At 37.0% G+C, this 72089-nt stretch overlaps 1 protein-coding gene, 1 long non-coding RNA gene and 1 pseudogene across 3 annotated transcripts; 2 read left to right on the top strand and 1 right to left on the bottom strand.

Moving 5' to 3' along the window:
• The first annotated feature begins 38916 nt into the window (after positions 1-38916).
• Positions 38917-45944, top strand: LOC143612525 (squamosa promoter-binding-like protein 14). Its single transcript, XM_077086488.1, has 11 exons — positions 38917-39203; positions 39898-40582; positions 40951-41144; positions 41218-41969; positions 42063-42137; positions 42457-42564; positions 42648-42765; positions 43271-43406; positions 43508-43646; positions 43716-44246; positions 45055-45944. Exons 2-11 carry the CDS (start codon positions 39930-39932, stop codon positions 45484-45486), a joined length of 3138 nt encoding a protein of 1045 aa, XP_076942603.1. The 5' UTR covers positions 38917-39203; positions 39898-39929; the 3' UTR covers positions 45487-45944.
• On the bottom strand, positions 42859-43241 carry LOC143612526 (uncharacterized). The gene is made up of 2 exons (XR_013149957.1): positions 43111-43241; positions 42859-43055 (listed from the first exon to the last, which is right to left on the bottom strand). It is a non-coding gene; the product is annotated as an uncharacterized LOC143612526 (long non-coding RNA).
• A 20263-nt stretch (positions 45945-66207) lies between the features above and the next one.
• On the top strand, positions 66208-67891 carry LOC143612521 (strigolactones hydrolase CXE15-like; annotated as a pseudogene). Its single transcript, XR_013149956.1, has 2 exons — positions 66208-66906; positions 67463-67891. The product of XR_013149956.1 is annotated as a strigolactones hydrolase CXE15-like (transcript).
• Positions 67892-72089: the final 4198 nt, after the last annotated feature.

The raw sequence follows: 72089 nt of genomic DNA, 5'->3' as shown, positions 1-72089 counted from the left end.
GTTCAGTTCGTTATAAGGTTCAGTTCGCTATGAATTTCAATTCGCTAGCCAGACCAAACGAATGAGGTCCAATTCGTTACAAGGACCAGTTCGTTATGATAAATAATTTCCAAGCTGACCTGGCAGCTCGACCCCAGCCAGGGGCTCTGACCCTTGGACCCTGCTAGGGGCTGTCGCCCCTAGACCCCGCTGCCAGGGGCGCTGCCCCCGGACCCCCGTTCGTTGTGGGTTATGAATAAACTAGAAACGTGATATAGATAGTGATAGTTAATTGATATGTGTAATCATTATACAGTTAGTCGTGCACAACTCAAGAAAGGAATAACTCTAAACGGTGAACGTAACCGACTTCAGGTGAGTTTCTAGCCCCACTTCCTTGTTATGTTTTCGGGGCTGTGTGCATACTCGATGTGATAGTTAATACACTTACCTTAACTGGTAAGTGTATGCCTTGCATGGTTTATATGTTATGTATGTATATCTTAAATGTGAATGAAAGCTTGTCGGTACGTGAACGATCTTCGGATATTGCACGTACTATCAAGGGAGGTAGTTATATGATAGATGAATGTGTATGATATATATATATATATATATATATATATATATATATATATATATATATAATATGAATATGTATGGATGATTAAAGAAAGTATTTATGTTATGGGTATGTAAAGACAGTATGCACGAAGATGAAGAAAGAGGGATCAGACCCTAATAATATCTGAGATAGAAAAGAAAGGGATCAGACTCTAATAATATCTGAGATAAAGAAGTAAAAAGGGATCAGACCCTAATAATATCTGAGATAGACAAGAAAGGGATCAGACCCTAATAATATCTGAGATAGACAAAGGAAAGATGGATTAGACCCTAATAATATCTGAGATAGAAAAGGAAAGGATCAGACCCTAATAATATCCGAGATAGAAAAGGGCAGTAACTTATATAGCATGAAAGTAATAAAGTATGAACGTATGTATGAACTTACGTAATGAACGTAAAATAGTAAAGTAATTATTATGTGTCATCGGATGCATAAATAAATGGTAAGAGTACGTATGGTATAATGTGTGATTAACTAGAACTCACTCAGCGTAGCTGTAAGGCCCCGTTACCGGAAGCCCTACTTTCGCGTCGGATTTACTCATAAACACAGTTCTTCAAATCAGAGTTTATTAAAACTTTTCGCGGAATATAAAACATCAATCATTTGTTACAAATCATTCAATCTTTTCTTTGATACCATAACACAAAACTTTATATTTAAAACATCTTTACTTCTTTCTTCAGATGCCAGCCGTTCAAGCCATGCCGTGTGTCATCCTCATGCTAACTCTATAATCAGCTCACCTGCGTGCATACTAAAAGTCAGCTACGCTGAGTGAGTTCTAGTTAATTAAGCAACTTATCATACAACCACTTCATACAATATATATACGTATCCGAAGACACATAGTCCACTGTCTAACATGCCACTGTTTAACCACTTAATTACCCCTATAGCTTAACCATTGATGCCACTTATGCCACTTTATGCCACTTGTGCCAATTTATGCCACTTATGCCACTTTATGCCACTTATGCCACTTATGCCACTTGTGCCACTTTATGCCACTTATGCCACTTATGCCACTTGTGCCACTTTATGCCACTTATGCCACTTATGCCACTTATGCCACTTGTGCCACTTTATGCCACTTATGCCACTTATGCCACTTTATGCCACTTATGCCACTTATGCCACTTGTGCCACTTTATGCCACTTATGCCACTTATGCCACTTGTGCCACTTTAATAACGAAGACATGCATAGACTCACTCTACCACGTGCTCACGTTATGCCCCTAACTCTATTACTAGACCCCTATCCAGTTCTATCACACTATACTTCTACTTGTCTATAACCCACTTCCTATCAGCACATTATTTACATAATAGCAAGTCACACATAATAACGACGGCACGTACAGGCTTTCCCTATCACGCGCTCACATTATGCCACTAACACCCTTACTAGACTCTTGCCACTTCTAACACACTCTACCTCTACCTGCCTATATCACACTTCATATCAGTTCAGTATTTACGTAATAAACAAGTCACATCATAACATTCATACACACTATCAACCACTTGGAATTTACTATCCTTGGCGATACGTGCAATATCCGAAGATCGTTCACGTACCGACAAGCATTATAAAATATATACCTCGTATAACATCTATAGCATACACTTACCACTTAAGGTAAGTGTATTCACACTTCACATCGAGTATGCACACAGCCCCGAAAACATAACAAGGAAATGGGGCTAGAAACTCACCTGGATCCTGTTACGCTCGCCGTTGATCGTAATTCCTTTCTTTAACTGGGCTCGGCTAGCTGTATAATATTTACACATATCAATTAACTACTACTACTCGTTTTCGATAACTGCCTTAACACATTTTCCATTAGGTTTTTAATTCATTTTAAAAACGAACTTCGCTTCAGGCGAGGTTAAACCTTAGGCGAACTTGGAAACAGCTTGGTTCTGGCTTGATTCGATCGAATAGGAACACGTTCGATCGAATAGGAACACGTTCGATCGAATACAACACGTTCGATCGAATACAACACGTTCGATCAAACAGGAACACGTTCGATCGAATAGGAACACGTTCGATCGAATACAACACTCATTCGATCGAATACAAAACTCATTCGATCGAATGAGTTGGAGACCATTCGGTTGCTTCCCTATTCGGTCGACTGGACTTGTTCGATCTACGCATTCGATCGAATGGACTGATTCGATCGACTGGTTCGATCGAATGAGTCTGATTCGACTCCTTCAAGCTGGCGACGGAGAAACCCACGGGTTTTCCAGATTTTTCCAGATTTTTGACCCAAAATCGACGTTTTTGACATGGAAATGCTCGGGATTGAAAGGGCTATCGATTCCTTGTACTTTTAAACACAAAAGCTTGCATTTTGACATCAAAACAAGGCGGTTTTTGACCCGAAAACTCAAGTTACGAAAATGGGAGTTTTTGCTCGATTTGATCTCGAAAATGGTTATGAAAACGGATGATTTTCGAGAGGGACTTACCAAAAACGATTAGGAACAAGATTGTGGACTCGGATTTGTGATTTGAGAACTTTCTCTCTCTAGCTTCTCTCTCTAGAAATGAGAGTGTTTGGGTGGGTGTAAGTGAAGGAAGATGGTGAAAATGGTGGAAGTGTCAAGAACTTTCGTTTATATACTACGGGTTTGGTTAGGCTCGGGTTGGCTTCCTACGGGTCGAGACAGGCCGAGTTCATAAAATAACTAAGCCCAAGACCCGTTCCTTACTCGACATTAAATATCTAAAACGTGAAATCACTAAACATAACTTTCTTTTATTTATCAATATAAAAATTTCGGGATGTTACAAGTCTTCCCTCCTTAAAGAGGTTTCGTCCCCGAAACCTAACTTATTCCCTATAAACGGAAAACTTCTTATATTTACACGCTTTACCATCACACAACTATTTATTATAACCAACATGCATTCAAGTTAAATTCATAGATCGTTCATACTAAAGCACCAGAAGTCACAAGTACTTCATAACATAAAAGGAAATCATTCAAGCTTGCTAAACAAACATAGGTTCAACTGTAACATAAAACACTCTTTAACTACTAAACGTAAAACAACTGTGACATGCCACTTATTCTCCTGCAACCTCCTCAGCAGCTAATAGACCATCCTTTCACGCGTTTCCTCTTCCTTCCCCCACTGCCACGGCTTCTCTACACTCCCTAGCTATGTGACCCGACTTACCACACTTGTAACACTTCTGGTCCTCGGTGCATTCACGGGAGATGTGCCCCTTCCTCCCACATCGGTAGCACTGGTTTGGACCAGCCTTGCATTCCCCCAAGTGCATCTTCCCGCACACCTTACATGCTTCCCTTCCTGCCATCTTCTGTGTCTTTCTCCCTGCACGCTCCACGACATCCCCAGCTCTTTTAGTTCCCTTCCCTTTTTCCTCATCTCCCACTTCCACATCATCCGCCGCCAGATCATCATAGACCATCTCCGCCAACTCGACCGCAGACTCAAAGGTAACAGGTTTGTTGGCCCTGACCAACATGCGGACCTTCTGGGGAAGTCCTCTAACGTAGCACTTGATCCGTTTCGCCTCGGTGGTCACCATGTCAGGTACCAACCTAGACATGCGGTTGAATTCAGTGGTGTACTCACGATGTGTCATCTTGTCCGCCTTTAGATTCAGAAATTTCATCTCGGCCTTCTCAACCTCAGCATCAGCACAGAACCTTTTCATCACTAACTCCTTAAGGTCATCCCACCTCATGGCCTTAATCTCCTCTCGGGTCTTCCTTTGTTCGACCGTTTCCCACCAGTACATGGCCTCATCTTCAAATGACTGAGTGGCATAACCCACTGCTTGGTCGGGACGGCATTCGCTAATGCGGATAACCTTGTCCATAGCGGTTATCCACTGGAGAGTAGCGATTGCGTCTCCTAAACCAGTCAGCTTAGGCGGGTCACAACCCTTGAAGGACTTATAGCTGCACCCACCTTGTCCTCCTCTCCTATCATCGACTTTCACAGACTTATCCCCACTCGAGGCCCCTCTTTCACCTCCCCCATCCTTTCTACCATCACCACCCGCCCCTTCAGCAGTTCGTTCACGGCTTCCAGCAGACCCTTCGGGATTCAGGTTCTTCACAGCAGCAACTACAGCTTGAACAATGGCTGCTTGAACTGCAGGGCTAAGTTGAACTTCTTCGTTGTTGTTCTGGTCTCCTCCAGCTGCGCTTCCTTCATCTTCGGTGTGGGAAGCTTCTTCCACCGAGGGTTGCCGGACATGACGAGGCCTGCCACGACGCCCAGTGCGACCCCCAGTTTCAACAAATTCTCCAGCTCCAGCCATCGTAATCTAAAAGGGAAAACACAAACATCATCACTCAAGGAACTATCTAGTACAAGGATAGTAAGGCTAACAGGTAATAACAGTGGCCAGTTGTGATTAGCTGATCACGTTACTTTCCGTGTCCTATACACTTCCCTTTATGAGTCTATTTGTGCTGGTTCTACTTAAGCAGTTTGTCAAATCAAACAATCAATTATTCCTATCCCTGACGTTCACATATCTTTCTTTTCTCATTAACATATATCATTTAATCATACACCTTACCTTTACTGATCTTGCTTGAGCGACACATGGCATTCTTGAACTGGCATCTTCTTTCCTTTCTTACTTAAATCCCATTTTCTGTTCGAGTCTAAGCATGTAGGATGCTTAAATCTCTCGAACTTATGCTCTGATACCAACTTGTAAGGCCCCGTTACCGGAAGCCCTACTTTCGCGTCGGATTTACTCATAAACACAGTTCTTCAAATCAGAGTTTATTAAAACTTTTCGCGGAATATAAAACATCAATCATTTGTTACAAATCATTCAATCTTTTCTTTGATACCATAACACAAAACTTTATATTTAAAACATCTTTACTTCTTTCTTCAGATGCCAGCCGTTCAAGCCATGCCGTGTGTCATCCTCATGCTAACTCTATAATCAGCTCACCTGCGTGCATACTAAAAGTCAGCTACGCTGAGTGAGTTCTAGTTAATTAAGCAACTTATCATACAACCACTTCATACAATATATATACGTATCCGAAAACACATAGTCCACTGTCTAACATGCCACTGTTTAACCACTTAATTACCCCTATAGCTTAACCATTGATGCCACTTATGCCACTTTATGCCACTTGTGCCAATTTATGCCACTTATGCCACTTTATGCCACTTATGCCACTTATGCCACTTTATGCCACTTATGCCACTTATGCCACTTGTGCCACTTTATGCCACTTATGCCACTTATGCCACTTATGCCACTTGTGCCACTTTATGCCACTTATGCCACTTATGCCACTTTATGCCACTTATGCCACTTATGCCACTTGTGCCACTTTATGCCACTTATGCCACTTATGCCACTTGTGCCACTTTAATAACGAAGACATGCATAGACTCACTCTACCACGTGCTCACGTTATGCCCCTAACTCTATTACTAGACCCCTATCCAGTTCTATCACACTATACTTCTACTTGTCTATAACCCACTTCCTATCAGCACATTATTTACATAATAGCAAGTCACACATAATAACGACGGCACGTACAGGCTTTCCCTATCACGCGCTCACATTATGCCACTAACACCCTTACTAGACTCTTGCCACTTCTAACACACTCTACCTCTACCTGCCTATATCACACTTCATATCAGTTCAGTATTTACGTAATAAACAAGTCACATCATAACATTCATACACACTATCAACCACTTGGAATTTACTATCCTTGGCGATACGTGCAATATCCGAAGATCGTTCACGTACCGACAAGCATTATAAAATATATACCTCGTATAACATCTATAGCATACACTTACCACTTAAGGTAAGTGTATTCACACTTCACATCGAGTATGCACACAGCCCCGAAAACATAACAAGGAAATGGGGCTAGAAACTCACCTGGATCCTGTTACGCTCGCCGTTGATCGTAATTCCTTTCTTTAACTGGGCTCGGCTAGCTGTATAATATTTACACATATCAATTAACTACTACTACTCGTTTTCGATAACTGCCTTAACACATTTTCCATTAGGTTTTTAATTCATTTTAAAAACGAACTTCGCTTCAGGCGAGGTTAAACCTTAGGCGAACTTGGAAACAGCTTGGTTCTGGCTTGATTCGATCGAATAGGAACACGTTCGATCGAATAGGAACACGTTCGATCGAATACAACACGTTCGATCGAATACAACACGTTCGATCAAACAGGAACACGTTCGATCGAATAGGAACACGTTCGATCGAATACAACACTCATTCGATCGAATACAAAACTCATTCGATCGAATGAGTTGGAGACCATTCGGTTGCTTCCCTATTCGGTCGACTGGACTTGTTCGATCTACGCATTCGATCGAATGGACTGATTCGATCGACTGGTTCGATCGAATGAGTCTGATTCGACTCCTTCAAGCTGGCGACGGAGAAACCCACGGGTTTTCCAGATTTTTCCAGATTTTTGACCCAAAATCGACGTTTTTGACATGGAAATGCTCGGGATTGAAAGGGCTATCGATTCCTTGTACTTTTAAACACAAAAGCTTGCATTTTGACATCAAAACAAGGCGGTTTTTGACCCGAAAACTCAAGTTACGAAAATGGGAGTTTTTGCTCGATTTGATCTCGAAAATGGTTATGAAAACGGATGATTTTCGAGAGGGACTTACCAAAAACGATTAGGAACAAGATTGTGGACTCGGATTTGTGATTTGAGAACTTTCTCTCTCTAGCTTCTCTCTCTAGAAATGAGAGTGTTTGGGTGGGTGTAAGTGAAGGAAGATGGTGAAAATGGTGGAAGTGTCAAGAACTTTCGTTTATATACTACGGGTTTGGTTAGGCTCGGGTTGGCTTCCTACGGGTCGAGACAGGCCGAGTTCATAAAATAACTAAGCCCAAGACCCGTTCCTTACTCGACATTAAATATCTAAAACGTGAAATCACTAAACATAACTTTCTTTTATTTATCAATATAAAAATTTCGGGATGTTACAGTAGCTGACTTTTAGTATGCACGCAGGTTAACAGATTGAGACAGCTGGTTTGAGATGGACACATGGAAAGTTTGAAGAGGCTGGCATCTGAAGATTGTCATGATGTTTTGAATGATATAATTTATGTTATGTTTTAAAAGACAAATTATGGATAATTGTAATGAATGGTTGATGTTTTATATTATTCCGTGAAAGTTTTAATAACTCTGATTCGTAGAACTATATTTATGAGTAAATCCAACACCAAAGTAGGGCTACCGGTAACGGGGCCTTACAAAACCGAATTTATAGATTTTTGTTTTTTACTTGTTTTAATTTAAGTAATTTATAAGAATTAATAAATAAGTAATTTAAAATTTGCATGATTTAGGTCGAAATTCATTATTTTCAGTAAAATCTATTTTTGGATCCAAAATTTTCAAACCGAACACACTGAACCCAAAACGTAAACCGAAAAAATCAAAACCGAACGGCTTTTAAATATTCAATGACCAAACTGAACCATATATATCCCTGGTATTATAACTTCAATACAACAATACCCATGTAAAAGTTTTTGTATATATGACATAATGTTTGCTATTATCTTTTTCAAAATTTACTATTTGTATTTTATAGTTTATCTATGTTTAATACAAATAATACTGTCCCCTTTTGCAATGTAACTGATTTTGTTTTAAACTTAAAGCTAAATAATGGTCTCTGTTAGTCGGAAATATTAGATAACTAACATCTTGATAAAAATGTTTGCTTAACACTAATATATAATTTGCAACATGAATTTTTTTGTGTTTGTAACTTTGCAGTATGCATTTTTGCATAAACTCAATTTTTGAATGGAACCATTTTTAATAGCCCGGTTACAGTTTTGAATGGTTTGGTTTCGGTTTTCGATGATCAAAAACCGTGGCTGGCGGTTTGACTAATGGTTTGACCTAAAACCGTCAAATCCGGACCATGAACATTCATACATTCAAGATTATTAATATTAATATAAATATTGAGTGAGAACTTATTAAAAAGTATATTATTTAAGGTCTTAAAAGTAAAGGATAATAAATAAAAGGTACAAATATTTATATTTCTTATTATTTCTTTGACGTCAATACCTTTATGTAAACAACTTTTTGTATATATGACTATGAACTTAAATAAACTTGTAGAGAATGTTGATGATGTTCCGAATTTAGAGGATGATGCAGCGGAATCAATCAATGGAACCGAACCATTAGAGATAGAAGCTACTGAGTGTGTAGAAGACAATTTTGATGAAACTCAAACGAACACACAACTAAAGGATATTGTTGATACCGGTAAGAATACTGATAATACACAAACTGAAATTTGTGATGAAGAAGAAAAGCTACAATATGAAGATGAGGAGGCTCCCCTTATGGATCAACCTAAAGTAACCTTCCCTGCAGCATTTATGAGCGTTGACATCAATATTCAATTTGGCTCATTCGAGTGTGTCAATAACACAAATAGATTCAACCCCGAGACTGAACCCAAATGTTTTACCAACACTGACAATCTTGAAGTAAATCTCACTGATTTAGAAGCCATCAACTTGGGTCCCGTCCTAGATGAAATAAAATCTGTGTTAGAAGTTATTGATTTAGAAATACAAAAGATGGTTGAATCTATTTAAGTGGAATATTTAGATGATCAAGTTAAAGAGAATGTGTTAGAGGAAGTTGAGCCGATACCAAAACCCGAAGAAATAAATAGGTTAACAAAAGAAGAGATCGAGGCTATGAAGAGAAAAAAGAAGTTAAGGCTCAAAAGAGGAAGAAAAGAAATGCTCTAAAGGCTCAAAAACGGGCCGAGAAGCGAGCCCAACAGGAAGCCCAAGAGGAGGCCCAACAACAAGAGAGGGTACGTTTAAAGTTTAAACTGTCTTTTTTATTTCCTTTAGCTTTTTTATATTCCAATTTTCGTATATTATAAATACTTAGCTCCTTAATTAAATACAATTAAGATGATTTTCAACTCGTTACATCTTTAACTAAATTTCTACATCTGACTCGTTTGACTTGCTTTTGTGCAGATAAAGTTAAAGCGGTTGAGAAAGAGGGAAAAGAAGCGAGCATCTCTAGAAAAGAAGCGGGCCCTGGTGTAAGGCCCCGTTACCGGTAGCTCTACCTTCGTGTTGGATTTACTCATAAACGCAGTTCTAATATCAGAGTTAATTAAAAACATTCGCGGAATATAAAAACTTTAATAAAACATTTCATAGCAATTCAAAACTTGTCTTAAACAACCAACTTGCCTTTCGAAAACTAAGTAATTAAAACAAAACACGCCCTGAGCCTTCCGATGCCAGTCTCTTATTCAACGCCACGTGTCCCCTCAAGCGAGCTGCCTCATCCTACTCACCTGCGTGCATACTAAAAGTCAGCTACGCTGAGTGAGTTCTAGTTAATCATACATTATACAATACACACAAACTTATATTCTTTCATTCATACTTTCATACTTTCTTTTGTACTAACTTGTTTTCATATCTTACGTTATAAAGAGCATTACGCCCTACATTCCTCGAGTATTATTAGGGCTCGGTACCCTCCTTCCTCGAGTATTATCAGGGCTCGGTACCCTCCTTCCTCGAGTATTATTAGGGCTCGGTACCCTCTTTCCTCGAATATTAGTAGGGTTCGGTTCCCTAGTTCTCGAATATTAGTAGGGTTCGATTCCCTCTTCGTTACCATACAACCATACATCATACCTCGAGTATTATTAGGGCTCGGTACCCTTTTCGTAACCATACAACCATCCTTTCCTTCTTTTATTAAATTTATCACGTTCATACACATAAGCATACATATCATACTTACCTTATACATAGCGTTACAACCTGACAGTACGTGCAATATCCGAAGATCGTTCACGTACCATCAAGCAATCATTCATACATTTCACATTATTCACATAAGGCATACACTTATCTCTTAGGATAAGCGTATTAACAAACACATTGAGTATGCACACAGCCCCGAAAACATAACACATAAATGGGGCTAGAAACTCACCTGAATCCTGTTACGCTCTCCGTTAATCGTTATTCCCTTCTTGAGCTGTGCACGGCTAACTGTATAATATTTACATGTATCAATTAACTACTGCTACTCATGTTGTATTTCTATCTTTATATAACCCACAACGAACGGTGGTCCGGGGGCGGCAGCCCCTAGCAGGGTCCAAGGGGCAGAGCCCCTGGCTGGGGTCGAGCTGCCAGGTCAGCTTGGAAAATTTTTATTTACATTAACTGTCTTAACACATTTTCCATTAGGTTTTTAATTTATTTTCTAAGCGAACTTAACTTTAGGCGAAGTTAAACCTTAAGCGAACTTAGCTTTGGGCGAAGTTATATAGCAGCGTAGTTATATAACCAGCGAACTTATGTATCCAGCGAAGTTAACTAGGAAGCGAACATATAGGGCGAACTTAGCTGATGGCGAACTTTAAGCCAGGCGAAGTTAGGCTTGGCGAACTTGGCCTTAGGCGAAGTTAACCTTGACAACGAACTTGGCCTTAGGCGAAGTTATCCAGCTGCGGCCTACTGTTCGTCCCCAAACCCCATAATCATCATCGTTTCATCACGAAAGCCTTGAATGCGAGTTTAACCAAACCCGTAAACATTCTTATGTTCATTTTCGGATAAAACTTAACACGTAACAGCATAAAGCATGAATTTTTAAGGCTTAAACGTTTACTACTAGATCTAGGGTTCATTTTACACGAGCCGCACATGTTTGCAGGTCTAACGAGTTCGTTTTAGCATCAAGTTCGCAACTTATGTTTCATTTGTATCCGATCTATACCCGTTCTAAGTTTCAAGGTTAAACGTTACTAAAAGCGTAAACTTTAAAGTAAAACGGCTTACCTTTCGGTCTCAGTTAGCTTGCTTATGGACTCTAGATCCTCGTGTATGGCTCGTATAGCAAAGATCTACCACAAACGGATGTTCACTCGATCTCGTTTTCCCTTTTCCCTCTCGCCCGTAAGGTTTATGGTGGTGTAGGGTGTGTGTGTGTTTTGAGTGTGTAGAGAATAAGATGGAAATGATGAGGGTTTAGGGTTTTAGGTTGGTTTAGGGGATATTTATATCCCTTAAAGCCCATGGACCTAAGGCCCATTCCCATTTAACCCACCTTAATTAATCTAAGTCAATGATCCGTTCTTTACTCGATATTACTTAATTAATAACGCGAAATCACTAAACGTAACTTTCTTTATTTATCATTATAATATTCAGGATGTTACAAGTTTTCCCTCCTTAAAGAGGTTTCGTCCCCGAAACTTAACTATTACTTAAACAAACTAGGGTAGAACTTGCGCATCTCATCCTCAGCTTCCCAAGTAGCATCCGATCCTTTGCGATGTTTCCATATCACTTTTACCAAAGGTATAACCTTGTGACGAAGCTGCTTCTCCTTGCGATCAACGATCTCTATCGGTTGCTCGATGTAGTTCAATTGTTCATCAACCTCAATGTCCATCAACGGCACGTGAGACGTGTCATCAGCTAGACACTTCCTCAGATGAGAAACATGGAAGGTTGAATGAATTCCTTCTAACTCATCGGGTAAATCCAGCTTATAAGCTACTTCACCCACACGATCTACAATCTTAAACGGTCCAATGTACCTTGGACTCAACTTCCCTCTTTTCCTAAAACGGATAATCCCTTTCCAAGGCGAGGCCTTAAGCATCACATTGGCACCAACGTTAAACTCAATTGGTCGTCGCCGCTTATCTGCATAAGACTTTTGTCTGTCTTGAGCGGCTTTCATTCTTGCTTTGATCTGATCGAACTTTGAAGACGTTTCTTAAACCACTTCTAGGCTTCCCATTTCTTTCTGACCAACCTCTCCCCAACACACCGGGGTTCTACATCGTCTACCATAAAGCATCTCAAATGGTGGCATACCAATACTTGAATGGTAACTGTTGTTATAAGAGAACTCTGCCAGGTGCAGATGATCATCCCAACTTCCACCAAAGTCTTAGACACAAGCACGTAGCATATCCTCAAGGTTTTGGATCGTCCTTTCAGACTGCCCATCGGTTTGAGGATGATACGCCGTACTGATGTTCAATCTTATCCCCATAGCTTCATGGAACTTCTTCCAAAACCTCGAAGTAAACCGTGTATCTCTATCAGACACGATGGATAACGGTACTCCATGTTTAGATACAACCTCTTTTATGAACAGGCTCGCTAATGTTTCTGACGAGATGGCCTCTCGTATAGGCAGAAAGTGAGCACTCTTGGTCAAACGGTCCACAATCACCCAGATGGTATCATGTTGCTTAGCTGTACGAGGTAGCTTAGTTATGAAATCCATAGTGATGTGTTCCCATTTCCACTCTGGTATCTCTAGAGGCTGCATTTTTCCATAAGGCTTCTGATGTTCGGCTTTGACTTGTAAGCAAGTTAAGCACTTACTGACATAATCTACTACCTCATTCTTCATTCCCGGCCACCAATAGTCTCTTTTTAAATCTTGATACATCTTAGTAGCTCCTGGATGGATTGAGTACCTTGACTTATGAGCTTCATCTAAGATTCGACTTCTAAGATCACCATGGCGTGGGATCCACATACGGTCGAACCTAGTCTTAACTCCATGAGTGTTTTCCATCAACTCATCTTGCTGGCCATAAATCCTTTCTTTCTTTACTAACCCTTCATCTACTAACACCTCTGACTGCACCTTGATAATTTCTTCAAAAAGACTTGAGTTCATGATCAACTGGTATGACTTTACTGTTGCAAGGACTTCCTCATTCTTACGACTTAGCGCATCAACGACCACGTTAGCTTTACCGGGGTAGTACTTAATGTCGCAGTCATAATCCTTAATCAACTCCAACCATCTTCTCTGCCTCCTGTTCAATTCTTTCTGCTCGAATAAGTACTTTAAACTCTTATGATCTGTATAGATAGTACACTTAGTACCGTACAGATAATGCCTCCATATCTTAAGAGCATGCACTACAGCTGCTAACTCTAAATCATGTGTCGGATAAGTACTCTCATGGACTTTCAACTGTCTAGACGCGTAAGCTATCACCTTCCCTCGTTGCATCAACACGCAACCTAGCCCTTGATGCGAGGCATCAGCACAAACAACTAAATCCTCGTCACCATCGGGTAGAGCAAGGATTGGAGCTTGCGTGAGTCTCTTCTTTAATTCCTCAAAGGCTTCTTCTTGAAACTTTCCCCAACTGAATACTACCGACTTTCGGGTCATACCGGTCAACGGTGCGGCTATCTTGGAGAAACCCTCGATGAATCTCCTATAGTAGCCAGCTAACCCTAAGAAGCTTCGTATATCAGTCGGATTCTGTAGAGTCTTCCAATTCGTTATTGCCTAAATTTTAGCTGGATCCACGGTAATCCCTTCAGGATTAATCAAGTGACCGAGAAATTGCACTTCTCGCAACCAGAACGCGCATTTCGAAAACTTAGCATACAACTTCTCTTTCTTCAGAGTTTCCAATACTTCTCTCAGATGCTCGGCATGGTCAGACTCGCTCTTTGAATAAATCAGTATATCGTCGATGAAAACAATAACTGACTTATCCAACATGGGCCGACACACCCTATTCATCATGTCCATAAATGTTGCGGGAGCATTAGTTAGACCGAATGACATTACGAGGAACTCGTAGTGTCCATACCGCGTTCGAAAGGCTGTTTTAGGGATGTCTGCCTCTTTCACCTTTAGCTGATGGTAGCCTGATCTGAGATCTATCCGTGAGAACCAACTTGTACCTTGCAGTTGGTCAAACAGATCGTCAATCCTTGGCAAAGGATATCTATTCTTTACCGTAAGCTTGTTCAGCTCGCGATAATCTATGCACATTCTCATGCTTCTGTCCTTCTTCTTCACGAATAACACTGGTGCGCCCCACGAGGAAACACTTGGTCTAATAAAACCCTTATCGAGGAGTTCTTGCAGTTGGGACATTAATTCTTACATTTCGGACGGTGCTAGACGGTAAGGTGCTTTCGCGACGGGTTGGGCGCCCGGTACTAAGTCTATCTGGAATTATATCTCTCGCTCCGGTGGCAACCCCGGAAGATCCTCTGGGAATACTTCTGGGTAGTCGTGCACGATAGGAACATATTTCATTTCTTTCGTCCCGGCCGTAGCGTTGACAACATACGCCAGGTAGGAACAGCACCCTCGCCTTAGCAAACCCTCGGCTTTTATCATCGAAATGACATTAAGCCCAGAACTTTCCTTATCACCATAAACCGTCACCGCACTACCATCCAAGGACTTTAACCTTATTATCCTACTCCTACACACTATCTGAGCTTCGTACTCAGACAACCAATCCATCCCCAAAACCACATCGACCCTCCTAAAGTCATAACATACAAAGTAACAGGGAACTCATGTCCCTCCAATTCTATCTTACAGTCCTTAACCATTTTCATTATTTTAACCAAAGTGTCACTAGCGGTTTCTACTATAAGAGTTTCAGACACTCGGCAACATTTCATTTTAGCTAGTTTACTAAATGGTGTGGCTACGAAACTTTTGTTTGCGCCCGAATCAAACAATACTGAAGCGGAAATACCGTTTACTAGAAACGTACCTGTGACGACATCTGGAATCTGCTTAGCTTGCTCCTGGGTCAGCATGTAGGCTCTGGTTCTTGGCCTAGCTTGCTCAGTATCCTTCTTCCCACTCCCTCCAGCTTCACCCTCGGTACACTCCCTAGCAAAGTGACCTGTCTTACCACACTTGTAGCATGCAGGCTTAGAACTGCACTCATGAGCATAATGACCTGCCTTCCCACACTTGTAGCAAACATTCGACCCAACTCTACACTCTCCAGCATGCATCTTTCCACACTTATGGCATGTATCCGAACCCTTTCCCCACCTACACTCACCACTGTGTGCCTTGCCACAAGTCTTGCACGACCTATCCTCCCAAACTCTCGGCTGCTTGTTCTTAGGGTTCCACATCTGGGTACCGGGTCGTTTAGCAGGAGCAATCCACTTCTTATCTTTCTTTTCTTCTTCCACCACTGCGTCATCCGCAGCCAGGTCTGCATAAATCACCTCTGCGAGCTCGACAACAGAGTCAAAGGTAGCAGGTTTACTCATCCTGACTAGCACGCAGACTTTCTGTGGCAATCCCCTCACATAACACTTGATTCTCTTGGCCTCAGTGTTAACCATATCGGGTACCAACCTAGACATTCGATTGAACTCGGTGGTGTACTCACGATGTGTCATTGTCCCAGCTTTCAAGTTCAGGAACTTCATCTCCGCCCTCTCAACCTCGGCGTCAGCACAGAACTTCTTCATCACTAACTCCTTCAGATCCTCCCACTTCATCGCTTTGATCTCTTCACGGGTCTTCCTCTGCTCCACACTCTCCCACCAATACATAGCCTCATCCTCGAATGATTGAGTAGCATAACCTACCGCTTGGTCAGGACGGCACTCGCTAATGCGGATAATTTTATCCATGGCGGTTATCCATTTAAGAGTAGCGATTGCGTCTCCTAAACCAGTCAGCTTAGGCGGGTCACAACCTTGAAGGACTTATAGTTGCAACCGCCTCGGCCCCTCTTCCTATCATCAACTTTCACAGACCTTACCTCACTTGAATCACCCTTTTCCCTCTCATCATCTTTCCTACCATCACCACCTGCCCCTTCAGCAGTTCTTTCACGGCTTCCAGTAGACCCTCCAGGAGTTATATTCTTCACAGCACTAGATACGGCTTGATCAATAGCTGCTTGAATCACGGGATCCAGTTGGACTCCTTCGTTGTTCTCCGGGTTTCTTCCAGCTGCGCTTCCTTCAGCTTCGGTGTTGGAAGCTGTTTCTACCGAAAGTCGTTGGGCACGACGAGGCCTGCCGCGTCTTCGACCTCCCGCTTCCACATTTCCTCCTGTTCCAGCCATCGTATTCTAAAAGGGAAAACACAAACATCATCACTCAAGGAACTATTTAGTACAAGGATAGTAAGGCTAACAGATAATAACAGTGGCCAGCTGTGATTAGCTGATCACGTTACTTTCCGTGTCCTATACACTTCCCTTTATGAGTCTATTTGTGCTGGTTCTACTTAAACAGTTAGTCAATCAAAATGATCATTGTAACATCCCGACCGATGGCGGATTATACATCGGGGCGCCACGTATTGTTTCATTACTCGCGACACTATTTGGGTGTCAATATTTAATAAATACATTTCCTTGCGCACGCGCAGAACAAGACAAAGTAACATAAATCATATCATAACTCAAAATATTCAAATAACATAAACTTGTCTTGTTACATTTTAAACTAGGTCCAAAAGAAAAGAAAACATCCTATGTGTCCTCAAGCTTCCAGAAACAGCTACAGCAAACCTGAACATGTGTTAAAATAAAACGTCAACACTTGCGTGTCGGTGAGAAATCAAGTTTAATAGATATAAATAGATAACAATATCTGCGCGCAACATGTGTAAATCTGGTGTTTAACAAGGGTGTAATCAGATTGTGATCAAGCCTAAATAGATCATAGCTCATAGTTCAATCCGTGCTCCTAATTGAGCACAAAAACAAGAAATCATCTGTGCACGTGTAAACAAAAGAAAACCGTAAACGATAGGTCTCCCGTGTTCATCTAATGGATCCATGAAAACTTCGGAATAGGCCGAACAAAGCGGTTAATGATTCACACATACAAATAAACAGCCAAGTAAACGTCCATAACACATGGGGTTTTGCGCGACAAAAGTTCATAAACAAGTTTAAGACTCAAGTTTGTACGAACACATGAACATCCCAAAACATTAAAAATAAAAAGGGATTAGGTACGAGATTACTCACATGTAAACGGTGCGTTGAAAGATAATGCAAGAACCAACTTTTAAATAAGCACAAGTTAACCTATAAATAAGAGTTTATTGGTTTAACGATTGGTTTTATGTCTTGATTATATGCAAGTTACTTAAACAAAATATATATGTTTACCGAGATCTGGGCAGAACAGAAGAGAAGATGGAGGCAAAGAGAGTGGAGGCGGCTGAGGAATTAGGGCAGAGAGATATGGGGAGTGTGTAGTGTGTGGAGTGTTAAGAAAATAGCTATATTTATAGGCAAACCCTAGGGAACACAATCCCTAGAAAAGAGGAAAAGATCTAAACAAATCAAGCAAAAGATATCAAAAAGCATAAGAATCCAAAAGCAAAAGATATGGAAAGATATGGCAGCAGGGGAACAGGAAAAAGGGCTGACATGTTACAGGTAAAGCAAGGGAGGAGTCAGATAAAACACTGTTCAAGGCATGCAAAAGAAGATTTCAAAAGATTATGTCAGTCACTTTTTCTGTCAACCAATAGGGTTGGTGCGCATGCTGCGCCGAAAGTGGCTTTTCGGACAGATGTCGGAACTGACCTAAAGAGCTCAAACAAAAGATAAGATATCAAAAGAATACAGGCAGACCTAAACAGAAGACAAGACTTAAGGTTTAGCGCGAGAAGATTCGAGCGCACGCGCGAGGGCGAAGGCAGACAGAACAACCTTAGCGCGTCGCGGGAAGAACTATTATCCTTAGCGCGCCGCGGGAAGAAACACAAATCCTTAGCGCGTCGCGAGAACTACCGTTCTTAGCGCGCTGCGAGAAGAACTAAAATTCTTAACGCGTCGCGGGAAGAACTACCGTTCTTAGCGCGCTGCGGGAACAGCTGGTCTTCACGCAGGCTTCCTTAGTCTAGCGCGTGGAGCCGCGCAGACAACCTTAGGCGGGAAGAACCAAAGGACAAGCAAAGAGTTAGAGAAAAAGGGGTTCAAGGCGTAAGGGTTAAGCAAAGGGGCGGGACGGCGACAAGAGGGACAAGGGGGCGGGATGGCGAAGAGAGAGGAAGAGGCGGGACGGCGACAAGAAAGAGAAAGAGGGAGGCGGGAAGAAATAAATACTATTATTATTATTATTATTAAGTAATATAAAAAAATATATATAATTTATTTAATGTTAAATTTACAAAGATTAATAATCAAATTTAAATCATAAAAAGAATCGGATTCGAAAACGGGTACCTGGGTCGGGTCGGATTGGGCAGTTGTCACAGTCTCCCCTACTTTAAGAAATTTCGTCCCGAAATTTATCTCGAAGTAGGATGCGCAGAGAAAAGGTGCGGGTACTTGATCTTCATCTGATCTTCCCTTTCCCAAGTGAACTCGGCTCCGCGCTTGGACTGCCAACGAACTTTAACAATAGGGATGCGACTGCGCTTGGTTTGCTTTACCTCGCGATCCATAATCTCAACAGGCTTCTCAACGAAATGCATAGACTCATCAACTTGAACTTCATCAAGTGGTATGTGGAGGTTCTCGTCAGCTAAACATTTCTTGAGATTGGATACATGGAAAGTTGGATGCACATTGCTGAGCGCGGGCGGCAGGTCTAGCTTGTAGGCAACTTTTCCCACACGCGCGAGAATCTTGAATGGACCAACATAACGAGGCGCAAGCTTACCTTTCTTCCCAAAGCGGACAACACCCTTCCAGGGCGACACTTTGAGGAGAACAAGATCACCAACTAGAAATTCGAGAGGCTTTCGCCTGCGATCTGCGTAACTCTTCTGTCGGCTTCTGGCAGTCAGCAGATGATCACGGATCTTGGCGATTTTATCGGTTGTCTCTTGAACTAGTTCGGGTCCTGTGATTTGAACTTCACCCACTTCGTTCCAACAAATTGGTGAACGGCACTTTCGACCGTAAAGTGCTTCAAATGGGGCCATACCGATGCTGGAATGATAGCTGTTATTATAAGAGAACTCGACCAGAGGTAGGTGTGAATCCCAATTACCTCCAAAATCAAGAACACAAGATCGAAGCATATCCTCAAGGGTTTGGATGGTTCGCTCAGACTGTCCGTCAGTCTGAGGATGATATGCAGTACTCATGTCCAAACGAGTTCCTAACGCAGATTGGAGAGATTTCCAAAAGCGAGATATAAAACGGCCATCGCGATCGGATATGATGCTCAAAGGAGTACCATGACGGCAGACAATCTCCTTGACATAAAGATACGCAAGTTGCTCAACACGGTAGGTTTCACGAATGGGCAGAAAGTGGGCAGACTTGGTCAATCGATCCACTATTACCCAAATGCTATCATGTTTGCTTGCGGTCAAGGGTAACTTGGTGATAAAGTCCATTGCTATACTTTCCCATTTCCACGTAGGAATTTCAGGTTGTTCGAGCAAACCAGATGGGCGTTGATGTTCAGCTTTTACCTTAGAACAAGTTAGGCATTTAGCTACGAACACAGCAATATCCTTTTTCATACCAGGCCACCAATAAGAAAGGCGCAAATCCTTGTACATTTTGTCAGCACCAGGATGAACTGAATATCGAGATTTGTGCGCTTCACTCAGTAGGACAGTGCGAAGATTCTCATCATTGGGGATCCAGATGCGATTGAGATAGCAGAGAATTCCACTCAGATTAGGGACAAAATGCGCTTCCGCGCCACACGCTAACTCGGCGCGAAGGTTGCCATTGCTGATGGATGTGCGCTGCGCGTCACGAATGCGTGATTCAAGATTGCTTTGAATCGGCGCGAAGTGAAGCTGCGTGCGCGGCAAGATACAGTTAAGTTGGCTGGGTTTTCGGCTGAGCGCATCGGCTACCACATTAGCCTTTCCAGGGTGATACCGGATCTCACAATCGTAATCGCTGATGAGTTCATTCCATCGGCGTTGTCTCATGTTAAGTTCCTTTTGATCAAAAATGTGCTGAAGGCTTTTATGGTCGGTGTAAAGGATACACTTAGTCCCATAGAGGTAGTGTCTCCAGATTTTTAAGGCAAATACAACTGCACCAAGTTCGAGATCGTGAGTCGTATAATTCTTCTCATGAATTTTGAGTTGCCTTGACGCGTAAGCGATAACCTTGCCTCGTTGCATAAGTACACAACCGAGACCTTGGTTGGAGGCATCACAATACACGACAAAATCATCATTACCCTCTGGTAAAGCTAGAACAGGAGCTTCGCACAACAATCGCTTAAGCTTCAGAAAGGCTTCTTCTTGCTTCGAGCCCCAAATATATGGTTTGCCCTTGTGCGTTAAAGCTGTTAAAGGCAAAGCGATCTTTGAGAAGTTCGAAATAAATCGCCGGTAGTAACCAGCTAAGCCCAAAAAGGAACGGATTTCGGTAGGAGTGGATAGCGTAATCCAGTTCTTGATTGCTTCAATCTTGGATGGGTCGACATGAATACCCATCTTGTTTACAACATGACCAAGGAACTGTACTTCATCCGACCAGAATTCACACTTGGAGAGTTTGGCAAAGAGTTGCTCGGTTCGAAGCTTTTGCAACACCAACCGAAGATGTTGCTCATGCTCGGCCTTGGTTTTAGAATACACCAGAACATCATCGATGAACACGATCACGAATTTATCCAAGAAAGGCCTACACACCCGATTCATTAGATCCATGAAAACGGCGGGTGCGTTGGTTAAACCGAAGGACATGACCAAGAATTCAAAATGGCCATAGCGGGTTCGAAAAGCAGTCTTGGGAATATCCTCATCGCGGATACGCAACTGGTGATAGCCAGAACGGAGATCGATCTTGGAGAAACAAGAGGCACCTTGGAGTTGATCAAAGAGGTCGTCAATACGCGGTAAGGGATACTGGTTCTTAATGGTGAGCTTGTTCAGCTCGCGGTAATCAATACACATGCGAAACGTACCATCTTTCTTTTTAACGAACAACACCGGAGCACCCCAGGGCGAAGAGCTAGGGCGAATGAATCCTTTAGCGGTCAACTCTTGAAGTTGACTTGCTAATTCTTGCATTTCAGCGGGTGCAAGACGATAAGGAGATTTGGCTACGGGGGATGCACCAGGGACAAGATCAACACGAAACTCGACTTCCCGAGCGGGAGGTAATCCAGAAAGATCATCGGGAAAGACTTCAGGAAAGTCACGCACGATAGGGATTTCGCGAAGTTTCTTCTTTCCTTCATCGGGTTTGACCACATGGGCTAAGAATGCAACACATTTCTTTCGCAAAAGTCTTCGGGCTTCATTGCATGACATTAGTTTAAGACCGTTAGATGGTTTCTCGCCGTAGATATGCAGATCACCATTTTCTCGAGGAATGCGAATCAACTTCTTGGCGCAAATAACTTCGGCGCGATTATGCGAGAGCCAGTCCATACCGATAATAACATCAAAGCTTCCAAGCGGCATAGGAATGAGGTCGATTAGAAAATCGTTTTCGTTAAGGTTAAGCGCGCAATCTTTGATCACGGAGTTTATTAAAATAGTTTCACCGTTAGCCAGTTCAACTGAAAAGTTTTCGCTTAAGTTTATGCGCGGTCGCGCAAGTTTCTGCTCAAATGCGCGAGAAATAAAACTTCTATCGGCGCCAGTATCAAAAAGTATAGATGCATATTGTCCGTTAAGTAAAAATGTACCATTAACCACGTCATTATTCGCTTGCGCTTGGTGCGCGGTTATATTAAAAGCTCGTCCGCGCGTCACTTGGTTCGAAATTTGGTTAACTGGGTTCGCTTGCGTAATCTGAACTTGTAGTCTCGGGCACGCGTTCCGGAAATGACTGGGATCACCGCAGTTATAGCACGACCTGGGTCGTGGATTAGGGTATGTTGGTTGTGGGTTCTGCAGGTAGGTTGGTGGTGTTTGCGCAATTGGGTTGGAGGGAAGGACTCTACAGTTCTCAGCAGTGTGACCAGTACGGCCACATCGGTTACATTGTCGACACGGGACTTGAGTTGGATGGTGAAGTCTACAGGTTGGGCAAAAGGGTTGGTTTCCTGTGTAGGGTTTCTTAGTTGGCGGGGCAGGGAGTGCTGGATTGGTTAAGGCATAGTTGTGGACTACAGGAGGTGTTGGGTAGGTCGACAGTGGGTTAGGCGCGTAAACTGGAGGTTGGTAGGTGGGTTGCTGGACAATGGGCGGGTTGGTAAGCGCATAGGCTTTGCGCCTGCGCTTGAGGTTGTTACGGTTTGAGGGTTCTGGCTTGGTTTCTGTTGGTTCTGGGACAGTCTTGGTGGGTTTGGTCTTCTCAGCTCCCCGCAGGAACAGGGTTCCTGCCCTGACATGGTTGTCGCTGAGCACAGCGGCCAACTCGATGGCGTCAGAGAGGGTTAGTGGGTTCCTGGCCCATACAGAATCTTGGATTTCCATGGGGAGACCCCCAAGGAACTTCTCGATGGCTCGGCGGGAAGGGGTAACTAGGTGTGGGACAAGCAAGCTTAATTCATGGAAGCGCGTCGCGTACTCGCGCGCTTCACCACTGTACTGTTTAAGATTCCAAAATTCTTCCTCCAGACGCTTTACTTCGTTGGGAGGGCAGAACTCTCGCGTCAAGATTTCCTTGAATTCCTCCCAAAGTATGCTAGAAGCAGCCTCTGCGCCACGCGCATGAGCTACTCCGTTCCACCAAGTAAGCGCCCTTGATTCCAGGACACTAGAGGCATATAAGGTTCGTCGGTCTGGAGGGAAATGGGTATGGAGGAAAGTGTTTTCAATTTTCTCGAGCCATTGGAGCATTACGGTGGCTCCCTCAAGTCCGGTGAATTTCGGAGGGTTACCCGCATTGAAGGATTTAATATTGTATCCGGAGGGGTTGGTATTAGTTTGGTTTAAGGCTTGGGCTGTTGCGGCGGCCATTTCCTGGGAACGTTGCTGTCTACGCCTGCGCGAGGCTTCTCTCCTTTGATAACGAGCTGATAGCGGAGGCATTCTATAAAAGTTTTAGTTTTCGTTAATATCTTGGTATAGGAAATCGTTTTAGCGCAAAGTATATCGTCGCAAAGCTTGTTTCGCGGAGTAAAATGCTATCAAATTTTGAAATAAAATATGAATTTAAATGCAAACTTAATACATGTAACGAATTCGAATTGAAAATCGACCATTCATGTATCACCATGACCTTCCGAATTCTCAATTTAAAATATCGAGTAAACGAGCATTGAAGGTTGACAATTCATGTATCACCATGACTTTTCAATTCTTCAATTTAAAACATAAAGTTAATGGTAATTGAAAATCAACTATTCATGTACCACCATGACTTCTCGGATTTTCAATCCCCACAACAAACGAATATGTAAGTAAAGAAATAAATTGAAATTTAATAAAAATCGAAAGATCGTGAATAAAACATGAAATCAAGTGCTGCGTAAGCGTCAGCATATTTTATAAATATCGAGTAAATAACAATTAGCGCGCAAACATGAGATATTTCTCATGCGCGAAAAGGGACTCTTAGGTATTCTAGGTCGTTACGTCTAACCACCTATCCTAAAGTCACGGAGCTCTGATACCAATCTGTAACACCCCGACCGATGGCGGATTATACATCGGGGCGCCACGTATTGTTTCATTACTCGCGACACTATTTGGGTGTCAATATTTAATAAATACATTTCCTTGCGCACGCGCAGAACAAGACAAAGTAACATAAATCATATCATAACTCAAAATATTCAAATAACATAAACTTGTCTTGTTACATTTTAAACTAGGTCCAAAAGAAAAGAAAACATCCTATGTGTCCTCAAGCTTCCAGAAACAGCTACAGCAAACCTGAACATGTGTTAAAATAAAACGTCAACACTTGCGTGTCGGTGAGAAATCAAGTTTAATAGATATAAATAGATAACAATATCTGCGCGCAACATGTGTAAATCTGGTGTTTAACAAGGGTGTAATCAGATTGTGATCAAGCCTAAATAGATCATAGCTCATAGTTCAATCCGTGCTCCTAATTGAGCACAAAAACAAGAAATCATCTGTGCACGTGTAAACAAAAGAAAACCGTAAACGATAGGTCTCCCGTGTTCATCTAATGGATCCATGAAAACTTCGGAATAGGCCGAACAAAGCGGTTAATGATTCACACATACAAATAAACAGCCAAGTAAACGTCCATAACACATGGGGTTTTGCGCGACAAAAGTTCATAAACAAGTTTAAGACTCAAGTTTGTACGAACACATGAACATCCCAAAACATTAAAAATAAAAAGGGATTAGGTACGAGATTACTCACATGTAAACGGTGCGTTGAAAGATAATGCAAGAACCAACTTTTAAATAAGCACAAGTTAACCTATAAATAAGAGTTTATTGGTTTAACGATTGGTTTTATGTCTTGATTATATGCAAGTTACTTAAACAAAATATATATGTTTACCGAGATCTGGGCAGAACAGAAGAGAAGATGGAGGCAAAGAGAGTGGAGGCGGCTGAGGAATTAGGGCAGAGAGATATGGGGAGTGTGTAGTGTGTGAAGTGTTAAGAAAATAGCTATATTTATAGGCAAACCCTAGGGAACACAATCCCTAGAAAAGAGGAAAAGATCTAAACAAATCAAGCAAAAGATATCAAAAAGCATAAGAATCCAAAAGCAAAAGATATGGAAAGATATGGCAGCAGGGGAACAGGAAAAAGGGCTGACATGTTACAGGTAAAGCAAGGGAGGAGTCAGATAAAACACTGTTCAAGGCATGCAAAAGAAGATTTCAAAAGATTATGTCAGTCACTTTTTCTGTCAACCAATAGGGTTGGTGCGCATGCTGCGCCGAAAGTGGCTTTTCGGACAGATGTCGGAACTGACCTAAAGAGCTCAAACAAAAGATAAGATATCAAAAGAATACAGGCAGACCTAAACAGAAGACAAGACTTAAGGTTTAGCGCGAGAAGATTCGAGCGCACGCGCGAGGGCGAAGGCAGACAGAACAACCTTAGCGCGTCGCGGGAAGAACTATTATCCTTAGCGCGCCGCGGGAAGAAACACAAATCCTTAGCGCGTCGCGAGAACTACCGTTCTTAGCGCGCTGCGAGAAGAACTAAAATTCTTAACGCGTCGCGGGAAGAACTACCGTTCTTAGCGCGCTGCGGGAACAGCTGGTCTTCACGCAGGCTTCCTTAGTCTGGCGCGTGGAGCCGCGCAGACAACCTTAGGCGGGAAGAACCAAAGGACAAGCAAAGAGTTAGAGAAAAAGGGGTTCAAGGCGTAAGGGTTAAGCAAAGGGGCGGGACGGCGACAAGAGGGACAAGGGGGCGGGATGGCGAAGAGAGAGGAAGAGGCGGGACGGCGACAAGAAAGAGAAAGAGGGAGGCGGGAAGAAATAAATACTATTATTATTATTATTATTAAGTAATATAAAAAAATATATATAATTTATTTAATGTTAAATTTACAAAGATTAATAATCAAATTTAAATCATAAAAAGAATCGGATTCGAAAACGGGTACCTGGGTCGGGTCGGATTGGGCAGTTGTCACAATCATATCCCTATCATTCACATATTCTTTCTATATCATTTAACATACATCATTAATCGTACATCTTACCTTTACTAAGCTTGCTTGAGCGACACATGGCATTCTTGAACTTGCATCTTCTTTCTTTTCTTACTTAAATCTCATTCTCTGTTCGAGTCTAAGCATGTAGGATGCTTAAATCTCTCGAATTTGCTCTGATACCAACTTGTAAGGCCCCGTTACCGGTAGCCCTACCTTCATGTTGGATTTACTCATAAACGCAGTTCTAATATCAGAGTTAATTAAAAACATTCGCGGAATATAAAAACTTTAATAAAACATTTCATAGCAATTCAAAACTTGTCTTAAACAACCAACTTGCCTTTCGAAAACTAAGTAATTAAAACATAACACGCCCTGAGCCTTCCGATGCCAGTCTCTTATTCAACGCCACGTGTCCCCTTAAGCGAGCTGCCTCATCCTACTCACCTGCGTGCATACTAAAAGTCAGCTACGCTGAGTGAGTTCTAGTTAATCATACATTATACAATAGACACAAACTTATATTCTTTCATTCATACTTTCATACTTTCTTTTGTACTAACTTGTTTTCATATCTTACGTTATAAAGAGCATTACGCCCTACATTCCTCGAGTATTATTAGGGCTCGGTACCCTCCTTCCTCGAGTATTATCAGGGCTCGGTACCCTCATTCCTCGAGTATTATTAGGGCTCGGTACCCTCTTTCCTCGAATATTAGTAGGGTTCGGTTCCCTAGTTCTCGAATATTAGTAGGGTTCGATTCCCTCTTCGTTACCATACAACCATACATCATACCTCGAGTATTATTAGGGCTCGGTACCCTTTTCGTAACCATATAACCATCCTTTCCTTCTTTTATTAAATTTATCACGTTCATACACATAAGCATACATATCATACTTACCTTATACATAGCGTTACAACCTGACAGTACGTGCAATATCCGAAGATCGTTCACGTACCATCAAGCAATCATTCATACATTTCACATTATTCACATAAGGCATACACTTATCTCTTAGGATAAGCGTATTAACAAACACATTGAGTATGCACACAGCCCCGAAAACATAACACATAAATGGGGCTAGAAACTCACCTGAATCCTGTTACGCTCTCCGTTAATCGTTATTCCCTTCTTGAGCTGTGCACGGCTAACTGTATAATATTTACATGTATCAATTAACTACTGCTACTCATGTTGTATTTCTATCTTTATATAACCCACAACGAACGGGGGTCCGGGGGCGGCAGCCCCTAGCAGGGTCCAAGGGGCAGAGCCCCTGGCTGGGGTCGAGCTGCCAGGTCAGCTTGGAAAATTTTTATTTACATTAACTGTCTTAACACATTTTCCATTAGGTTTTTAATTTATTTTCTAAGCGAACTTAACTTTAGGCGAAGTTAAACCTTAAGCGAACTTAGCTTTGGGCGAAGTTATATAGCAGCGTAGTTATATAACCAGCGAACTTATGTATCCAGCGAAGTTAACTAGGAAGCGAACATATAGGGCGAACTTAGCTGATGGCGAACTTTAAGCCAGGCGAAGTTAGGCTTGGCGAACTTGGCCTTAGGCGAAGTTAACCTTGACAACGAACTTGGCCTTAGGCGAAGTTATCCAGCTGCGGCCTACTGTTCGTCCCCAAACCCCATAATCATCATCGTTTCATCACGAAAGCCTTGAATGCGAGTTTAACCAAACCCGTAAACATTCTTATGTTCATTTTCGGATAAAACTTAACACGTAACAGCATAAAGCATGAATTTTTAAGGCTTAAACGTTTACTACTAGATCTAGGGTTCATTTTACCCGAGTCGCACATGTTTGCAGGTCTAACGAGTTCGTTTTAGCATCAAGTTCGCAACTTTACGTTTCATTTGTATCCGATCTATACTTGTTCTAAGTTTCAAGGTTAAACGTTACTAAAAACGTAAACTTTAAAGTAAAACGGCTTACCTTTCGGTCTCGGTTAGCTTGCTTATGGACTCTAGATCTTCGTGTATGGCTCGTATAGCAAAGATCTACCATAAACGGATGTTCGCTCGATCTCGTTTTCCCTCTTCCCTCTCGGCCGTAAGGTTTATGGTGGTGTAGGGTGTGTGTGTGTTTTGAATGTGTAGAGAATAAGATGGAAATGAATGAGGGTTTAGGGTTTTAGGTTGGTTTAGGGGATATTTATATCCCTTAAAGCCCATGGACCTAAGGCCCATTCCCATTTAACCCACCTTAATTAATCTAAGTCCATGATCCGTTCTTTACTCGATATTACTTAATTAATAACGCGAAATCACTAAACGTAACTTTCTTTATTTATCATTATAATATTCAGGATGTTACACCTGGTAGTTGTAGATGCCACCAACAACAAAGTTGATGACGAGATTGTTGTCGAGTCAAAGACATCAAATGAGTTTCAAAAGCAACTGAAACCGGCAATAAGAAACAAAAACCGGTGGAGCCATCAAGGAAATATGATAATCACTTTCGTGGTTATAATTTTGTGGGTTGTTTCGTCTGTTCACTCATTCATGGAGCAAAACCCTATTGCAAGCCCACATCGAAAAACATACCTCTTTTAGAAGTAACACCAAAACTAGAATGCTTTTATTTATTTATATGTTTTCTAATCAACTTTTTATTAGTATTAGATGTATAATAGAAATAAACAAAAGGATAAACTAAGGGTTCTTGTAAATTTTTGCTATGTGATTAATATTTACTATTGAGTACCAAAAATGACATGTAGGAAACGTCTAATACTGTTGTTATTATTATTATTATTATTATTATTTTGTTCATAGCATTAAAGCATTTCAAACATTTACTCATTTTATGTAAAGGACTAATTATGCAACTTATTAAGATATTTATTAAAGATGACTTATTATTTAACTTACTAAAAGTAAAACACTAAACCCTTGGCCTTTGGCAAGATCACTAAGGAGGATTTTGGTGATTGCAAATCCGCACAAACGTTAAATGTGTCTTTGGGTTTCTCCACCTAAACGTAATCTCCTGCCTTCATTTTTAGCACCCCCACGATGTCCCTACAAAAAACGTAAAATCGAAACCCATTTGCTTAAACCCATTCACTAATGTTGATTATTGTTTAAATAATCTTCAGAATTAATATACCCGTAGATGAAGCCGAACTTGGATTAATCTTGGAATCGTGATATCACTATCAGATTGATCGTTCTGTGAGGACTCCTATACCTACACCGTAAAAAATTTTTGGTTGGCAAACACATACATTTTTCTACTCTATACATACTCTACTCGCATGCATGAGAGAATTGTTAGTATTTTAGTTTGTATTATTGGATTAACTTGGTGATCTAATAAATGGTTATCAATTATTAGCAGGTTAAAAGATGCGGGAGTGCAAGCTCGTTTAATTCTAATAACAATTTTTGTTTATCGGTTCAAGCATTTTATGAAGTTGGTAATCTTGGGCCAAATCTTTTATTTGGGGTTAAGTATGTGATATGGGCTTATAACAACTTGTTTTGGAATTTCACTTGTTGGGTTTTGGTCCATCCATATGGCCACATAGAGGTGCAAATCGGGTTTTTCTAATACCCGGTTTCGGATGTTGAAAAATCGGGTATTCGGTTTAGATTCGGTCCGAGTATTGTCTCTAAAAACCATATTCTATGTACTGGGTTCGGGTCAGGTATAGACCGGGTATTTTAAAATAGGGTATTTGAAAATACCCTATTTTCGGGTATTGAAAAAACTCTATTTTTAGGGTTTTTTTTCGAGTATAGATTGAGTTTTTTAATTGACACTTTTGAGATATTTTTCGGATAATTTATTCCCTTCTTTCTCCCTAACCTAAAATACGCACATAACTGTATGCACGATTGACGTGTCAATGGCGATTAATGTAACAAACTTTTCATGTACATAACGTAGCATGTAGCATGTAGCATGTGTGCCAACAGTTAACCTTTAAGGCTTTAATTTATATCGTAACATACATTTGTAACAAAAAAATTAATATAGTGTCGAGGACATAGACAATAAAATGATAAATCAATATCTAAAACACAAGTTAAATTAACCTAAAAATAAATCCACGTCACCATCTTGTAATTATATAAAAAATATTAAAATAAATAAAAAAAAAACATAACTTAAATATTAGAGCATGATTTTTATTTTTCCCTATTATTATTAGGCTTAGATATGTTCCTTATATAATAAATATATTGTTTTGAGATAAGTGTATATAAACCCATAATATTACTTCCAATCTTCCATATTCATATAACTATCAAATATCAATAATATATAAACCCATAATATTACTTCCATCGATCATTAATATCTTGATTATTGTTGTTTTTATCGATTTGTAAAAAAAGTTGTGATCGTTCGACAATGGTTATGATAATCATTAATACGAGTGCGGTTTCACAAACTGAAACAAGCATTGAATCAAATGAGGATGCTACTAAATATGTTGGAGACGTGTTGTTAACCGAGTTTGGCAAAGAATTTGCTACTACTGAACGTGTTGGAGAGAATGTTGTTACAGATGATGTTATGATTAATACGAGTGCGGTTTCACAAACTAGAACAAGCGTCGAATCAGAGGATACTACTGAATTTGTTGAAGAGAATGTTGATGGTGTGTTTAGCCAAGAAGATGTTGAAACACAATTGAGCAATGAGGATGAATCAATACAAGTGCACCACCATAAGCTACCATCAATGAAAGGTACAAATAGTTTTATTTATTAGCACTTTTTTTAGTTTTGCATTAGGGTGTGTATGAAAACAAAAACACTGAACCGAAAGAATAACTGACGGTTTGATTACATGTTTTTGTAAAAGCCTAATTTACGATTTGGTATTGGTTTTGCATGTAATAAAAACCGATATAATCAGAACCGGATTTTAGATTTTTGTTTAAATGATTTATGAGAATTTAATAAATATATGTAACTTATGTTTTAGCATCAAGTAGCCATAAATTAACAACATGATTTATCATTTAGGCCTAAATTCATTATTTTGGGCCAACTTTATTTTTGGGCCCAAAATTTTTGAGCTCAAATGACAAAAATAAAAACTCGAAACCGAACCGAACTCAAAACCATAACCGAAAAAACTGAAACCGGATCGTACACAGCCGATGTAAACAAGTGTTTGTCAGTTTGTGCATAAGATGATGACTAGCTTAAAAAAATTAATTAAAATAGATGTAATACAAATTCTTTTAAGTTCCTACTAGATTAGAGGTGTTCACGATTTTGGTTTTAAATTGCACGACGCGCTTCAAAAATCTGTTGAGCGACGCGTGATGCGAGCGTATCACGTATGCGATATATATTTATTATAAAAATATTAAAATTCATACATGTTTTAAAAAGCCGTTAAAAAATTGTTGCGTCTATAAAAGTAAATTTTCTTAACAAAATGAAATATTAATTGAGAATACTAGACCGTTGATTTCTAGAAAAATATTTTAGAAACCACCTAGTGATCGGTAGTTCACGGTTATAATTAAAACCAAGTTCACGGTTCGATTTAAAACTATGAATCCGCAAGGTCGGTTTTTACTTTACCTAAAATTTTGGTGTGTTAGTTTAAAAATTCCAAACAGTAATGAACGGTTTTGTTTATGGTTTATACCCAAAACCGCCCGTAATATCTTAACTTTATACATATTTTATATTGTACATGTTTTACCATTTATATCATACAGTTTATCTATGTTTAATAAAAATATAAATCTGTACCTAATACTTTGTAGTATACTGTTGTACTCGTTTGTGTTTGGTAGCAACTAACAAATCCTTTGACATGTTCACAAAAATGTTCCTGTAACACCAATATATAAGGCCCAATAAAGCTCAACAGGTGAAACCAAATCGTTTGTAGTGGCTCGGTTTCATTTTTCGGTATTAAAAACCAATACTGACGGTTTGGCCTAAAACCCGTCAAAACCATGCTGTGAACATCCTTAAAAGTAAAAATACTTATATGTAAACAATTTTTTTTTATAAACGACTATCAACTTAACTATTAACTTAAATAAATTTGCAGAGAATGTTGATGATGCTTTGAGTTTGGAAGATGATGAAGCGGAATCAGCCAGTGAAGTTGAATCATTGGAGACTGAAGCTACTAATGTGACTACAATTTCAACGTATGCAGAAGACAATCATGACAATACTCAAACAAACTCTCAATCGGAGGAAACTGTTGAACAAATAGAAATCTCCCCATCTATTGAATATGTGAAATCAGAACACGAAAATGAAGACGTGTTTTCAGAAGAAGATACAATTTCACAAACTGAAATTTGTGATGATGACAAAAAGCTACAATCTGAACGTAAGGAAGCTCCCCTTGTGGATCAACCTAACGTAGTTTTCCCAGCTGCATTTATGAACTTTGACACTAATATTCAGTTTGGGTCATTCAATTGTCTCAATGAGACAAAGAGTGTGCTATTAAACCCCGAGATTGAACCAAAATGTTTTACCAACCCAAAAATTCCTGAACCAGTTCTCACTGATTTACGAGAAAGTGACAATGATGTGATTTATGAGGGCGTTGACAACGATGGTCGAAGTTGTAAGGACGCGTTTTTGGAAGAGATTACCGTAAAATGGGTAAGAAATCTTTTGATAACGAGTTTATATTTCAATATATGTTAGCCTTGCTCATATAATTAATTAGATACTTTATTAAATAGGCTAGTATGAAAGTTCTTAAAGAGTCGCTAAATTCTATGAACGTAGAATTAATGGCCGCAAAACAATTACTCAAATCAAAGAGGCAACAAATCGATCATATTAAGCAGGTTATCAACAAAGTTAAAAATGCCATTGCGGTTGAAGACATTGATAAAAGGGTATGATTTACCTCATTTTTCTTTTCACTCATATATGAAATCTGGTCCATTTTATGTAGGGCATCGTATGTATTGAAGCTCAAATGTAATTTTATATTTGAAACAGGTAAATAAAGCAGACCATACATATATATATATATATATATATTCTTTTAATAATAAACATCAAATTTAAGATGGATTGCCATATTGTCTGAAAAGTTACGTCAATGTCCTAAAACTTTATCATGCTATCAATTGTATATAGGATTTAAACATGGAACTGGAAACATTAAAAGATGAGGTTATAAAAGCTCAAGTGGCTAGAAATACATTAAGTAACAAGTATGACGAGGAACGTGATATGGAAAAAGAATTATGGGCCCGGTTCGTAGCTGCAGAGGATTCTTGCAAAGAAGACTTGCCTCTACATTTATATAGTTTAGAGAAACATCTAAATGAGGAGGTATGTTATGATTTTATTATTTTAACATATTACATATTTAATGTAAGGTACCTTATTGAACACACTCTAAATCCTTGAGCCTATAAGACACTTCCGCATATTGCATACACATTGTTTATTAACTTTTATTAATTATTTATTTTAGTTTGAGAGATACATGGATGAATGGGATACATATGAAGAATTTGGTAGATACAACATGTTTGCCATCAACTCAGGTCCCACTCTAGATGAAGTAAAATCCATGTCAGAAGTTACACATTTGAAAACACCAAAAACAGTTAAATCCATTGAAGGGAAGCATCCAAACGATCAAATTAACGAGAATGTATTAGAGGAAGTTGAGCCGATAATGAAAACAGAAGAAACATATGAGTTAACAAAAGAAGATATGGAGACTATGTTAAAAGAAAAAATTCATATAGATAAAGAGATAAAAGAAATTAAGGCCCAAGTGAGAAAGAAAATAAATGCTTTAAAGACTCAAAAACGAGCCAACTATGAAGCCCAAAAAGAGGCCCAACAACAAGAGAAGGTATGTTTGTCTTTTTATTTTTATTTTTAATTTCCTTTAGTTTTTTTCTTGATATGCCATTTTGAATATACATGAGGCCCAATGGGCGGGTTTTGATAACGGGTCAAAAACATAGTTTTAAGTAGTTTAATTGTGGTCAAAAGTTGACTTGGGTTGACCAACCCATTAACATCATGATGGGCCTTTTTTTAAGTGTTTATTACGTGTCTTGACCTATTTAATATAATACTAATGTATTCTTTTAATATATTGAACCTGCGGCACTTTTGTGCAATTTGATATATTATAAATAACTAACGTTTTAAACACACTTAAATCGAATTTTGGTCTATTACATCTTTAACTAATTATCTACATCTGACCCATTTGACATGTGACTTTGCAGTGGAGATTAAGGCGGTTGAGAAAGAGAGAAAATAAGCGGGCATCGCTGGAAAGGAAGCGGGCCCTGGCAGCTGAAGATGCCGCCAGCAACAATGTTAATGACGAGATTGTTGTCGAGTCAAACAAGTCAAATGAATTTGAAAAGCAGCCGAAACCAACAATCACAAACAAAAACTTGTGGACGCATCAAGGAAATATGATAATCACTTTCGTGGTTCTCGTTTTGTGGGTTTTTTATATTCTCTATCGGCCCCCCATCGAAAACCTTACATCTTTTAGAAGTGACACTAGTAACTAGAATGCTTCTTTTTATTTCTATGCTTTTTAATCCAACTTTTTTTTTATTATTATTGGAACAGTTTATGGTTTCTTGTAAGTTTTTGTTATGTGATTAATGATATATTGATATTTACTTTTGAGTTCCAAAATATGGTTGGAGGAACATATGCAATTGCCACCCTAAAGACAGTTGGTGTTGTACCTTTGGCATTGTGGGTGGTACATGTTCACATTCTAAGATTCCTTTGTACTATCCATATGGAGTTGAAAGAACAAGTAATTGACTTCCAAATGGTGAATGGGTGTTGGGGACCATAAAATGGTACTATTCTCATTTCTAAATAGGAAGCTGGCATTAGTTGTCACACTTTTAAATTAAAATTTATTTTTATTTGTTTTTTGATATTTAAAAAGAATATATATGTACCTTATTTTCTTTATTTAATTTTAATCCATGTGAGAAGTTAATAAACACAGTTATGTGAGAGCTTCTAAAGTTGTTTAATAATTGAATCATAATCGAACAGATTGAGAAACGGGTGATTCATTTATTAATTTTATTTAACTCGTAAAGATTCGTCTATGGTTTATAAACGTGTATCAAAATCGATTAACTGAATCAAAACTACCACTAAAACCAACATTTATATCTTTCTAAAATAATTCGTTATATACAGAGAGCATACGATACTGAGTACATATACCGATACGCATACCATACTGAACTGTTGTCATACCAATATATTCGATACGTTATGCTATAACAACTTTTTCAGAAATTTGTTACTTGCATTGTTGGTATTTGTAGTGGACCTTTACCTATCTCATCCCTAATATATCTCATTAAAGGAGTATTGTAATTTTTCTTTACATTATTTGCCCAAAAAATTAATTTATCTATTAATTGCAATTAAATGATTCATCATTTATAATATCTTAAATAAGCAAACCATTTAAAATAACATTAAAAAAAGTCCCGAAATATCAGTAATAGGCTTGGTTTTAAGTTTTAACTTACACTCGAATTGACTTATCTCACTCCTAACTAAATATCTAAAAAAAATTTATAGTGACACTATTTTTAAAATAGTTATTATTAACATCACTGATTTTAATATTTTGTAATATACCATTTAACATGACAAGTTGAAAAATGTTTTAATAATTTAGGTTTTTTAAAATACACCGTCCTTTAATTATTTGACACTAACTTGATTGTGTTTTTTTGGTTGTAAATAAATAATATCTTTGACTGAAATTAAATAAAATAAAAATATTTAAAAAAGTAAATTATTAAACAGGAAAGAGAGACAAAGAAAGAAATAGTATTGTGGAGACATAAAGGTGACATTGTACATGTTCAACAATGTGTCTTTGCTTTCGGTTAGGTAACGAAAGACATATTTGCCCACAAACCCACTCTTTCTTTTGTTTAATGTTACTAAATTATAATTATTAATAAAAAAACAATTAAAATAGATGTAATCATATTATATTATTTTGTCATCTGATTTTACTATAACATACATGTAAAAAAACTTTTTTAAAGTCACGACTATCAATACTTAACAAGATTGACCTCTGTATAGTATTCTCTGCAATGGAGGAAATGTTTGTCCCTGTTACACCTTGCCCGGACCTTACAAATGGTTTGGTATGAGTGAGATTTAATGGGTACGTTTGTTTCTTTCATTCCTATCAAAATTCTTGATTTTAATTTGATAAATTTTAAAGCTAATAAACAAAATTGATTGACAACTATAAATATTGAGTGAAAACTATACAAAAAATAAAAATTTAAAATCCTAAAGTAATGAATAATGCATAAAAGGTACAAATAATTATATAGGTACAATAATTATATTTCTTAGTACTTTTATTCATAAAAGGTACAAAATACTTACAATCAAGTCTTTATAATAATAATTTTTATATATGATAATGAATTTAAATAAATTTCGGGTGTGTGTACTTTTATGAAAACCCTTTTTCACATTATAATGACCCATCAATATAAAGTGGAGACGTGATTTTATTTTATTTATTATTTTGTATTTCATTCATATAGAGTTAAAAGACTTTTGGACTTGTCGTATGAAAATATAAAAATTAAAGATGTTTGTAATTTTCTCTTAAGAGTTGATACAAACAATGAATAAAACTTTTTATAGCATAATATTTTGTTAATTGTTAATAATAACTTCCCTGTAAAATGTATCAAAATTAAATTTCCTAATATGAAGTCACAATTGCGGATTACCCGCAATGAAACTATATGTTGAAATAGTAACAAAAGAAAAGGTTATGTGTTTTCGGATAAACAAATAGCAAATATTCATTTTAAAAAATACGATGCGTGAGTTAACGTGATTAATAAATCATTGCACAAAATTTAAATTGCATTAAACGTCGTTAATAGCTTTACTCATAATCCATTAAAACATATGCATCTTTATAAGGTGCAACAATTAGAAACTATTATATTGTCATACTTGACTAATCATGTACCTACAACTTTAACTAGGTTATTGTATATTTGCATTTCTTTGAATGATGCATGTGTCATGCTTGTCATTGACTTGGTTCGTCTAACTAGGTTTTATCGACAAAATTAATTTGACAAAATTTTTTAATCTGAAACGATACTTCTTAACCACACCTGTTTGACACGATTAAAGTTAGAGATGTCTGTCTCATAACCTAATCCTACTTAGAATATCACCCCTGCTCTTAAACTAATATTACGAGAACATTGTACTCCTAAGTATCTATGATTTTAAAGATTTCACATATCTATAAAATCAGACTGCATGTAATAATTGGCAAGTTATTGTCGTGATTCTCGAAAGTTATTAATATTATGGCTAAACATTTATAGTGAGAGAATATAAAATGGGTGCTCAAGACACAGAGTCAGTTGTGATCAATAATCTTTGCAAGTCGCGAGCATGGGATTGTGATATTCGCTTTAGTTTAAAAATGGGTAATAAACAATGAGTGAGAGTGCAAACTGGATGTTAACATCGGAAAGATTGACAGGTTGGTTCAAGTCAGGCATGGACATGTCCAAACATTCGATTGCATGAAAGATGGTCGTTGCATGCTGAAAATATCGGGCTTCTCTCTTAACCAAAGTAAAGTTAGCAGTTCCTGGATGTTGTCATTGAAGTGCAGCCATACATGACGATGTGCATGTTCTGGTTGTACGAGACATGACAACTATAGAATAAAAGTTGAGGGGTAACGCGGTTTTTATTTTATTTTTAAGTATTTGATACATAATCATAAAAGAAAATGGTTTGCACTTAAAATATACCTCGTCAAGAAAGTTGAGACGCAACACAGGCTACCCCTCAACAATGGATAGACTTGACCCTGCGTATGAGAGAATGTGACATGCCACATGTTTTCAATATCAAATAAGTCAAACTGTGTCGAATTGTTTGGGTTGGCCACTCTTTTATCTCATCGAAGACTTCGATCAAGAAAAATCGTGTCAGCATAACCCCTTGAACTTTTGGCTTACCACTACTCAAGAGTTATGGCAGCTCGCCAGTCGTACTTACACATACTCTAGAACATCCCACATAACACAACATTCAAAACTAGAAACAAATACAAATACAACAATCCCCATAACTTCCATTACCTTAGCCTTTACATAAATACATCTTCTCAATGAGCTTTAGCTCAATTGGCATTGCATGGAAAGTTAAAATTTACGACGAAACCCGTAGCTTTAAAGTTCGGATCCGATCCCAGTCGGGTTTTCCCACAGCGGGTCATCGAGCCCCGGATTTTTCCCCAGAACATGAGATAGTCATTGGCGAAGGATAGTTGGGGCCCGGGGTGGCCCCGACCCCCTCCGTTTTTTTGCGCGGCATTGTAAATTTATTCGTTTTTGTTCGATATTTTTTGTATGTAGTGAAAATTTACCTGTTTTCAACCAAAAATTTGATCCCGGCCCCCTTCGTTTACGGTTTTTTTAATGTGTATTTTCGTCCGCCCCCTCGACATCTTCGTCCAAACTTCGCCACTGGAGATAGTGAACCTGGACTACCCAACAATGTTTGCGATTACAGACATACGAGATCGCCTAAATAACCAGACTTTATTCGTTAGTCGAACGTTAAAAAGAAAAAGAAAAAAAACATAAGCACATCTTAACTTATTATATCAATTAACTTTTTTTTTCCTATTTTTTAAAAACTTACAGAAAATAAAAAGTCTTTTACTTATCAAAAATCTTCAAAGACATTAAATAACAACATAACCCCAAAAATATAGCACATTCAAAAATCTTTTTATCAATTATCAACTGTTTTAACTTTATCCAACAAGGTGAATGAATGAAGTCAAGGTTCAATATTAATACTCCTTCACTTATCATCTTCACTGTAAATCATCAACCATCAATTTAATTACTTTACTTACTTACTGGCTGACGTCTTTCATGTCCGTATGAACCCCCAAAAAAAGATAAACTAAAAAACAAACCCCATTCGATCACACCTTCCAATTCCAATTCCAATTCCAATTGACTCCACCACCCATCTTTTTATTTTATCATCTTCATCAGATCTACTACCTATTCTCTCGTACCCAGATCTTCAATTCCTCTAATACTATTTTAACCAGCCTTCTTTTAGATCTGCACACCAGGTGTTTGATCAAAGTCCTGACTCGGTTTTCTCATCTGGGGTGTTATGAACAAGTGAAGCTTGGTAATTTGTTTGTTCTGTGGGTTGTGTGTGGTGTTAATTTCGTGTTTTTGGGGTTGGTTATATGGGTTGTGGGTTATTGTGGAAAACCCTAAAAAATTGTTAAAAACCCTAATTTTTGGGGGTTTTGAGTGATTTTTGTGAAATTGGAAGGTGGGTGTTGAAGAGTTAATGGTGGGTTGTTGAATCTGATCAGGGTTTTGTTGTTTTTGATAAAAAGGTTTGATTTTTATGGGAATTTGGGTACATAATTTATAGGGAAATATTGTGAAAGTAAAAGGTGAGATTAGGGTTTTGTTGTTTGTGTATTTGGTAAGTGATTCTGAAAAAAAGGTTTGATTTTTATAAGAATTTGGTTATAAGAATTTGAGGAAAACCCTAAAAAATATTATTATGGGAAAGAGGGAAAAACATGTAAATTTTTGTTGATTTGAATGATTTTGTGAAATTGAAACTGGTTACATAATTAAAGGATTAATGATGTTTTGAGTTGAATCAGATCAGGGTTTTGTGATCTTGATAAAAAAGGTTTGATTTTTATAGGATTTTGGATTACATAATTGAGAGGAAAATATTGTGAGTGAAATTAAAAGGTGGAATTGAAGAATAATGGTGTTTTGTTGGATCAGATTAGGGTTTTGTTGTTTTTTTCTATATTTGGTAAGTTATTCTGAGAAAAATGGTTTGCTTTTTATAGGAATTTGGATATTACATAATTTGGAGGAAGATATGGAAGAGGTTGGTACTCAATTAGCTCCTCCCTTGTATATGTACAACACAATCGGCTCCGGTGCTAGAAGATTCCCCGACCCGCATCCGATGGCCAAGAAACGGAGCTTACCGTTTCAGGACACAAACGGTACGCAACAGCAGCATAATCAGTATTTTCAGAGGTTGATTCCGAATTTAGACGAGTTTAGGAACAGCTGGAACCCTAAAAATTGGGATTGGGATAGTTCGAGGCTTGTTGCTAAACCGGTGGATTTGATGGAGATTTCTCGAGAACAAGAAAAACATCAACATCAACAACACCATCAACAACAACATCAGTCGGTTGTTAATACTGTTAATAATCCTGATGTTTCAAAGAAGGGTTTGGTTAGTCAACCGGTAGAAGATTCACGGCTCTTGTTGAAACTCGGTGACGGTGGTTTGGTTTCTGGTGAGGAGGCGGTGGTAACGAGGCCTAATAAGAGGGTCAGATCTGGATCACCAGGTGGTGGCGGTGGGAATTATCCCATGTGTCAAGTGGATAACTGTAAGGAGGATCTGTCGGCTGCTAAAGATTATCATCGCCGACACAAGGTTTGTGAGGTGCATAGTAAAGCTGGAAATGCGTTGGTTGGGAAACAAATGCAAAGATTTTGTCAGCAGTGCAGCAGGTCGGTTAATTTAAAGCCTTAATTTACAATTAGATTTCTAAGTATTGGTTACCGTATATTTCGCATTTATTGAGTAGTGATTTATAATCTTGTAATCTTTACTTGTGCTTTGTAGCTATGATATTCTGCTTTTAATTATCTTATTTCACAATTTGTTACATACTCTTTATTTTAACCTAATTTGAATGACTTTTATTCCCTTGAAAAGTTTTCCAAACACGCTAACATTTCGATTACTTAGTTATTAAAAGTTAAAACTTCAAGCAACACAAACACATAATCACATTCAAAACACACGTGTAAACATATAGATGAGTCGATTAATTTGTTTTAACTAATTTTTATTTTGCTATATATATATATTTTAGGTTTCATCCACTTTCTGAGTTTGATGAGGGAAAGAGAAGCTGTAGGCGCAGGCTTGCGGGCCACAACAGGCGAAGAAGAAAAACTCAACCAGAAGACGTTGCTTCACATTTGATACTCCCTGGAAACGAAAATAAAAACAGCAACGGAGAAATGGATATTGTTAATTTACTAACTGTTTTAGCTCGTGCTCAAGGTATAATCATTATTCTATCTCATATCTTTCAAATCATTAAAATTAAATATTTATTTTTTTTATAAAATATCAGGAAACACCGAAGACGTAGCCAGGAGTTCTCCTCCATTACCAAACAAAGACCAACTGATGCAAATTATTAACAAAATAAACGCTTTGCCAATCCCGCCAGTTCCCGGAAACCTAACCAATGCTGACAAAGATAATAATAATAATAATAAACCGTCTTCCGAGAGTCAAAAGGTCAACAGAAAAACCGGGTCTTCAACCATGGACTTTCTTGGTGTTCTTTCTAGCACCGACCTGTTATCCCTAAACAGAAACCGTGGGCCCGAGGCTCTCAAACCAGTGGCTGAGGTTCTTTCGGGTGGAGAAAGAAGCAGTACAAGTTATCAGTCTCGTGAGGATTCAGATTGTCAAGTTCTTGACACACCCGTTAATTTACAGTTACAGTTATTCAGTTCTTCACCTGAAAACGATAACCCGCCAAAACTGGCGTCGAGCAGGAAGTATTTTTCATCTGACAGTAATAATCCAACTGAAGAACACACGCCTTCGTCTTCGCCACCTGTCGTGCAGAGTTTTTTCCCGCCAAAACCTTCAAGGGAAAGATTGAATCCGGAGAGTTTGTCGACTAGTGGTGAGGTGATTGTAAATGTCAAATCTGGCGGTCATGGTGGCGGCACCGCCATGTCTCTTGAGCTTTTTGGCGGGCCGAATGGCGGTACTGATAATATTTCTATTCAGAGTTCGCCTTACCGAGCTGGATATACGTCTTCGTCTGGATCAGATCAGTCACCTTCCAGTTTGAATTCTGATCCTCAGGTTGTTAGTTGTTACTCATATGATACAATAAAGTTTTTTTTTTCCCGTTTTTGTGTGCATATGTGACTTAATATATTTTGGTATTTTTTTTAGGATCGCACCGGGCGGATATTGTTTAAGCTGTTCGACAAGGATCCAAGTCACTTGCCTGGTTCGCTGCGTACACAGGTGAATAGTTTTTTTATTTATAAACAAGAAATTTCTTGATTCACATGGTTCTCACCGGTTGAGACAATATTTTTTATATACACAGCATTCTGTTTGTATTCGTAATAACTTTTCTTTAATTTACCTAGAGGTTAACGTAAATGAACCATAACTATGTAACCCGATTCCTAATAGATTGACCCCGAATTAATTTACCCTAGTTTTTTTTTTTTGTAAGGGTAGATTTGTCTAACTCAAATAGTTTGATGTGTACAAAAAAAAAACAATTTTTGTTCATTCCTTAAATAATAATATCTGATTTTGATTCCTTGATTTTCAGGTCTATAATTGGCTTTCTCAGAGTCCTTCTGAGATAGAAGGATACATAAGGCCCGGTTGCGTGGTTCTTTCAATTTATTTATCCATGCCATCGTCTTCTTGGGATCAAGTTAGTAAAATATTAAATAAATAATATTTTTCCCTTCATATATCGCTTACCGAGTACTCACCGTATTATTTTTTTTGTTGCAGCTTGAAGGAGACTTTGTTCAGTATCTCAATTCTCTTCTGCGAGATTCTGGCACTGATTTTTGGGGAACCGGAAGGTTCTTAGCACATACCGAGAAGCAAATAGCATCACATAAAGATGGTTAGTTATTTCTTTTTTGATCTTGTTTGTAACTTATAATATAATAATTGGAAGTTATATTATTTTCTGGTATTTCTGGTTTTGCAAATTAAAAAAGAATATTGATTTGCTTTTATTGTTGCCATGCTGGTCATGCAAGTTGAGTGACATGTTAAAAAGATATTTTTTAGTATGGACCAAAAGGGTCCGGGTTGGGTCCGTTTACCCACTTGCACCTTTTTGCCATTTTTTTTAAATTCATATGTAATTAATGCATATAACATGATTTCAAAAACTATATTATTGAAACACTACTATACTAGTACGTCTTTTAAATATGGTTATAACTTGAAAGCATTAGAGTACATTTGTTACAACTTTGGACTCATTTTCTTTTTAGCTCAATATTTTTAAATTTTGCACTCGACCCGTTAGAGATTATTACCTAAAAGTGGGTCAAAATGCTCACCTTTTGCTTTTGTTTATCTTTTTAAGTTAAACGTTTTTGTGTGTTCTAATGTATCAGGGAAGGTGTATTTGTTTAAATCTTTGAAAGCGTGGAGTTCACCGCAGTTAATATCCGTCTCACCTTTGGCTGTTGTAGCCGGAAAGGAGACTTCTCTTATCCTTAGAGGCCGAAATCTAACGACACCTGGCACCAAGTATGCATTTTTATCCCTTCATATATATATATATATATATGTTAATATTTATTTTTGTTTACAAAAAGATAGAATATTAAATATTCTTGCTATTATTGCAGAATCTATTGCACACATGCAGATGAATGTACATTGGATGATACAACAAAATCAACCAATCAAGAATCTACATATGAGGAAATAAGCACGTGCAGCTTCAAAGTTTGTGCTCCCGGTACACTCGGTCGATGTTTCATCGAGGTAAATTTTTTTCTCAAACGGATCAAACGGTTATAAAGTTGATCTGACTTGTACTTTATGTGTTAACAGATAGAGAACGGTTTAAAAGGTACCAGCTTTCCAATAATTATAGCCGACGCTACACTTTGCCAAGAATTACGGCTTCTCGAGGGTGAATTTATGGACGGTCAAACAAAGTCAACAAAAGAAAGCTTGCACTTCTTGAACGAGCTCGGATGGCTCTTCCAGAAAAAAGAAGGGAATTCCCATTTTACCCTAACTCGGTTCAAGTTCTTGCTTGTGTTCTCGGTTGAAAGAGATTTTGTTGCTTTGGTGAAAACCCTTTTGGGAATTTTACTTCATAAAGGCGCGGGTGTTACAGATGATGAGTCTGAGATGTTATCTGGGATTAATCTTTTAAACCGGGCTGTTAAAAGAAGGTGCAAGAATATGGTTGATATGCTCATACATTATTCAATGGTTGACTCGCAAACTACTTCTAGAAAGTATGTTTTCCCGCCAAACCTTGCGGGACCTGGCGGCATCACACCGTTGCATTTGGCGGCTTGCACTTCTGATTCGGATGATTTGGTTGATGCATTGACAAGTGACCCACAAGAGGTATATATACTGACATTATTCCAAATAAGTTTCTTGGTGTTTTTTTAGTATTTTCCTATTTGGTAAAAAAAGTCATTTTCTATAAAGAATTCATTTTTTCTTAACAGGTTTTATTTTTATAAAAAAGTTTTTTGTATTTGCTACAAAAAGATGTCATTTTTGTTAAAAAGAAAATTGTTTTATAAAAAGATAAAATCTTAAAAGGTTATATTTTTTATAAAAAAGTTTTTAGTATTTGGTACAAAAAGATGTCATTTTTGTTAAAAAGAAAATTCTTTCATAAAAAGGTAAAATCTTAAAAAGGTTTTATTTTTATAAAAAAGTTTTTAGTACTAGGTACAAAAACATGTCATTTTTGTTAAAAAGAAAATTCTTTCATAAAAAGATAAAATCTTAAAAGGTTTTATTTTTATAAAAAAGTTTTTAATATTTTTTGCAAAAAGATGTCATTTTTGTTAAAAAGAAAATTCTTTTAAAAAAAGATAAAATCTTAAAAGGTTTTATTTTTATAAAAAAAAATTTAGTATTTGGTACAAAATGATGTCATTTTTGTTAAAAAGAAAATTCTTTTATAAAAAGATTTTATTTTCCTGAGAAAGGTAACGCGTTTTAGAAAAAAAAAATATATATTTAATGTTTCAACTGCTGTTAAATAAGATAACAAAAATGGAAATGGGTCAAATTAGCTGGATTGTGTTATCAAAGAGTTGGATTATTATTTAAATAAAACATAATTTATGTAATTATATTTGACAATTTAATTGTTTTTGAAAATTTGAACAAAATTTGACCATTTTGGCCCGTGCAGATCGGGCTGCTGAGCTGGAACTCATACTTAGATGCAAACGGGCTGTCTCCATTCGCATACGCGTCAATGAGGAACAACAACTCATACAACGAGCTAGTGGCCCGTAAACTTACAGACCGAATCGCCCATCAAATTTCAATACGGGTACCAAACGAGATAGAACTCCAAACAAGAACCCGAGACCACCAAGAGCTCAGTTTCAGAATAAGAGACCCCACGGAACCCAAAACCTGTTCCAAATGCGCACACGTGGCTGCAAACTTCCCTAGGCGGGTCCCGGGTTCACAAGGGCTACTTCACCGCCCGTACATACACTCCATGCTCGCCATAGCAGCTGTCTGCGTATGCGTGTGTTTGTTTCTTCGTGGGGCCCCGGATATCGGTTCGGTTGCGCCTTTTAAGTGGGAGAATTTGAACTTTGGTTCAATGTAGAGGAAGTTAAATTTTTATATGAATGCATTAAAGACAACAAGTAGGTTTATTTTTTAGGTGATAATTTTAACTTTTGGAAGGCGAATAAGTAAAAACGGGTTCATTAATCGGTTTAACATCGGTTTAGATGAGAGGCAGTTTCTTCACCTGCGCTTCGGTTTAGGTTGGTCTGAACCGGAAAATGGGCGGTGGCGGTTTTTTTGTCTGGTTGATGTTACTGGCAGCGGCTGACTTGTTACTGGTAGCTGTTTTTTTCTTACTTTGTTTTGAATATGCAAGTTTATATATAATAGTAGATAGCATGTCTTTTTTTTTTTTGTATATTGTTTTGGGATATGGAAAGGATGGTGTTTGTAACTTTCTCTTGTTTAATGGACTCGTTTCTATCTTTGTTTTTTGTTTGGAAGTTGTTGACAAATAGACGAGCGGGTCAACGCTAATAGTTCACTTAAGTTCCTTTTAAGGAATTTTGACATTTTCGAAATTGAAAAGTCTGACTATGTACCATCTTTGCATTAGGTCAGTTGCGCCACAATCATTGACACTGAAATGGACGCTGCCATCTCGTGGTAGTGGTAAGCACCACCACCACCACCAGTGTATCTTGTGGTAGTGGTAAGCACCACCACCACCACCAGTTTTAGGTGGTTATCACCTACAGCTGGTGGTAGAGATTTCAAATTTTTGGCAGAATTCAATTCATATAAATTCTATTAAAAAAACAAAATTCAATTCCTTAAGATTTCACATATTTATAAAAAGAGTGTAGTGCAATTTCTTTCATGTAGTTTTTCTAAAGAGTGAAGTGCAATTTTTTTCATTTAGTTTGTCTAAATTTGCGATTTTAGTTCAATAGTTTCAAATTTGTGATTTGCGTCCCTCAGGTTTCATTTCACCTGCAACTAAACCAGGATTCATTAACCCGTTAAGTCTGATCATTAAACCCATCAGCGTGCCCCTCATGTGAGGGACATTTTTGTCTTTTTTCTCCCCAAATAAACCCCAGTCGTAATTCGTAAGCCCCCTCACGTGACAGGCTGAGGTGTGCTTGGGGGAAAAAAAGACAAAACTGCCCCTCATGTGATGGGTTTAACGATCAGACTTAACGAGATTAATGAATTCAGGTAAAATTGCAGGTGAAATGAAACCTCGGGACGGAAATCACAAATTTAAAACTATTGGTCTAAAACCACAGATTTGGATAAATCACGTGGACGAAAACCGCAGTTTACTCTTTTAAAAAAGTTTTAAACACATTTTTTTAGTTTATTTAAAACGGTTTATTTCATAAACTTGTAATTTTAATGGAACTATTTAGTGACTAGTGAGAGATTACAACTTTGCCAAGTTGCACCTTTGATGTTGACTTTTTTAATGCATGTTGACTTTTTCATGTTGCATCTTTGACTATATGGACTTTTCAACTCTTTGAAGAATTTTCAAGAGTGTAAATTAAGTAGGTGAATAATAAGTTAGATATTTGAATCAATGCTCTTGGAACCAAATCAGACCAGCTGGTTTGGTTGAGTATTTTTGAACCGGTCACTGGCTAGTTATGGGTCAGACTACTTGTATGTTAGCAGTGGAGGATGGGTTAATTCTGGTGCATGTCCGTTGAGCCGGATCTGTGGCATGTTAACTCGGCTGACTTTAGCCGTGTGTTTATTCTTGTGAGTTTGTGACATGACCCGCATGTTTTTTCTAGGCCTACTTAAATTTAAAAGCAAAGAGAAAACTTACAGATTTCACCTCTATATTTTTTAAGATCTTTTACAGCCAGATGATATAAACATATACATGGCCGGCTCTAAGGACGTGCCATGTGGGCGCTCGGCCGGGCACAATTTTTTTGGGCACAAAAAATTGTAAAATTTCCGATGTTATATATAGAATACCCGAAGTCCCGAACGCTTATAATTCCACTATTTTTATAATACCCAAGCACCTTTTAGACCTATTTTTTTTTTAAATTACCTTAAGACTTACAGGCTCATTGAAAATTGAAAAAAACCCATTATTTTTAACTAATCAATTAAAGTTAGATAAGTTAAAAAAAGAAACGAATAGGCGGGATAACAACATAGTCAACTTTGAACACCATAAGTCACGGTAACATCTACCATAAGGAGTTTTTTGAAATTAAAGTTATTAAAATCTTATTTGTGATCCACAATGATCCAAGAAAGACTTAGTGGGTTGACGATGATAACGATCGAGAATGAAATATTAGAGAGCATAAGATGCGAAGAGTTGATTCACCAATTTGCTATCAAGAACGTTATGAGAGATTCACAAATCCTCGGTTATTAGCTATTAGCCTATTCAGAATGTCATAAACTCATTCTAATTTCATTATTTTGCTAATTCTTATAACTTTAATCGGCGTATAAAAACGTGTTTATTATATTCAGTATGTTAAAGCTTAAGAAACATATTTTTCTGGCTCGGCAAGCGTATATGAATTCTTAGGACGACCCTAAACGTATAGAAGCATGTGAAAACCCAAACTGCTACATGGTATAATTTCCTAACATTAGTTTTTTGCTACATTTTAATCACTAGGTAGCTACCCGTGTAGCACTTCAGTCATAATAAATCAATTTATTTAAATAATAACATAATATAAAATATAAAAGATATGTTTAAAAGATATAAAGATATATTATTGAAGTAAAAAGTTGTTAAAAAATTCATAAATCTCTAAATATTTCTTTGTACACAATATTTGTAATCTTATTTGTAACTTTATTTTCTATATCAAAACTTAGTTATTTCACATTATTTTTGTTTATAATTCTAGATATGCAACACATAATTGGCCATGAGTTAAAATAAATTGTCTTAAAAACAAACAACTATCTTTAATGATTGACCTTATATTTTATTAATCTTTAATGCAAAACAAAATAAAGTGAAAATTTCATTCTTTGAAATTAATTATTTTATCTAAAGGTGTAGGATTTTTTTAAGAATAAAAGTATGAGTTTCAATATTACTTTTGGATATGATTTCAGCTTCTGTAGCACGGTTATCAAATTGTATTTTCATATCTAGTTTAGTTTCATTGCATAGATCAATTTTCTAGTTAATATTTTAAGCAACATCACTTCAACGTCGACTTTTAGGACTAATCTATAACGTGACAACCTTAGATTTGGAGGCCATTAAAACGTCAGGAAACAAATACTTTCTTGTAACGTATCATTTTATGTCTGGTAGATATCATCTGAAAACTACTAATATTTTTTATCTTCCAGAAACATGGATAACAAATTTCTTGAATAACCTCATTTTTCGGTGCAAGTATTACTCGCTCACTAAAGAAATCTATATTTTTGAAATATTCAGTAATAGAAGAATATACTAAGTCAATTTATCATATGATTAAGAGTGTGTTAATAGTGTCTAGCATTTGTATTCCAAATATAAGTTGTCTTATCCACCTGAAAAACCAAAACATGTAGTCTAGTGTTTATATTTTTGTGGATTTTTAAAATGATGAACATAAAATAAATAAGGGTTGACTAAATAGTTAATTAAAAAAAGAAGTTGTAAATGGCTACTTTTTTAAACAAACCCGTGGATCGAAACTCATTTTAATCATAAACTATTTTGACTTGAACCATGTTTGATATTTTAACCGTTAAAGAAACCTGCTCGTTTAAGTTAAAATAAACACTAAGAATACATCAGTAGTGAATTTGTCTTTTCATGATTTGAAAGAAAACCACTTGTAATCTAGTTAATAATCATATATATTAAATAAGTTAAAGTTTATTGAAATTTAATTTTAAATTAATCTTGCCTCGTCATCCAATAATATCATTTTTTTATAAAACCTTAATTAATATAATATATTTAAATCTTAATTTTTGGAATCATTATTCAATATCAACGTAAAAATTGGTTACTTATAAAAACTTAATATTAATAACTAATATAATATATTTATATAAAACAAAATAACATATCTATGTTGGTATTAAATTGTTTAAATCAGGAAAAACTTATTAAAAAGAAAATGAAAGACTAAAAAGTAAAAAAAAAAATGAAATATAAAATTATTAATAAGAAAAGAGAAATGTCAACTATAGTTAATATGAAAGAGGGAAGGTAAATTTTTGTAAGAATCAATTTAGTAATGACATATGATACTTATTAAGTTTTATCTATACTATATAAATAAAGGTCTTTAATGCCACATGACATCACATAAATTAACTTCTTACAAAATTTTTCCACATCTCTCTCTTATTAAATGCATTTCCTTTTTTATCAATAATTTTTTATTTAACTTTTTTCCCCTTCTTAATCAATTATTTTCTCTTTTTAATAATTATTTTTTAATTTAAAATTTTAATACAAACATAGATATATTATTTAGTTTTATATAAATATGATGTATTAGTTATTAATATTAAGCTTTTATAAGTAACAAATTTTCACGTTGATTTAGATAAAATAATTAATTTCAGATAAATAAATTCTAACTTTATGTTTATTTTGCAATGAAAATTAATAAAAGCTAAAGTCAATCAATATAGATGGTTTGATTTGTTTTTAAGACAACTTGTTTTAACGCATGGTAAGCGATGTATTTCATTATCTAAAGTTGAAATAAAAAACAAAACGAAACTACTAATTTTGATATGTAGGTTAAAATTACAAATATTGTATACAAAAAAATATTTAGAGATTTATGAATTTTCAACAACTTTTTATTTACGTATTGTGTAATATGTAATTTATTCTACCATATATTATATCTTTATATCATTTGAACATATTTACATCGTGTTATTATCTAAACAAATTTATTTATTCTAACTTGTGTTCGACACGGGTCTTGATGCCATATACCATTACACATGAGTGATCCTCACAAAATTTTCCCATTTCTCTCATGATAAATATATATTTCTTTTTCTTATTAACAGGTTTATATTTTATTCTTTTTTTTTTCTTTTCAATCTATTATTATTGAGTGTACTGCGTTTTTCGTCCCTATGGTTTGTCGAAATATGCGGTTTTAGTCCAATAGTTTTCCCTCATCTCTCTCATATTAACTATGTTGATCCTTACAAAATTTTCTCTCATCTCTCTCATATTAACTGCACTTCTCTTTTTAATATTTCATTTTTAATTTTTAATAATTCCATCCAAATTTAAAAGAATTAATACCATCATATATATGTTAATTTGTTTAATATAAAATGTATTGCATTAGTTATTAATATTAGATTTTTATAAGTGACAAATACGAAACGGGTGGGTTTCTTTAACCGATTAAATTATCAAACATTGTTCATGTCAAAATAGTTTAACATTAGAATGAGTTTTGGTCCACGAGTTTGTTTAAAAAAGTTGTCATTTACAACTAAGTTTTAATATAGAAAATAACAAAGAAATAATTTATGATTTATAAATTTTCTAACAACTTTTTATTTCTAAATTGTGTAATGTGTAATTTTTTTACTGTATAATATATCTTTGTATATGTGATACATTTTTTTTATATTTCACATTATATTTTTATTTAAAAAAATTACTTATTCTAACTCGTGTGTTACAGGGTAACTAACCTAGTTTATTATATAGTATAGATTGACACTTTTATATATCATAAAAGTTAGGAATCAAGTTTTCTTACATTAATATTACTAATTTAATTTTTGTTGATATATATATATACATATATATATATATATATATATATATTTTATTATTGTACTACTAAAGTTTTATCATAGAACTATCGTAATCAAATATAATTTCCAACCATATTCCACAATAACAACCGTGCATATTCTATATTCAAATCACTTAGAATTACAAGAACAAAAAAATTACATAAATAATTAGTGAAGTTGCACACAATAATATAGTAATATTGAACAATTCAACATCTTCAAGTATGTGACTATAAACTTCACGAGTCTTCATCAAGTGCGAACTGCAAACAAAAACTACCAGCTTCTACAACAATCCGTGTCAGCTGCAAACTCGCACTCGATACATTTCAATATCATGCGGTACCGCAATGCCTTAGAACACAAACTACATTTCCATCACTTGCAATCCCTTGAGTAAACGAGAGAGGATGTGGGTGATTTACAAATTTATGAATTCTCCCAAACTTGACATTTATATACAAATAAAAGCTCCTTTTAGATTTAGAATAGGTTTCAGTTTCACAACGAAGTATTAAAGGAGCACAAGCAGAATGCATCGACTGAGCACACTTGCCACAATGAAAGAAACAAGAATGTGGATTTAATGTGTTCTCACAAATTTCACAAAAGTATTCACTCTTATGGTTTTCAATCGGGAGGTAACTCAAGTTCATGGGATGTTTGTCATAAGAGTGTGTAATCGTCTTGGGTAACAACAAAGCACAACGCAGATCTATATAGACATCACACTTGCGGCAAATGAACCCCCAAATAGGTGGATATGGACTACAATGCCGAGAAAAGGTTTGGAGACACATTGAACAAGGAGATGTCACATGAATATACTTACTAATTGAAAGAAGATGATCCGGGTGAGATTCATGTGTGATATTTTGAGGTATAAACGCACAAGTGACATCAACGTAGTAGTGACATTTGACACAACCATAAGCATATCCATTGCAAGGTAAGCGACAAACATTACACTCAAATATGTTGAGAAACTTGAGACATTTGACATCAGAGTGAGGGTATGAAGTGGGTGATCTAGATGGTTATTTACTTTCGTTGGTAGCCTAGTGCACCATTCATGAAGAGCAAAGTTACAACCCTTATCTTCAATGGCCCCGCACTTGTAAAACGGCATCTTCGTGATTGGTCTCACGCATCCATTGCATAATAGCTGTATCTTTTTCATTGGATTATGACACGTGGCCAACAAACTGATCGTTGAAGAGCTTACACCATCTACACATTTTGTGTTAACTAAAATTAGCTCATGATGATGACCGATATGCTGTAGACTTCCATAAGTTACGGGTCTGACATCATTGAAATCTAATAGTCTCGGTAAGCTGTAAGCTTGATCAGGAAATGGTAGCCGCAAAAGATCAAGAAAGTCGGCATCTTTAAAGTTTTTAACCATTTTCTTTCTTACTGAAATATTGGAAAAGCAGTTATTCAAATGTGTGATTAATGGCTAAATGTAAGAAATCATGTACAAAAATATTTACTTACATTCATATAAGATGGACTTAAATGGCTCCCTATATGATGTTGCACAACCCAAATGTGCATAGTAAATACACTTATCGCATTTATAAATCCATTCATCCTCCCTAACAAAATCATCATGGCATACTCTACATTTAGGGTTGTATTTAGTTGCGTTTTCTTCCACCGAGAAGTAATAAGAAAATGCCATTTGTAGTATGTTGAATTGACAAGCTTTTTGGGAAAAAGACACACTCAATATGTATGGCAAAGTTAGAGCATGTCGTACATAGAAAAAATATCCCTTTGTGTTCCTCCCACAAGCATTACACAGACATGAAATGGGTTGGGATATAAGAGACACTAGTGCATGTGGGTGGCTAGGGTGATATATCATCCTTTTACCCCCTTCCACGCAACAACTTATACAAATACGGAAATTAGGACAATTTTCACACTTATAACAAATAAACTCATAAAACGCGTGCTTGTTGGAACATAAACCGGCATCGGATCTAGTGAGGCTGAGAGGATGTGAGTGTGATACGTGTTTCAAAATTATTGGGACCTCTGCACAAAATTTATGAAGAGAGTAATCACATGAATCGTCTATGCATTTATAGTAGTACCTATAGTACTCGTTGATTGGTTGGTCGCACCGCTTACATGGACATACAAACTCATCTTGTGCAACCTCGTCCTCCTTGTCAGATTCTTCTGAATCTTCTTCATCATTCTGATGCAAATCAATGAGTTTTAATAGATGTTTGTGTTCAAATACAGTCACTTTAGTCATTTATATTTCTGTTTTAGAGAAATTGTGACTCGTATGCTACTTATAACAAGGAAAATCACATCTACATATTTCTGTTTTAGAGAAATTGTGACTCGTATGCTACTTATAACAAGGAAAATCACATCTACTTTATTCTTTACCACATTTGTTTATCTTTACTTTTTCAAATCAAAACTCAAAAGATGATAACATATGATTAAATAATAAAAAAAAAGTTTTGAATATGTGTGTTTTAAAGTTTATTTTGTTTTTCTTAATTTAATATATTCTTTTCTTTTAGAAAAGGGAATACAATATTGTGTTATGCATGTTTCTCAATTTGGATATTGGATTTTGATTTAGTATCATTACTTTACTTGCAACCAAAGAAAAGAACAACGTAAAAATTAAAGTAGCAATTTTTTTTTGACGTTAAATTAATAAAGTCGGGTTAGCCGGAGTAATCTAATGGTAAAAGGTGATCCCATATGTCCGTAATCACAGATAGCGTCGGGTAGTTTAAATCTACCATCTCATGTTTAAGAAAAACCATCGCCCAAAGGACCACTGTGGTAAACCTGGTTGTGATCAAATTCAATCTTCAGAACTCCCACCCAAATCTACGCTACCTCTATAATGTCGTTTCTAATTTCTAAAATGATTATTTTTTTTCTTAGGTTAGATGTTCAACTCTCTAGCAATACAAATTTTACATTTACATGTGAATTATTTTTACACTTAAGTTACCATATTATAACTAGCACTTGTAATTGTTGGTTGGTAAAACCCGAGTGTTATGATGCCGAGTCAACATGAATTCGATCAGTACTAGTTACGTTCATTACGGTATAAACAACGTTGATAAAATCCAATCGTCAAAACCCAAAAAAATAAATCCATCAAATTAATATATAAAAAAACAAAATATTTAATCTCTCGGTAAAACATAAGCATTGTGGTCCTGTTGTTGCGGGGGTGAGTTGGTAAAGCCCGTGCGTTGGAAAACCCAAGCGTTACGATGTCGAGTCGACGCAAATTTGGTCAGTTTCAATTACAATATAACCAACGTTGGTAAACCCGATCGTTAAAATCCAAAAAAAATATATAAATCAAAATATTTAAAACGTCGTTCATTCGGTTGGTAAAACTCGAGCGTTGCAGTCCCCAGTGTTGTGTCGATGAATCGGTAAACCCAAACATTGTCAATGCCGCGCGTTGAGGCGGTAAGTCGACGCGAATTCGCTCGGTTTTGGATACGTTCACTATGGTACTAGAACTAAAAGAACCAATAAAACCCCGGTGTTGGTAAGAAACAAGTGTTGCTAGTCACGAGCGTTGCGGCGGTGAATCGGTAAAACTTGGACGTTGTCGGCGGTGAATCGGTAAAACTTGGACGTTGTCGGTAATGGATATTATGACGGTAAGTCGACGCGAATTAAGATGATTTATGTTATATTCGTTACGATATCGGAACTAAACAATCAAAAAATATATAAAAATTAGTGTGGCCAACGATATTGTGCCACTTGAACCAATAGGTGGCCAGTCAACACCAAACTTCACAATTATTCTATAGTAATAATACACCTATTTTAAAACTTGTATTGTTTTCTAAATTTAGGGGGTGTTTGGAATTCCTTATTTTACTTCCTTATAATTTTTCTTAAGGTTGATAAATTACAAAAGTGTAACTTATGAAAATTTTTCTCTCACAATATAAGTAATTCAAAACACCTTATTACTTCTCAAAAAGTTTATAAGTTGGTAAAAATAAACAATCCCAAACACCCTTTTAATATATACCTTCCTTGTAGATAAGAAAAGATAAAGCTACGCCCTTATCTTGAGTTTTTTAAAGGAGTGAAAGGAAAGGAAAACTAAGGATAATTAAAAAATAAGTGTTCTTGAGTTTTTTTTAGGATGGAAAGAAAAAGAGTAGGAGGAGTTATGAGTGATTAAATTTATGTTTTTTTCCAATAAATTATCCTCCTAAAAATGGGATTATTACTAAGGATAACATAGTTATCATTTCTTTCCTCTAATTTCCTTCCAACTCAATAACACATCTAATTAAAAAAAATTTCCTTCCCTTCCATTCCCTTTCTTATCCTTCCTTCTCATTTCCTTTTTTTTTCTTGGTTAAAAAACCTCAAGAACATGACGTAAGTATTGTGTATACACGATTCTCAATTTTGAGGTTTAAAGTTTGATTTAATATCATTAAATTTAGAGGAAAATGATAAAAAGGAAAAAGAAAACAAAGAAAATACCTTTAGATCCCCTCCTCTATCATCAAACTCATCCCTCAAATTTGCTTCACGCTCTTCGTCCTTATAACATTTGTTTTAAAAATATAAAAAATATTTGTCCACTCTCTAATAAAAGACTATTAATTATTGTCACTTGTCAATCTCATAGCCTTTCTTACATTTTTTCAACCATTTTCAATATATGATCCTTATTTTTTAAGATATTTCAATATATGAATTCAAGTTTATTTTTATTTAACGTAAATCTTAATTGACTCATTATTAACATTAATGGTGAAATAAAAAAAAATAAGGAAATATCAAACTAACTGAATTTGCATCGGTTCGCTAATGTAACGTGCTAGGTTTTTTTGTTCAACGTATGACAGTTTGTGGTATTTGGCATTGACGGGTTAATTTTTTTGTTTACTTAAGATGTCGTAACCTGACACATGTTGATTTCGCATCGACTCACATCGCAATCATGGTTTAAATTTTTATGTATGTTTTTTTGTTCGGTTGGTCCGTCGCGAAACACGGGATCCTAAGTCCTAGTATATATCAAAAGGTAGATTTTCTTCTCCTTATAAAAACACTATTCAATTTCAAAGAATTTTTATTGTATTAGTTAACTTTTACTATACATTTATTATTTATATTTATATATATTCGAACATTTTTAAAAATACGTTAGAGATGTATGCACCGTCATTTGATTGGTATTCCCTTTACTTTACTTTTTTTTTCCAGTTAATTATAAAATTTTAAAAACTAAAATTTTAAATTTTAAGCTTGGGCAAATGTCGGTTTTAAATGTTTTATTTATCAGTTAAACTATTTTTTTTAACTTTACTTTCATATTTCTTATAGTTGGTCTTACAATGACCGAAACCTTTATCATGATTTAAAAATATCCCGCCATCACATGTTTTTATATCACGCTTCGACGTTTGATACCGCACCTTTAAATTATGTTTATTTTGCTTAGAAATTCATGTTTAGGAATTTGTGTTGGTGCCGTCGATACTAACAGAATTTGCATTGGTTCACAGATATAGCGTGTCGCCGGTTTTTTTTAGTTCCGATGTCGTAATCTGATACAGGATGATTTCACGTCAACTCGCAACGCGTTCGTGATTTAACATTTTGGTGTATGTTATTTTGTTCGGCTCAATGGTCTCGTCGCGAAGCGCGGGTCCTAAATCCTAGTATCATCAAAATCAGAAACCAAGATTTCTGGCATTAATATTACTTATTTAGTTTTTGTTGATATATATAGTTTTTGTTATTGTACTACTAAAGTTTTACCATAGAACTATCATAATCAAATATGATTTCCATCCACATTCCACAATAATAATCATGAATATTCTATATTCGAATGACTTAGAATTACAAGAACAAAAAAATTACATAAACAATTAGTGAAGTTGCACATAATAATATAGTAAAATTGTACAAATAGACATCCTCAAGTATGTGACTATACACTTCACGAGTCTTCTTCAAGAGCGGACTGCATACTAAAACTGCCAGCTTCTACAACAATTCGTGTCAACTGCAAACTCACACTCGAAACATTTCAATATCATGCGGTACTGCAATGCCTTCAAACACAAACTACATTTACCATCACTCGTAGTCCCTTGAGTAAACGAGAGAGGATGTGGGTGATTATCAAACTTATGAATGCTCCCAAACTTGATATTTATATACGAATAAATGCTCGTTTTAGATTTAGAATAGGTTTCAATCTCACAACAAAGTTGAAGAAACGTGGATCTACTCACTGGTAGCAGATCTACTTTCCTCGGGTGTGATTATACCGTTTCACCGATGGTTCCTCTGGATCTGTGTTCTTCCACCTACAAAATGAACAACGCCGTTACTTACCCCTCAGAAAGGGACAGAGGGGTCCTCTTTGGGGTAACCCTCCGGCGTGAGAATCAGTATCTTTGTGGAGAAGATGATAATGTGTCAGTAAGTGAATCTCAAGAGTATTGCTAATAGCTGAATACCCTTGATTGTGTGACTGTATGTTTTTTGTAACTGACTGTGAGTGAATATAATTCAATATGATTGAATGTGATATTACTGCTTGTAACTGTCAATGATTGAGTATGAATGTGTCATCAAAGTGGAGTTGATGCTGTATTTATAGTGCTAGGGTTTTCACTGGTTGGGCTCAACCTCGTTGGCCTCCTCCAATCGCACTGCGCCACGTGCCCTCTGGGACACCTGGCGCTTTCTCGTTGGTTGTAATCACGTGGTAGCACATGTGTCATGCTGAGTTGTCAACCTTTCATTTGGCAGTTGTCAACATCAGCATATTCTTACTCCTTAAAAAGATGCCTTCTGGAAGATTGTCTGACGTGCACAATCAAGGTTGCCCTAATCCTGATTTGGATAAGGACGAGGTTGATTATGTGGACGTGTGATGTGCGCCCATCCTGAGGATGCGCGAAGTCTTCTTTTTATTCTCACGCGCAGATATTTCATGCGCAGGTGTGATATGCACGAGCATGTGATATGCGCCGCGCGCTGGTGCGCCGCGCGCATATGTGATATGCAAGAGCATGTGATATGCGCCGCGCGTTGATGCGCCGCGCGCATATGTGATACGTGAGCATATGATGCCTGAGCATGCTTTGTATGCGCCATGCGCATAGGTTTTGGCTTTGTGCCTTCATAATGTCTTTATCTTGTGGGTTGACCCGCCTTGCTTGGTGTTGAGGCGGGTACATACCTCTTCAAAAGTATTAAAGGAGCACAAGCAGAATGTATCGACTGGGCGCACTTGTCACAATGATAGAAAGAAGAATGTGGATTTAATGTGTCCTCACAAATTTCATAAAAGTATTCACTCTTATGGTTTTAATCGGTAGGTAACTCAAGTTCATGGGATGTTTGTCATAAGCGTGTGCAATTGTCTTGGGTAACAACAAAGCACAACGTGGATCTATATATACTCGACACATGATGCAAATGAACCCCCCAAATAGGTGGATATGGTTTAGAATGTTGAACAATGGTTTGGAGACACATTGAACACGGATATCTCAAAGGAATATGCTTAGTTAATGAAAGAAGATTATCCGGGTGAGATTCATGTGTGATATTTATAGGTATAAACGCACAAGTGACATCAACGTAGTAGTTACAATCAACACAACCATAAGCATATCCATTGCAAGGTAAGTAACAAATATTACACCCAAATATGTTGAGAAACTTACTTGAGACATTTGACATTAGAGTGAGGGTATGATCTCGGTGATCTCGATGGTAATTTACTTTTGTTGGTAGTCTAGTGCACCACTCATGAAGAGCAAAGTTACAACCCTTATCTTCAATGGCCCCGCACTTGTAAAACGGCATCTCCATGATTGGTCTCACACATCCATTGCATAATAGTTGTATCTTTTTCATTGGATTATGACACATGGCCAACAAACTGATAGTTGAGGAGCTTACACCATCTACGCATTTTGTGTTAACTAAAATTAGCTCATGATGCTGAATGGTGTGTTGTAGACTTCTATAAGTTGTGGGTCTGACTTCTTTGAAAAATAATTGTCTAGGTATGTTATAAGCTTGATTGGGAAATGGTAGATGGAAAAGATCAGGAAAGTCGGCGTCTTAAAATTTTTTAGCCATTTTATCTCTTTCTCAAAGATTGGAAAAGGAGTTATTCAAATGCATGATTATTGGCAAAATGGAAGAAATCATGTACAAAAATATTTTCTTACCTATAGACAAGGACTTAAATGGCTCTCTATATGCGGTTGCACAGCCCGCATGGGCATAGTAAATACACTTCTCGCATTTGTAAATACATTCATCCTCTCTATCAAAACCAAAATGGCATACTCTACATTGCATTTAGTTACTTGTTCTGCCATTCGGTTTCTTAATAAAGGGTGAGTGGATGTGTGGTTGTAAATGCCATTTGTAGTCTGTTGAATTGACAAACTTTTTGGTAAAAAGGCAACCACTATTTATGGCAAAGTTAGAACATGTCGTACATTGAAAAAATACCCCCATCGTGTTTCATCCCACAAGCATTACACTTACATGAAATGGATTGGGAGATAAGAGACACTAGTGGGTGTGGGTGGCTAGGGTGATGTATCATCTTTTTGTCCACTTCCACACAACAACTTATACAAACGGGGAAATCAAAACAAATTTCACACGTATAACAACTTACGTCATAATGCTCGTGTTTGTTGTAACATAAACAACACCAACCGAGATTGAATCTAGTGAGGCTGAGAGGATGTGAGTGTAATATGTGTTTTAACGTTATTAGGACCTCTGCACAGAATTTATGAAGAGAGTAATCACATAAATCATCTATGCATTTATAGTAGTACCTATAGTACTCGTTGATTGGTTGTAAGGCCCTGTTACCGGTTCCCTACTTTTGACGTTGGATTTACTCATAAACAAGGTTATAAATATCAGATTTAATTAAAACATTCGCGGAATATTAAAAACTTTCATAAACATTACAATCAAATCCATAACTTTGTCTTTAACGAACATATTGTCTTTCAAATCAAAAACATTAATTAAAAACGTCTTAGGTCTTCATATGCCAGACTCTTATTCTTCTGTCATGTGCCCCCGCTCAAGCCAGCTGTCTCATTCTACTCACCTGCGTGCATACTAAAAGTCAGCTACGCTGAGTGAGTTCTAGTTAATAATACCACATACTACACATTCATAACTACATACTTTCGTACATACTTCATACTTTCATACTTGCATAATCATACCTTACGTTTTAAAGAGCATTACGCCCTATAACCTTCGCATAGATTATTATGGTATGCAACCCTTTAAACTTCGCATATATTAGCAACCCTTTAACCTTCGCATATATTATTAGGGTATGCAACCCTTTAACCTTCGCATATATTATTAGGGTGTGCAACTCTTTAACCTTACCTTACCTTTCATTACCATCTCCATTATCACATCCATACATTTAATATCATACATATCATAGTCGTACATACTTCCTTATTCACATACACATATTATACATACTACACTATACTTTTCTTAACAATACGTGTAATACCCGAAGGTCGTTCACGTACGGTCAAGCATGCACTCATAACTATCACATTCCTCATTAAGACATACACTTACCATTTAAGGTAAGTGTATTAACATTCACATTGAGTATGCACACAGCCCCGAAAACATAACAAGGAAATGGGGCTAGAAACTCACCTGAACTCGTTTACGTTCACCGTTTATGGTTATTCCTTTCTTGAGCTGTGCACGACTAACTGTATAATAATTACACGTATCAATTAACTATCACTACCCATATCGTGTTTCTAGTTTAATTATTACCCTCAACGAACGGGGTCCGGGGGGCAGCGCCCCTGGCAGCAGGGTTCTAGGGGCGGCAACCCCTAGCAGGGTCCAAGGGGCAGAGCCCCTAGCTGGGGTTGAGTTGCCATGTCAGCTTGGAAAAATTTTATTTTCATTAACTGTCTTAACACATTTTTTCATTAGGATTTTAAATTATTTCCTAATTCGTTAACACATTTGCTATAACGAATTAAGCCCGATTCGTTACTTTTCGTGATCTGATTCGTTAGTCAGGTTCGTTATCTTAACATAGAGAATTGGTGCGTGACGAATACCTCGTTATCTGGTTCATTATCCTAGTTCGCTAACCTAATTCGTTATCCTAACTAGTTGGGTGGGTAACGAATCACTTGATTCGTCATCTGATCAGAAAGAACCGGGGAAACTGATTCGTTATTTGGACATCACGAATTGTTGAACTAATTTGTTATCTTGCCATAACGAATTGGTGAACTGATTCGTTACCTTTCCAGAACGAATTGGGTTAATTAATTCTTTACATTATCCTAACGAATTACACCAATCTTATCCTGACTTTGACTCAGAGGTCAAAGTCAAAATCGTCAAGAACACCATATAGTCAACATATCATAGATCTGCAATTAAACCTTCGTTTCTTAACGAAACATCACGATTCTGGTACCGTTGGATTCAGAATCTCAACGCAGATAAACCCCAATCCATTACTCATCCGAATATTACGTTTTAAAGGGTGCGATTTGACCATTTCTAAACCCGGTTATTAATTCAAAATATTAACCTATCAAACTGTAATGGATTTCAATGAGGTTTGCTTTGTTGGGTTCGTTTTTATCATTCTCATACAGATTTAAGATCCCCCAAAAAAATCCGAACCTAAATGAATGGTGCCTAATTATACACATACCTTAAACGAGTCGAACTACGAACACGGTTAAGCCTTGATGTTGTTTTGGTTCTTCACAACGATCTAGCATCAACGGGTTCGGGTTTCCACCTTCGAATCTTGGCTTGGGTTATAGGATGGTGTTTGTGTATGTTTTTGATGATGTAGGCTATGGTGTAGAGATAGATAAAAATAGAAAGGTTTAGGGTTTAATGAGTATTTATACTCCCTTAAGGTCATGGACCTAAGGCCCATTCCATTTCTTATTTAATCTTCTAAAGTTCAAGCCCACCTTCTATTAGTTTATTTATTTAAACAGACACACGACACTTTATCGAATAAACAAAATTTCATGTATTTATTATAATCAAAAGTAGGATGTTATTGGTTGGTCGCACCGCTTACATGGACATACAAACTCATCTTGTGCAACCTTGTCAACCTCGTCAGATTCTTCTTAATCTTCTTCATCATTAACATGCAAATCAATGAGTTTTAATAGATGCTCATGTTCAAGTACCGTCATCATAGTCATTTATAATTCTGTTTTAGAGAAATTGTGACTCGTATGTTACTTATAACAAGGAAAATCACATATAGTCATCTACTTTGTTCTTTACACATGTGCTTATCTTTACTTTTTCAAATCAAAACTTAAAAAATGATTACATATGATTAAAAAGTAACATACTTTTTGAATACATATATTTTATAGTTTATTTTGTTTTTCTTAATTTGATATATTCTTTTCTTTTAGAAAAGGGAAAACAATGTTTTGTTATACATATTTCTCAATTTGATATTGGATTTTGATTTTGTATCATTACTTTACTTACAACCAAAGAAAAGAATGTTGTGAAAATGAAAGTTTCTAACGAATAAAGCTCGGTTATCTTAGGTAATCCAATGGTCAAAGGTAACCTGTGATCTCATACGCCCGTGATCGTAGATAGAGCTGAGTAGTCCAAGCCCACTATATCATGTTCGAGAATAATACGTTCTGAAGGCTCACTGTGATAAAACCCGGTTGTGATCGAATTCAAACTTAAAAACTTGTGATCTTCAGCCCAAATATACACTTTCCCTACAATATTAATTGAGCTAAAGCTGATTAAAGAAATCGTTTTTAAATCTTACAATCTCTCTAAAATGATTTTTTTTCTTAGGTTAGGCGTTCAGCTACTCTAGCAATACAAATATTACATTTACATGTGAATTTTTTTCACACTTAAAGTTACCAACAAATATTACATTTACATTTGAGTTATTTTCACACTTAAAGTTACCATATTTTAACTAGCACCTTTTTTTCATCATCAATCATATCCAGTAAAACTAGCACCTTTTTTTAATTTTTGAATTATTTTCACACTTAAAGTTACCATATTTTAACTAGCACCTTTTTTTCATCATCGATCATATCCGGTAGAACTAGCACCTTTTTTTAATTTTTATAAATACACCTATTTTAATTTTTTTTTTGTTTTTAAATTTAATATATTCTTTTCTTGTAGAAAAGAAAACATAAAGCACTTTAAGTTTAAGTATTGTGTTATACATGATTCTCAATTTGAGTTTTAAACTTTGATTTATAATATCATTAAATTTAGAGGAAAATAATAAAAAGAAAAAAATAGAAAAATAAAACCCAAGAAAATACCTGTAGAACCCATCCCCTATCATCAATCATACTCATCCCCAAATTTGCTTCACACTATTCATCCTCATATCTATTTTATAGCATTTGTTTTAATGGATTTGAGTGAAACAAAAGATAAAAAAAATAAGAAAAATAAAAAAAACTATTATATAATAGAGATATATATATATATATGAAGAATGTGATATACAGGATTTTTAAAAAGTGGCTTAGAGCATTCACATCCCACCATGCATATATTTGTGAGTGAGTGTTGTATATCGTAGAGAGTGGAGAAAAGATGAGGAAAAATGTTATTGTTCATATGTATATTATTATTATGATTTTTTTTTGAAAAGTGAACTTTTAATCCTTGTTGTCTATGGGACTTGAACTCAAAACCTCCCATTTCCAAACCTAGGTGTTTAAAGGCTTTGTCTTTGCCAATGAACCACTACCCCATTAGTTCTGTATATTTGGGAAGACACTGTTCATCTCATTATTATTTTCTTACATATATATTTAAGTTATTGTAAGTGGATTAGAGATAAACTGAAATGATAAATGTATAAAAGAATATTATTTATTTAAAATAAGAGAAAATAAAGTAATATTTAATGTAGTTACAGAAATTGGATATGAATGCTCTTGGTGGATTTTATTTGGATTTAAAATGTGAACTCCATTTCTTAAGGCCTAAGAGCATTCTCATCCAACCCCTCATATTATGTGAGGGGTGTTTTTATAATTTAGAGAGTGATTCAAGGTGTTGTGAGTGAAGAGTTTTTATATTTTAGAAAAAGTAGTGATTTTTCTGTATATTTGAAAAGTTACTGTTCATCCCCTATAATTTTTTAATATATTTTGAAAGTGGTTGTGAGTGAAGGAAAGAGAAAAGGTAATGATAAAAGGTATAAAAAATATTATTTAATTGAAATGGAGAGAGAAAATAAAGTGAGTTTTAGTATAATTTTTGGTTTGGAGATAGGGGGTGGGATGAGAATGCTCTAAGTGTAATGGGGCAAGAAATGGGGCGAGAGAGAGGAGGAACACCGCCCCCCTGGGCGATATTCGGGCGAAATGGGGCGATGGCGAGGAAAGTTTGTCGCCGGGAGAAGAAAATAATATTATTATATTACATGTTATGTGTGTATATATATGTATATGTATATATGTTGTGTGTGATATATATATATATATATATATATATATGGTGATGTGACAAATTTGTAGCCCCCTCCACCATTACACTCTAAAAACAAAAACCCATAATTTGCTGACTGGGCGCCACATGATGTAAAACATCTCATTTTGTAGCCCCTCCACTACGCATAGCCTAATGTATTGGGTTTGTAAAATTTGTTGGAATTTGAATAAAAATTCCATTAGTTTTTTTGGATGATAATAAATTGAAATTAAAATTAAAATTAAAATTATTCTCTATAATAATTCTAACATTCCTTCAAAACTTTGAAGGAATCCAACTAAAGAAATTAAAATATTTCGATGGTGCGTTTGCTAATCTTTCGATTGAAATTAAAATTATTCACTGTAATCCGACAAAAGAAATTAAAATCTTGCGATGATATATTCTAATTTCTTTACGGTTGTATTTTCAATTAAATGCATAATAAACTAAAGTTACTTCGTTAGATTCCAGTTTTTTCGACAAATTCTAATTCGAAATTTAATTTATCAAAATAAGTTTTACGAATCAAACGCCCATTAATTTATTGTGAACGGTTTAGCTTGTCAATTTGTCACCAATTCTACGATGTGGTCGGTCCCCCTTTTTTTGGAGTCACCATATTTGCTTGATTATTAAATGGTGGCTTCTCATGCATTTGACCCGAATTCACGGGTATGGGTCTTATCAAACCCATATATTCTTAAACGGGTATGGGTCTTATCAAACCCAGATATTCTTAAACGGGTTATAACATCTCATTAAACTAAAAACCATTATAACATCTCATTTATTTGTGAAACAATTTATCATCAAACCATAAATATATTATTAACTTTCATACAATAAAAAATTAAAAATTCAAAAAATAAATAAGCCATGAGATGATCATATTAGGGTGATCCTTTTGTCGACGGATGCTCCTATTACACTCGTAGTCTCTGAAGGATGAGAACCAACTATGTAGCATCTACACCGAGAATTCAAGTATTGTATACGTCATTAGTCTGATCCTTTGTAGAAACTACCCGTAATAACGAACTTGCAAAACGGATCCTCGTTAACTATTCTGGAGGTTAATGGTAATCAAATCAAACTTTACCATTCAATTACAACCTTGAAACTTGATTTCATTGGTCTTCACAAATAATATAAAACAACTCCGTAATACAGGAAATAAAAACTATTACAATATATACAAAAAGAAAAAAGAAGGTAGCTTCATATTATATTTAATCAATTATTTTTGAAATTATTCTCCTTTTTTTAACTTGAAATAAAAATTTTGTTCTAGGCATAAAAAAATAAACATGGCCGGCTTGATAACCTTTTTATATTTTGGCATGAAATCAAGAATGAGTATACAATCATCACAAACTGACAAACACAAATATGCAAATCCATGTCATGTCATCTTTTGTTGTTAAAACAAGTCCATCAATGTTTTTAACTTTAAACCAAAGTCACAACTTTCTAGTCATCCAAACATGTCACAAGTTGCACCTTATGAAGTTGATGACTGTAGAGGTGTGCTCAAAGTCTATAGTGACGGTTCAATATGGCGGTCCACTAAACCGAGCTTTGAAGTCCCAGTGCTCGATGACGGCTCGGTGTTATGGAAAGACGTCGTGTTTGATGAACCGAATAACCTTAGTTTGCGGTTGTATAAACCCGCTTTAGCCGAGGGTAAAAGGTTACCAATATTTTACTACATTCATGGTGGTGGTTTTTGCATTGGTTCAAGAACTTGGCCTAATTGTCAAAACTATTGTTTTAAGCTAGCTTTGGCTCTCCAAGCCGTGGTCGTGGCTCCTGACTATCGGTTGGCGCCTGAGAACCGGCTCACGTTGGCGGTGGAAGACGGGTTTAACTCGGTGAAGTGGCTATAGGCTCAGGCTGTGGCGGTTGAGCCGGATCCATGGCTTGTTGACTCGGTTGACTTTAGTCGTGTGTTTGTGTCGGGTGACTCGGCTGGTGGGAACATTGCTCATAATGTGGCAGTTCGGTTGAGGGCTGGCTCGAAGAGCTTGGAACCGGTTCGGGTTAGGGGTTATGTTTTGTTGGCACCATTCTTTGGTGGGACCCGGTTGACTGAGTCCGAGGAATATGGTTCTAAAGACGCTTTCTTGAACTGGGAACTTATTGATAGGTTCGTGTCATTCTACAACTTTTCTTGACTCGTTTATTATTTACTAATTGTTTGATTTATATGCATAGATAGTTATTTATAGTTTTATGTGTTCGGATGAAATACATATATCTTTTAAATGTAAAGCGGAGAAAAAAATATGTGGATAATGTAATTACGCTACTAAATTTTTATAGAGTATTTTATAACTCTACATTTTCAAGTAGCGAAATAATTATTGCGAGATTTAGTACACTATAACAACATTGAAGTAAACTAATAACAATTATGCTATTTAAAATTTATTATAGTGTAATAATTACTCTAGTGTGTCGCACATTAAAGTTTATTTATACTATATAAAATAAATTGTTATATTTAATACATGATATACTTGCTTAGACTTGCGAGTCTAGTCAGGCACAAGCTCAATATCATTTATAATATAATCTTCGTCATTTCAAGTTTTTAACGACCCGACTTTAACTAGTTTACAAACATCTCGGCTCGTTTACGCCTCTATTAACTTCTGATTTATGTGTATGCATTGTCAACTAACAATTAAAGTGTTGGTTAGGTTCTGGAGGTTGTCGATCCCAGACGGGAACACCATGGACCACCCTCTAGTGAACCCTTTTGGACCGGCTAGCTTGGATCTTGAACCGGTGGCGTTGGACCCAATATTGGTGGTTTGTGGTGGTAGTGATCTACTAAAAGATAGAGCCAAGGAGTATGCAAAGATATTAAAAAATTGGGGGAAAGATGTGAAATATGTTGAATTTGAAGGTCAAAAACATGGGTTCTTTACTATTAATCCAGACTCCGAACCATCCATTAAGTTGATGCAAATAATCAAAGATTTCATCACTAAGTATTCTATTTAAATTTGGGGTTTGAGTGTTTTTAGTGTGTTGTATGAATCTGTTTGGGGAATACTTTGAAAATTAAATTAAATAAATTGGGTTATGAATGTGACTACATGTTGTATGTGTTCGCATGTCTTTGCATTATCTTATAGAAATATTATGTAACGTCGTAAGTTATAAAATTTTAAGCTTTTATTCACATAATTGCGTTGTATGTATGTTTTCGTGTCACATGTTGTATGTGTTCGCATGTGCTTGTATTATCTTATAACAATATTATGTAACGTCGTAACTTTTAAAATTTAATGCTTTTTCTCACATGTTTGTATTGTATGTGTGTTTTCGGGTTTTGGATGTGTTCACTCGTGTCACATGTTGTATGATTTCGCATTTTCTTATATACATATTATTATTATAAATGTTTTTTATGATGTTTAGCGGTGTGGTTTTTAATTTAAAGTATTTTAAAAACTTTTTTTTCTTCACATGTTTTGTACGTAAATTTTGGCGTGTTGTATATGTTGATCACTTGTGTCACATGTTGTATGTGTCCGCATGTGTTTGCATTTTCTTACATACATGTTATTATTATAGATGCTTTTATGATATGTAGCGTCGTGATTTTTAGTTTAAAGTATTTGAAGAAACACTAGGTGACCCCGGGCAGATTACGGATAATCTGGGGGTTAAGTAGATGTTTCCCACGAGGGTTAGGTCCGGCAAAGATGGTTATTCTTCAGATGACCTGCAAAACAGACACCGTGAGCTCGTCACTGAGAAGGGGGGGTTCCTCCTTGTGACCACCCTCCGGCGTGAGAATCAGACTAGATTGCTCTGAATATAAGTGTATATTAAGAGAAATAGCTAGAGAAGATAAGATGATGATACCGTTCCAAGGTGTTGGAGTATTTATAGCCGAAGGTAGGTTTCCAAGCAGGTACAGCCAGCTGTATAATATTCCTTTTCTACCAACTGTGGGCTACGCACGTGCCATGCTGGTGGTTGGTGGGTAGGCAGCGGCTGATAGTGACATGGCCGGCTGTGTACTATTCCTTTTCCACCAACTGCAGGCTATGTACGTGCCACGATGAGGGTTGGTGAGTAGGCAGCGGCTGATAGTGACATTAAGTACTAGAGCGTGCTCCTCCTCGTACTGTTGTCAGTGAGTTGTCACCCTGTGATTGGTTCACGGGCTGCTTTGGTCAGATCTTGTCTATTTTGTCCATACCTTGGCAGGTATAGTACAAAAGATCCTCCAGAAGCGTACGGACTGGCTTATTTGGGCGGGAGTATTCCCGCCTTGCTCATTCCTTCTTCAGGTGACATTACTGAATTATTTAGTGCCTTGTGCGTGTAGCCTTGCTATTAGTGCGGGTAGCCTTCCCTGATGGCTTGTATCCGCAGCTGCGGGAACAGGCGGGGTACTTCACCATTGGGAGGCTTTTCCTGCGGGAACAGCTGGCGTACTGCGCGTAAGTTCTTCATCTCTGAGCATGGTGGGTCATGCGGAACCAGTTGGTCTTTGCGCAAACGTCCCTCTTCAAGGTAAGTCTTGCGGGTCCAACTGGGCTCTGCTGGGACCTACCTCTTTAGTATTTTAGAACTTTTTCTTCACATGTTTGTACGTGAGTTTTGGCGTGTTGTATATGATCACTTGTGTAGTTGTGTCACATGTTGTAAGTGTTGCATTTTCTTATAGACATGTTACACACATGAAATAGATTCACAATATATGTCTACCCAAATATATGTTAAATGGAAATTATGAATATAACATTTATCTAGTAATATTGTTTTGTTATGCACTTAATAACCCTATAACTATGAAATATATTAACATAAATTTTCATACTCATATTAAATATGTTATAAATATACATGTCCGGTATACTTTAAGCGGAAATTATGAAAAATAGATATTTTCATGCTTAGTGGTAGAAAGCTTAGGTATTTAAATGGAGACCCAAGTTCGATTCCTATTTTGGGATGGAATATCAGGATCTTTGTTATCTACGGTACGATCTTGAGGGTGTCCGGGTTTTACCACCAGTATGGCAGTAAGCCTTCGGGCGGGTGAGTTTTTCTGGAACTGGAGATAATATGAAGGCGCTTCAAGAACTTCGTACAACTAGGTTGGGCCAACTGGCAATGACTTTTTGTCATTGAGTCACCCCGTATGAAGTACCTAGAAGAAGTTCTATATTTTTTGCCGTTAAAAAAATATATGATATTTTCATGATTTTCTCATGTCAATTTATTGCACTCCACACCGTACCATTGATTACGACATGATCAACAAGTGAAGAGAGAGAGAGAGAGAAAATAATCCAAAAAGTCACAACTTTTCCATAATTGTCCAACTAATTTGTACTGAGGGGACACCTTGGAAATATAACCGACGAGATTCAAAAACCAATTAAAACTTGACACTTGGCATGAGTCTGATAAAACCGACCATATTTTCAAAAATTTGGGGGTTTTCGTCCAAATATGATATTTAAATCATTTTGTAAAAAGCAGTCTCTCCAGACGGTTTTTTTATGTTTCTTATCTGGTCCGTTCAAATTCTATTTTTGTTGAGAAAAGAGCTTTTGGAATTTTGTCTTTTAAGACGCATTTTAAATAAATTTGTTCCAAACTCATATTCTTATGTTTTCTATCTGGCAGGATCAAATACAATATTCTTATATCTTCTTATGATTTCATCTTCTCTTCTATATTATTCACAATCAAAATCCAATCCACCATTATCATTTCATCTCATTGAAGTATAAGAGAGGAGATCGAGTAATCCGAACTATATCCAAGGAGATCATATAAACAATAATATAATGATACCTGAAAAAATGTTCATCGTTAATCCCAACTATCTTGATGCTTCATGGTTATGATGTTCCTCCATCTCTAGTGCCACGATAATTTCCAGATCATCCAGTGACATCCACAACCACCTCCGAATCATGACAACGGGTCTTGGTGGTAGATGTATTTTGATTTAAGTACTTCTGAAGAGGTAGGTCCCAGCAGAGCCCAGTTGGACCCGCAAGACTCACCTTAAACAGGGACGTCTGCGCAGAGACCAACTGGATCCGCAGGACCAACCATGCTCAGAGACGTGACGTCCTTACGCGCAGTATGCAAGCTGGTCCCGCAGGAAATGCCTCCCATGGTGAAGGACTCCGCCTGTTCCCGCAGCCTCGGATACAAGCCATGAGGGAAGGCCACCCGCGCAGCATAGCTACACGCACTAGGTACTTAGCTCTCGATCATTCAGTGTCACCTGAAGGAATGAGCAAAGCCGGGAGCAATCCTGCACAGAGGCGGGAGGGGGAATACTCCCGCCCAAATAAGCCAGTCTGTATACTGAAGGACCTTTTACTGTACCTGACGATGTATGGGCGAAAGATCTGATCAGGGATACGACAGCTCACTGATACAGTATGGCGAGCAGCATGCTCCTGTACTGTATCACTATTAAGCCGCTGCCTACTCACCAACTACTGTCATACCACGTGCGTAGCCGGCAGTTGGTGGAAAGGGAATAGTATACAGCAGGCCTGGTCGCTATCAGCCGCTGCCTACCCACCAACTACCAGCAGGGCACGTGCGTAGGCTACTGTTGATGAACAGGAACACTGTTGCAGCCGGCCATACCTCCTTGGAAACCTACCTTCGGCTATAAATACCCCAAATGGTATGATCATCTAAACACAACATATCTTACTACATTATCATCATATTATACCTGATATCTGCTCTAGCAATCTCTTAATATACTTTTATATTTAAAGAGCAATCTAGTCTGATTCTCACGCCGGAGGGTGGTCACAAGGAGGAACCCCCCCCCTTCTCAGTGACGAGCTCACGGTGTCTGTTTTGCAGGTTATCAGAAGAACCATCTTCCAAGGGTCTAACCCCTCGTGGGAAACATCTCTCCAACCCCCAGGTTACTAGTAATCTGCCCGGGGTCCGGTTAGTGTTTCTTCATTGGCGCCATCCGTGCATAAAGCTAGAACTTTATTTTTCTCCAGTTTTTTCAAACTTCTACAAAGATGGTTAGAGAAGTTCCGGTAACCACAACCCCAGCTACTGGGGGGAATACCGGCAACACAGTTTTTACGAACACTACCCCGGCTACCAAAGCCGGGGCAAGTGAAGTAAATTTTACGAACACTACCCCACTTACCAAAGCTGGGGCAAGTGCAGTAAATGATCGCTTACTGGGATCCACCGATACCCAGTTTGAGAAACGAAGACTCCCCCGCCAAACTCTCGATGAAGTCAAGGCATGGGCGGAGGCACGACAAAAGGAATTCCAGGCTGAATTGGACGAACGCT

The sequence above is a fragment of the Bidens hawaiensis genome, unplaced genomic scaffold (assembly GCF_021521415.1).
Source record: "Bidens hawaiensis isolate Kalapana, Puna unplaced genomic scaffold, B.hawaiensis_p1.1 tig00034725_1, whole genome shotgun sequence".
NCBI classification, from domain to species: domain Eukaryota; kingdom Viridiplantae; phylum Streptophyta; class Magnoliopsida; order Asterales; family Asteraceae; genus Bidens; species Bidens hawaiensis.
Note: the sequence above shows the minus strand (reverse complement) of the source record. Positions and strands in the feature narration are given on the sequence as shown.

Coding starts and splice junctions, on each gene's coding strand:
- LOC143612525 (XM_077086488.1), top strand. CDS start 39,930: ATGGAAGAGGTTGGTACTCAATTAGCTCCTCCCTTGTATATGTACAAC. Junction 41,145..41,217: donor TGTTTTAGCTCGTGCTCAAG/GTATAATCATTA, acceptor ATAAAATATCAG/GAAACACCGAAGACGTAGCC. Junction 42,565..42,647: donor CATCGTCTTCTTGGGATCAA/GTTAGTAAAATA, acceptor TTTTTGTTGCAG/CTTGAAGGAGACTTTGTTCA.